This window comes from Oncorhynchus gorbuscha, linkage group LG22 (assembly GCF_021184085.1).
Source record: "Oncorhynchus gorbuscha isolate QuinsamMale2020 ecotype Even-year linkage group LG22, OgorEven_v1.0, whole genome shotgun sequence".
Lineage (NCBI taxonomy): Eukaryota > Metazoa > Chordata > Actinopteri > Salmoniformes > Salmonidae > Oncorhynchus > Oncorhynchus gorbuscha.
Genome location: NC_060194.1, coordinates 19,048,127 through 19,120,215, shown reverse-complemented (window position 1 = coordinate 19,120,215; position 72,089 = coordinate 19,048,127). Strand labels below are relative to the sequence as shown.

Genomic DNA, 72,089 nt, shown 5'->3' with positions numbered 1-72,089 from the left:
GAATATGAATATTTTTTAGTAATATTATTTGACTGTTGCGCTATGCTATTCAGTGGTTGCTGACGAAAATGATCCCGTAACGGGATGGTAGCGCCAAGAAGTTAAGCATCGAATACATTGCAAATTGAGGGATTTTCACAACAGTAGCCGGGCTATAAAAAGTCTATTGTCCTGCCAATAAAAATAATTTGCATGTTGGACTAAATATATTATTGTAACAACAAAGTCACAAATAATTTGTATCAGAGTAAACCTAAGATATGCATAGTAGATTTGGATTAACAGAACTCATATGGTGGGTAAAAACAATTACTTTTAGAGTATATTTATTTATTTTAGGCAAGTCAGTTAAGAACAAATTCTTATTTCAGTGAAACTGCCTGTTCAGGGGCAGAGTGACAGATTTGTACCATGTCAGCTCAGGGATTTGAACTTGCAACCTTCCGGTTACTAGTCCAACACTCTAACCATTATTATGCCCCTACACGAGTAAGATACAGTGTAAAATTGCACTTCCTAATCCTTCCACTAGATGTCAACATTCTTTAGAACCTTGTTCCAGTCTTCTAAGGTGAAGGCGGAGCTGCATTCCAGTCCGGTTGGAATATTATTGAAGATTTATGATAAAAATATCCTAAAGATTGATTCTATACATCATTTGACATGTTTCTACGAACTGTAATGGAACTGTTTTGACTTTTCGTCTGGACTAAGTGCCTGCACCTTGTGAATTTAGATTTGTGAACTAAGCGTGTGAACAAAATGGAGGTATTTGGACATAAATTATGGACTTTATCGAACAAATCAAACATTTATTGTGGAACTGGGATTCCTGGGAGTGCATTCCGATGAAGATCATCAAAGGTAAGTGAATAAGTGAATATTTATAATGCTATTTCTGACTTCTGTTGACTACAAAACATGGTGGGTATTTGTATGGCTTGTTTTGGTGGCTGAGCGCTGTACATACATTTTGTTTAGGTCAGGGTGTGACTAGGGTGGGTACTCTAGTTTTTTGTATGTCTAGCGTTTTGTAGGTCTAGGGGTTTATGTATTTCTATATTGGCCTGATATGGTTCCCAATCAGAGACAGCTGTTCGTTGTCTCTGATTGGGGATCATATTTAGGCAGCCCTGTTTCCCACTTTCTGGTGTGCGATCTTGTCTATGTGTAGTTGCCTGTTCAGCACTAGTTTGTATAGCTTCATGTTTTGTTTTGTTATTTTTTGGGTTTATTCGGTGTTCATTCTGTTAATAAAAAGAATGTACGCATACCACGCTGCGCCTTGGTCCGATCATTATAAAGAATGTGCCGCACAGCGGTAGCATTAACTTCTTATGGCTGGGAGGCACTATTGAGTAGCTTGGAGGAATAAGTTGCCCAAAGTGAACGGCCTGCTCCTCAGTCTCAGTTGCTAATATATGCATATTATTATTAGTATTGGATAGAAAAACACTAACGGTTCTAAAACTGTTTGAATGATGTCTGTGAGTATAACAGAACTCATATGGCAGTCAAAATCCTGATGCGAAATCAAAACAGGAAGTGAGACATCTGAGCTTTGTATGTATACACCAGAGTCCCCAATGAAATCCCCTTGACGCTTATTCCCCATGGTAACCACTTGCGTTCCATTGCTCATGAAGACAAGAAGGAATACTCCGGTTGGAACTTTATTGAAGCTAATGATTGATTCTGTACTTAGTTTAAAATGTTTCTTCGACCTGTAATTTTTGAAGTTTTTGTCCGATGTAACGCTTACCAGAATGAGCGTTTGGATATGTATAGCAATGCGCTAACAAAACAAGGTATTTGCACATAAATAACGGACATTATCAAACAAAACAAACATGTATTGTGGACCTGGGATTCCTGGAGTGCATTCTGATGTAGATCATCAAAGGTAATGGAATATTTATCATGTAATTTCTTGTTTATGTTGACGTCAATATGGCAGCTAATTCTGACAATTTTTTCTGAGCACCGTCTCAGATTATTGCAAATAATGAAATCAAATAATTGCAAATAATGAAATCAGACACAGCAGTTGCATTAAGGAGAGGTATATCTATAATTCCATGTGTATAACTTGTATTATCATCTACATTTATGATGAGTATTTCTGTTGAATGATGTGGCTATGTAAAATCACTGGATGTTTTTGGAACTTGTGAATGTAACTCGCCTATGTAAACTCATATTTTGATAAATATGAACCTTATCAAACAAAACATACATGTATTGTGTAACATGAAGTCAATCTAGTGTCATCTGATGAAGATTTTCAAAGGTTAGTGATTAATTTTATGTCTATTTCTGTTTTTTTCTGGTTCACTGGCTGTTGTCATATCGCTCCCGTTAACGGGATTGCAGGCACAAGAGGTTAACCTCTTAAGTCGACCCTCTACTTTTTTGAACATTCTGTTAAAAATCGCGCAACATTTCAGCGCCCTGCTACTCTGCCAGGAATATAGTATATGCATATGATTAGTATGTGTGGATAGAAAACACTCAGACGTTTATAAAATTGGTTAAATCACGGCTGTCACTATAACAGAACGTGCGTTTCATCGAAAAGCGCAGGAAAATCTGATCACTGAAAATTGGAAAATATATCAATGCGCCACTTGCATGTATTGTCTATGGGAAAGCAAATTACCTGGAGCTGAGATTGCAATTCCTACAGCTTCCACACGATGTCAACAGTCTTGTCATTTGCCTAGGCTTTGTTTCTTGGTCAAACGAAGAAGAGACAGCCCATTTCTTCAGGTCTCCGACCGGATATTTACATTTACATTTACATTACATTTAAGTCATTTAGCAGACGCTCTTATCCAGAGCGACTTACAAATTGGTGCATTCACCTTATGACATCCAATGGAACAACCACTTTACAATAGTGCATCTAAATATTTTAAGGGGGAGGGGGTGAGAAGGATTACTTTATCCTATCCTAGGTATTCCTTAAAGAGGTGGGGTTTCAGGTGTCTCCGGAAGGTGGTGATTGACTCCGCTGTCCTGGCGTCGTGAGGGAGTTTGTTCCACCATTGGGGAGCCAGAGCAGCGAACAGTTTTGACTGAGCTGAGCGGGAACTGTACTTCCTCAGTGGTAGGGAGGCGAGCAGGCCAGAGGTGGATGAACGCAGTGCCCTTATTTGGGTGTAGGGCCTGATCAGAGCCTGGAGGTACTGAGGTGCCGTTCCCCTCACAGCTCCGTAGGCAAGCACCATGGTCTTGTAGCGGATGCGAGCTTCAACTGGAAGCCAGTGGAGAGAGCGGAGGAGCGGGGTGACGTGAGAAAACTTGGGAAGGTTGAACACTAGACGGGCTGCGGCGTTCTGGATGAGTTGTAGGGGTTTAATGGCACAGGCAGGAGCCCAGCCAACAGCGAGTTGCAGTAATCCAGACGGGAGATGACAAGTGCCTGGATTAGGACCTGCGCCGCTTCCTGTGTGAGGCAGGGTCGTACTCTGCGGATGTTGTAGAGCATGAACCTACAGGAACGGGCCACCGCCTTGATGTTAGTTGAGAACGACAGTTTGTTGTCCAGGATCACGCCAAGGTTCTTAGCGCTCTGGGAGGAGGACACAATGGAGTTGTCAACCGTGATGGCGAGATCATGGAACGGGCAGTCCTTCCCCGGGAGGAAGAGCAGCTCCGTCTTGCCGAAGTTCAGCTTGAGGTGGTGATCCGTCATCCACACTGATATGTCTGCCAGACATGCAGAGATGCGATTCGCCACCCGGTCATCAGAAGGGGGAAAGGAGAAGATTAATTGTGTGTCGTCTGCATAGCAATGATAGGAGAGACCATGTGAGGTTATGACAGAGCCAAGTGACTTGGTGTATAGCGAGAATAGGAGAGGGCCTAGAACAGAGCCCTGGGGACACCAGTGGTGAGAGCGCGTGGTGAGGAGACAGATTCTCGCCACGCCACCTGGTAGGAGCGACCTGTCAGGTAGGACGCAATCCAAGCGTGGGCCGCGCCGGAGATGCCCAACTCGGAGAGGGTGGAGAGGAGGATCTGATGGTTCACAGTATCGAAGGCAGCCGATAGGTCTAGAAGGATGAGAGCAGAGGAGAGAGAGTTAGCTTTAGCGGTGCGGAGCGCCTCCGTGATACAGAGAAGAGCAGTCTCAGTTGAATGACTAGTCTTGAAACCTGACTGATTTGGATCAAGAAGGTCATTCTGAGAGAGATAGCGGGAGAGCTGGCCAAGGACGGCACGTTCAAGAGTTTTGGAGAGAAAAGAAAGAAGGGATACTGGTCTGTAGTTGTTGACATCGGAGGGATCGAGTGTAGGTTTTTTCAGAAGGGGTGCAACTCTCGCTCTCTTGAAGACGGAAGGGACGTAGCCAGCGGTCAGGGATAAGTTGATGAGCGAGGTGAGGTAAGGGAGAAGGTCTCCGGAAATGGTCTGGAGAAGAGAGGAGGGGATAGGGTCGAGCGGGCAGGTTGTTGGGCGGCCGGCCGTCACAAGACGCGAGATTTCATCTGGAGAGAGAGGGGAGAAAGAGGTCAGAGCACAGGGTAGGGCAGTGTGAGCAGAACCAGCGGTGTTGTTTGACTTAGCAAACGAGGATCGGATGTCGTCGATCTTTTGGTTGAGATTTACCCGGACATTATTTCCAGACGTACCCCTATAGAATATACATCGCCTCGTGATCAATTTGATCACTTATTAACGTTTACTAATACCTAAAGTTGCATTACAAAAGTATTTCGAAGTGTTTTGTGAAAGTTTATCGTCGACTTTTTTAATTTAAAAAAATGACGTTACGTTATAAAACGCTGTTTTTTTGTTGATCACACAGTCTTCATAGATCGATATCTAGGCTATATATGGACCGATTTAATCGGAAAAAAAGACCCAATAGTGATTATGGGACATCTAGGAGTGCCAACAAAGAAGATGGTCAAAGGTAATGAATGTTTTATATTTTATTTGTGCGTTTTGTGTAGCGCCGACTATGCTAATTATTTTGTTTACGTCCCCTGTGGGTCTTTTGGGGTGTTACATGCTATCAGATAATAGCTTCTCATGCTTTCCGAAAAGCATTTTAAAAATCTGACTCGTTGCCTGGATTCACAACGAGTGTAGCTTTAATTCAATACCCTGCATGTGTATTTTAATGAACGTTTGAGTTTTAACTAGTACTATTAGCATTTAGCGTAGCGCATTTGCATTTCCAGATGTCTAGATGGGACGCCTGCGTGTCAGGTAGGAGCAAGAGGTTAAGGATCATAATGAATTACTATGGGAATAATTATCACTGATTTACAGAAATATTAGAACAAAGTTGTCTGATGAAGGCAACCAATTTAGAATCCTTCAATCCTGTAGCCTACTCTCGACCATCATGTTGTACATCGCCATATTTTCCATTCCATCCTAATGGAAAAGGGTTAGGGTTTCGTTTTTTGTTTTTCTCTGAATAGAAACCATAATATTAATCAAATGAATTAAGACAAGTTTCTTAAAATCAATCTCATATACTAAGTGATTACAAAAAAGGATTTCAAATTCTCTGGTAATGCCAATACGGACGGAATACGATCAAATGCTTCTCAAAGATGCCCCCTGGTGGCCAAACTAGCAATAACTTGCAGTAACATAAAAAATGGAATTAAATGACATGCCACAGAATGCTGCGGCATCAGGCAAGGTGTGCTGCCGTATGACATAACTTTTAAAGGAGGAACCACTGTACTGTGATATGTGATATTGAGTGATATGTGATATGTGATACCAAAATGATCCCGCTAACGGGATGGGTGCATCAAGAAGTTAACCAACAATGCACCAATGCAGTTTTAAGAAAATAACCCCTAAAAAGTAAGAGATAAGTGTTAGATAAGAAAAACAAGTATTTAAAGAGCAGTGGTAAAGAACAATAGCTGGCTCTTCATTTGAATTTCTAGTCTAAAAGGTTGGGGAGGTCATACAGTGGATCGACTTTGGAATATAGGTATAAAACAAATACAAGATGACTTGATAAAATATAGAATTTGGACTTTACTACCAAACACAACGAATAATACATTCATCAATGGCAAAAAAATGAAGTGTCTGTCCTGTATCTATCAGAAATAAGAAAGCTCAGGAAATATATACAGTTGGGAGAACAAGTATTTGATACACTGATTTTTAAGTAATTAATATGCATTTTATTGCATGACATAGTGGGAGGAACAAGTATTTGATACACTGCCGATTTTGCAGGTTTTCCCACTTACAAAGCATGTAGAGGTCTGTAATTTCTATCATAGGTACACTTCACCTGTAAGAGACGGAATCTAAAACAAAAATCCAGAAATCACATTGTATGATTTTTAAGTAATTAATTAGCATTTTTTTGCATGACATAAGTATTTGACACATCAGAAAAGCAGAACCTAATATTTGGTACAGAAACCTTTGTTTGCAATTACAGAGATCATATGTTTCCTGTAGTTCTTGACCAGGTTTGCACACACTGTAGCAAGGATTTTGGCCCACTACTCCATACAGACCTTCTCCAGATCCTTCAGGTTTCGGGGCTGTCGCTGGGCAATATGGACTTTCAGCTCCCTCCAAAGATTTTCTATTGGGGTCAGGTCTGGAGACTGGCTAGGCCACTCCAGGACCTTGAGATGCTTCTTACAGAGCCACTCCTTAGTTGCCCTGGCTGTGTGTCGGGTCGTTGTCATGCTGGAAGAACCAGCCACGACCAATCTTCAATGCTCTTACTGAGGGAATGGGGTTGTTGGCCAAGATCTCGTGATACATGGCTTCATCCATCATCCCCTCAATATGGTGCAGTCATCCTGTCCCCTTTGCAGAAAAGCATCCCCAAAGAATGATGTTTCCACCTCCATGCTTCATGGTTGGGATCGTGTTCTTGGGGTTGTACTCATCATTCTTCTTCCTCCAAACACGGCGAGTGGAGTTTAGACCAAAAAGCTATATTTTGTGTCTCATCAGACCACATGACCTTCTCCCATTCCTCCTCTGGATCATCCAGATGGTCATTGGCAAACTTCAGATGGGCCTGGACATGCGCTGGCTTGAGCAGGGGGGGCCTTGTGTGCACTGCAGGATTTTAATCCATGACGGCGCAATTGTCATGTTTTGTCATTTATTATCATGTCTTGTCCCTGTGCTTCCCATTCTATTAGTTTCCCTCTGCTGGTCTTATTAGGTTCTTTCCCTCTTTCTATCCCTCTCTCTCCCCCTCCCTCTCTCCCTCTCTCGCTCTCTCTTCTCTCTATCGTTCCCGTTCCTGCTCCCAGCTGTTCCTATTCCCCTAATCATCATTTAGTCTTCCCACACCTGTTCCCGATCCTTTTCCCTGATTAGAGTCCCTATTTCTCTCCTTGTTTCCCGTACCTGCCCTGTCGGATCCTCATTTATAATTCACCGTGCTGTGTCTATGTTTTGCCCTGTCGTGTCGTGTTTCCCTCAGATGCTGCGTGGTGAGCAGGTGTCTGAGTCTGCTAGGTTCAAGTGCCTTCCCGAGGCAACCTGCAGTTCTCGATCAAGTCTCCAGTCTGTTCTCGTCTTTACGTGTAGTATTATGCTTTTTGTTTTGTAAAGTTTATTCTGGATTAAATACTCTGTTTTCGCCAAGTCGCTTTTGGGTCCTCATTCACCTGCATGACAGAAGGATCCGACCAAGGAATGGACCCAGCGACTACAGACGCTCGTAACACTGCCGTCGAGATCCAAGGAGCCATGCTCGGCAGACACGAGCAGGAATTGTCTGCTGCTCGCCATGCCGTGGAGAGCCTGGCCGCTCAGGTTTCCGACCTCTCTGGACAGTTCCAGAGTCTTCGTCTCGTGCCACCTGTTACTTCCTGGCCTGCCGAGCCTCCAGAACCTAGGGTTAATAACCCACCTTGCTACTCCGGGCAGCCCACTGAGTGCCGCTCCTTTCTCACCCAGTGTGAGATTGTGTTCTCTCTCCAACCCAACACATACTCTAGAGAGAGAGCTCGGGTTGCTTACGTCATTTCACTCCTTACTGGCCGGGCCCGAGAGTGGGGCACAGCTATCTGGGAGGCAAGGGCTGATTGTTCTAACAATTACCAGAACTTTAAAGAGGAGATGATTCGGGTTTTTGACCGTTCAGTTTTTGGTGGGGAGGCTTCTAGGGTCCTGGCTTCCCTATGCCAAGGTGATCGATCCATAACGGATTACTCTATAGAGTTTCGTACTCTTGCTGCCTCTAGTGACTGGAACGAGCCGGCGCTGCTCGCTCGTTTTCTGGAGGGACTCCACACAGTGGTCAAAGATGAGATTCTCTCTCGGGAGGTTCCTTCCAGTGTGGACTCTTTGATTGCTCTCGCCATCCGCATAGAACGACGGGTAGATCTTCGTCACCAGGCTCGTGGAAGAGAGCTCGCATCAACGGTGTTTCCCTGCTCCGCATCGCAACCATCTCCCTCCTCTGGCTCTGAGACTGAGCCCATGCAGCTGGGAGGGATTCGCATCTCGACTAAGGAGAGGGAACGGAGGATCACCAACCGCCTGTGCCTCTATTGCGGATTTGATGGACATTTTGTTAATTCATGTCCAGTAAGAGGCCAGAGCCCATCAGTAAGCGGAGGGCTACTGGTGAGCGCTACTACTCAGGTCTCTTCATCTAGATCTTGTACTACTATGTCGGTCCATCTACGCTGGACCGGTTCGGGTGCTACATGCAGTGCCTTGATTGACTCTGGGGCTGAGGGTTGTTTCATGGACGAAGCATGGGTTCGGAAACATAACATTCCTTTCAGACAGTTAGACAAGCCTACGCCCATGTTTGCCTTAGATGGTAGTCATCTTCCCAGTATCAGATTTGAGACACTACCTTTAACTCTCACAGTATCTGGTAACCACAGTGAGACTATTTCTTTTTTGATTTTTCGTTCACCTTTCACACCTGTTGTTTTGGGTCATCCCTGGCTAGTATGTCATAATCCTTCTATTAATTGGTCTTGTAATTCTATCCTATCCTGGAACGTATCTTGTCATGTGAAGTGCTTAATGTCTGCCATCCCTCCCATTTCTTCTGTCCCCACTTCTCAGGAGGAACCTGGCGATTTGACAGGAGTGCCGGAGGAATATCATGATCTGCGCACGGTCTTCAGTCGGTCCCGAGCCAACTCCCTTCCTCCTCACCGGTCGTATGATTGTAGTATTGATCTCCTTCCGGGGACCACTCCTCCTCGGGGTAGACTATACTCTCTGTCGGCTCCCGAACGTAAGGCTCTCGAGGATTATTTATCTGTGTCTCTTGACGCCGGTACCATAGTGCCTTCTTCCTCTCCGGCCGGGGCGGGGTTCTTTTTGTTAAGAAGAAGGACGGTACTCTGCGCCCCTGAGTGGATTATCGAGGGCTGAATGACATAACGGTTAAGAATCGTTATCCGCTTCCCCTTATGTCATCAGCCTTCGAGATTCTGCAGGGAGCCAGGTGCTTTACTAAGTTGGACCTTCGTAACGCTTACCATCTCGTGCGCATCAGAGAGGGGGACGAGTGGAAAACGGCGTTTAACACTCCGTTAGGGCATTTTGAGTACCGGGTTCTGCCGTTTGGTCTCGCCAATGCGCCAGCTGTTTTTCAGGCATTAGTTAATGATGTTCTGAGAGACATGCTGAACATCTTTGTTTTTGTCTATCTTGACGATATCCTGATTTTTTCACCGTCACTCGAGATTCATGTTCAGCACGTTCGACGTGTTCTACAGCGCCTTTTAGAGAATTGTCTCTACGTAAAGGCTGAGAAGTGCTCTTTTCATGTCTCCTCCGTTACTTTTCTCGGTTCCGTTATTTCCGCTGAAGGCATTCAGATGGATTCCGCTAAGGTCCAAGCTGTCAGTGATTGGCCCGTTCCAAGGTCACGTGTCGAGTTGCAGCGCTTTTTAGGTTTCGCTAATTTCTATCGGCGTTTCATTCGTAATTTCGGTCAAGTTGCTGCCCCTCTCACAGCTCTTACTTCTGTCAAGACGTGTTTTAAGTGGTCCGGTTCCGCCCAGGGAGCTTTTGATCTTCTAAAAGAACGTTTTACGTCCGCTCCTATCCTCGTTACTCCTGACGTCACTAGACAATTCATTGTCGAGGTTGACGCTTCAGAGGTAGGCGTGGGAGCCATTCTATCCCAGCGCTTCCAGTCTGACGATAAGGTTCATCCTTGCGCTTATTTTTCTCATCGCCTGTCGCCATCTGAGCGCAACTATGATGTGGGTAACCGTGAACTGCTCGCCATCCGCTTAGCCCTAGGCGAATGGCGACAGTGGTTGGAGGGGCGACCGTTCCTTTTGTCGTTTGGACAGACCATAAGAACCTTGAGTACATCCGTTCTGCCAAACGACTTAATGCCCGTCAAGCTCGTTGGGCGTTGTTTTTCGCTCGTTTCGAGTTTGTGATTTCTTACCGTCCGGGTAGCAAGAACACCAAGCCTGATGCCTTATCCCGTCTGTTTAGTTCTTCTGTGGCTTCTACTGATCCCGAGGGGATTCTTCCTTATGGGCGTGTTGTCGGGTTGACAGTCTGGGGAATTGAAAGACAGGTTAAGCAAGCACTCACGCACACTGCGTCGCGCGCGCGCTTGTCCTAGTAACCTCCTTTTCGTTCCTGTTTCCACTCGTCTGGCTGTTCTTCAGTGGGCTCACTCTGCCAAGTTAGCTGGTCATCCCGGTGTTCGAGGCACTCTTGCGTCTATTCGCCAGCGATTTTGGTGGCCGACTCAGGAGCGTGACACGCGCCGTTTCGTGGCTGCTTGTTCGGACTGCGCGCAGACTAAGTCGGGTAACTCTCCTCCTGCGGTCGTCTCAGACCGCTCCCCATTCCTTCTCGACCATGGTCTCACATCGCCCTAGACTTCATTACCGGTCTGCCTTTGTCTGCGGGGAAGACTGTGATTCTTACGGTTGTCGATAGGTTCTCTAAGGCGGCACATTTCATTCCCCTCGCTAAACTTCCTTCCGCTAAGGAGACGGCACAAATCATTATCGAGAATGTGTTCAGAATTCATGGCCTCCCGTTAGACGCCGTTTCAGACAGAGGCCCGCAATTCACGTCACAGTTTTGGAGGGAGTTCTGTCGTTTGATTGGTGCGTCCGTCAGTCTCTCTTCCGGGTTTCATCCCCAGTCTAACGGTCAAGCAGAGAGGGCCAATCAGACGATTGGTCGCATACTACGCAGCCTTTCTTTCAGAAACCCTGCGTCTTGGGCAGAACAGCTCCCCTGGGCAGAATACGCTCACAACTCGCTTCCTTCGTCTGCTACCGGGTTATCTCCGTTTCAGAGTAGTCTGGGTTACCAGCCTCCTCTATTCTCTTCCCAGCTTGCCGAGTCCAGCGTTCCCTCCGCTCAAGCGTTTGTCCAACGTTGTGAGCGCACCTGGAGGAGGGTGAGGTCTGCACTTTGCCGCTACAGGGCACAGACTGTGAGAGCCGCCAATAAACGCAGGATTAAGAGTCCTAGGTATTGTTGCGGCCAGAGAGTGTGGCTTTCCACTCGCAACCTCCCTCTTACGACAGCTTCTCGTAAGTTGACTCCCGCGGTTCATTGGTCCGTTCCGTGTCTCCCAGGTCGTCAATCCTGTCGCTGTGCGACTGCTTCTTCCGCGACATCTTCGTCGCGTCCATCCTGTCTTCCATGTCTCCTGTGTTAAGCCTTTTCTTCGCACCCCGTTCGTCTTCCCTCCCCCTCCCGTCCTTGTCGAGAGCGCACCTATTTACAAGGTACATAAGATCATGGACATGCGTTCTCGGGGACGGGGTCACCAATACTTAGTGGATTGGGAGGGTTACGGTCCTGAGGAGAGGAGTTGGGTTCCGTCTCGGGACGTGCTGGACCGTTCACTCATTGATGATTTCCTCCGTTGCCGCCAGGATTCCTCCTCGAGTGCGCCAGGAGGCGCTCGGTGAGTGGGGGTACTGTCATGTTTTGTCATTTATTATCATGTCTTGTCCCTGTGCTTCCCATTCTATTAGTTTCCCTCTGCTGGTCTTATTAGGTTCTTTCCCTCTTTCTATCCCTCTCTCTCCCCCTCCCTCTCTCACTCTCTCGCTCTCTCTTCTCTCTATCGTTCCGTTCCTGCTCCCAGCTGTTCCTATTCCCTAATCATCATTTAGTCTTCCCACACCTGTTCCCGATCCTTTTCCCTGATTAGAGTCCCTATTTCTCTCCTTGTTTCCCGTACCTGCCCTGTCGGATCCTCATTTATAATTCACCGTGCTGTGTCTATGTTTTGCCCTGTCGTGTCGTGTTTCCCTCAGATGCTGCGTGGTGAGCAGGTGTCTGAGTCTGCTAGGTTCAAGTGCCTTCCCGAGGCAACCTGCAGTTCTCGATCAAGTCTCCAGTCTGTTCTCGTCTTTACGTGTAGTATTATGCTTTTTGTTTTGTAAAGTTTATTCTGGATTAAATACTCTGTTTTCGCCAAGTCGCTTTTGGGTCCTCATTCACCTGCATGACAGCAATGTGTTACTAATGGTTTTCTTTGAGACTGTGGTCCCAACTCTTTTCAGGTCATTGACCAGGTCCTGCATTGTAGTTCTGTGCTGATCCCTCACCTTCCTCATGATCATTGATGCCCCATGAGGTGAGAACTTGCATGGAGCCCCAGACCGAAGCTGATTGACCGTCATCTTGAACTTCTTCCATTTTCTAATAATTGCGCCAACAGTAGTTGCCTTCTCACCAAGCTGCTTGCCTATTGTCCTGTAGCCTATCACAGCCTTGTGCAGGTCTACAATTTTATCTCTTATGTCCTTACACATCTCCCTAGTCTTGGCCATTGTGGAGAGGTTGGAGTCTATTTGATTGAGTGTGTGGACAGGTGTCTTTTATACAGGTGCAGTTAATACAGGTAATGAGTGGAGAACAGGAGCGCTTCTTAAAGAAAAACTAACAGGTCTGTGAGAGCCGGAATTCTTACTGGTTGGTAGTTAATCAAATACTTATGTCATGCAATAAAATGCTAATTAATTACTTAAAAATCATACAATGTGATTTTCTGGATTTTTGTTTTTAGATTCTGTCTCTCACAGTTGAAGTGTACCTATGATTTTTTTTTAAATACAGACTTCTACATGCTTTGTAAGTAGGAAAACCTGCAAAATCGGCAGTGTATCAAATCCTTGTCACTGGACTTCATAACTGTGGAGGGCAGTCTACAGGAGGAGCACATACAAAGAACATCTGTCATATAACTGATCAGGATGCAGAGAGAACATCTCAGTGGACGAACTACCTAGCTCACTTGGGTCAGATGAATCTGTCCTTCAGAAGGTGTAATGGGAGGCACAGGTAGGATAAGAAGGTACCTCACCTGAAGATCAGCCAGGAGCTGCAGAAACGGCTGTTTGTTGGTCATTTATTATTATTTTAAACTTGCTACTTACACTTGCTTACCATATTTAAATGTTGAGGAAGTTCGGAGAATGACAAGGTCTATAATCATTCTATTGTTTATTTTTGCATAAATAACTCATTGTCAATTGTATTGTATGCTGTGCACATTTCAATTTAAAGGACCCTAATCCATCACATGAACAATGAAATATTACAACATGATGATATGGGAAATTGAGTTATTTTTCGTATCTCGTGACCCAGACCAAAACAGTGTAAGATCCTTTTATGTTTGTCTTGTCCATTATCAGTCAGTTGGCTTCAGGTATGCTCCTCTAAAGAGTGCAGCACATGGATTTACAACCAGAGGTCCAAACCACTGAGCATGTTGAGAGCAATGATGTCACATGATGATGTCACATAAACAATGCATATTGTCATGCAGGTGAAAGAGGACCCAAAAGCGACTTGGCGAAAACAGAGTCTTTAATCCAGTAAAGTAAATACAATCAAAAAACACAACTATCACTCGAAATGACGAGGACAAACTGGAGACTCGATCTTGAACAGCAGGTGAACAGCAGGTTGCCTCGGGAAGGCACTTGAACCAGACAGACTCAGACACCTGCTCACCACGCAGCATCTGAGGAAAACACGACACGACAGGGCGATACACAAACACAGCACGGTGAATTCTAGACAAGGAACCGACAGGGCAGAAACGAATAACAAGGAGAGAAATAGGGACTCTAATCAGGGAAAGGATCGGGAACAGGTGTGGGAAGACTAAATGATTGATTAGGGGAATAGGAACAGCTGGGAGCAGGAACGGAACGATAGAGAGAAGAGAGAGCGAGAGAGTGAGAGAGGGAGGGGGAGAGAGAGGGATAGAAAGAGGGAACGAACCTAATAAGACCAGCAGGGGGAAACGAACAGAATGGGAAGCACAGGGACAAGACATGATAATAAATGACAAAACATGACAGTACCCCCACTCACCGAGCGCCTCCTGGCGCACTCGAGGAGGAATCCTGGCGGCAACGGAGGAAATCATCAATGAGTGAACGGTCCAGCACGTCCCGAGACGGAACCCAACTCCTCTCCTCAGGACCGTAACCCTCCCAATCCACTAAGTATTGGTGACCCCGTCCCCGAGAACGCATGTCCATGATCTTATGTACCTTGTAAATAGGTGCGCTCTCGACAAGGACGGGAGGGGGAGGGAAGACGAACGGGAGTGCGAAGAAAGGGCTTGACACAGGAGACATGGAAGACAGGATGGACGCGACGAAGATGTCGTGGAAGAAGCAGTCGCACAGCGACAGGATTGACGACCTGGGAGACACGGAACGGACCAATGAACCATGGAGTCAACTTACGAGAAGCTGTCGTAAGAGGAAGGTTGCGAGTGGAAAGCCACACTCTCTGGCCGCAACAATACCTTGGACTCTTAATCCTGCGTTTATTGGCGGCTCTCACAGTCTGTGCCCTGTAACGGCAAAGTGCAGACCTCACCCTCCTCCAGGTGCGCTCACAACGTTGGACAAACGCTTGAGCGGAGGGAACGCTGGACTCGGCAAGCTGGGATGAGAACAGAGGAGGCTGGTAACCCAGACTACTCTGAAACGGAGTTAACCCGGTAGCACACGAAGGAAGCGAATTGTGAGCGTATTCTGCCCAGGGGAGCTGTTCTGCCCAAGACGCAGGGTTTCTGAAAGAAAGGCTGCGTAGTATGCGACCAATCGTCTGATTGGCCCTCTCTGCTTGACCGTTAGACTGGGGATGAAACCCGGAAGAGAGACTGACGGACGCACCAATCAAACGACAGAACTCCCTCCAAAACTGTGACGTGAATTGCGGGCCTCTGTCTGAAACGGCGTCTAACGGGAGGCCATGAATTCTGAATACATTCTCGATAATGATTTGTGCCGTCTCCTTAGCGGAAGGAAGTTTAGCGAGGGGAATGAAATGTGCCGCCTTAGAGAACCTATCGACAACCGTAAGAATCACAGTCTTCCCCGCAGACAAAGGCAGACCGGTAATGAAGTCTAGGGCGATGTGAGACCATGGTCGAGAAGGAATGGGGAGCGGTCTGAGACGACCGGCAGGAGGAGAGTTACCCGATTTAGTCTGCGCGCAGTCCGAACAAGCAGCCACGAAACGGCGCGTGTCACGCTCCTGAGTCGGCCACCAAAAGCGCTGGCGAATAGACGCAAGAGTGCCTCGAACACCGGGATGACCAGCTAACTTGGCAGAGTGAGCCCACTGAAGAACAGCCAGACGAGTGGAAACAGGAACGAAAAGGAGGTTACTAGGACAAGCGCGCGCGGCGACGCAGTGTGCGTGAGTGCTTGCTTAACCTGTCCTTCAATTCCCCAGACTGTTAACCCGACAACACGCCCATAAGGAAGAATCCCCTCGGGATCAGTAGAAGCCACAGAAGAACTAAACAGACGGGATAAGGCATCAGGCTTGGTGTTCTTGCTACCCGGACGGTAAGAAATCACAAACTCGAAACGAGCGAAAAACAACGCCCAACGAGCTTGACGGGCATTAAGTCGTTTGGCAGAACGGATGTACTCAAGGTTCTTATGGTCTGTCCAAACGACAAAAGGAACGGTCGCCCCCTCCAACCACTGTCGCCATTCGCCTAGGGCTAAGCGGATGGCGAGCAGTTCACGGTTACCCACATCATAGTTGCGCTCAGATGGCGACAGGCGATGAGAAAAATAAGCGCAAGGATGAACCTTATCGTCAGACTGGAAGCGCTGGGATAGAATGGCTCCCACGCCTACCTCTGAAGCGTCAACCTCGACAATGAATTGTCTAGTGACGTCAGGAGTAACGAGGATAGGAGCGGACGTAAAACGTTCTTTAGAAGATCAAAAGCTCCTGGGCGGAACCGGACCACTTAAAACACGTCTTGACAGAAGTAAGAGCTGTGAGAGGGGCAGCAACTTGACCGAAATTACGAATGAAACGCCGATAGAAATTAGCGAAACCTAAAAAGCGCTGCAACTCGACACGTGACCTTGGAACGGGCCAATCACTGACAGCTTGGACCTTAGCGGAATCCATCTGAATGCCTTCAGCGGAAATAACGGAACCGAGAAAAGTAACGGAGGAGACATGAAAAGAGCACTTCTCAGCCTTTACGTAGAGACAATTCTCTAAAAGGCGCTGTAGAACACGTCGAACGTGCTGAACATGAATCTCGAGTGACGGAGAAAAAATCAGGATATCGTCAAGATAGACAAAAACAAAGATGTTCAGCATGTCTCTCAGAACATCATTAACTAATGCCTGAAAAACAGCTGGCGCATTGGCGAGACCGAACGGCAGAACCCGGTACTCAAAATGCCCTAACGGAGTGTTAAACGCCGTTTTCCACTCGTCCCCCTCTCTGATGCGCACGAGATGGTAAGCGTTACGAAGGTCCAACTTAGTAAAGCACCTGGCTCCCTGCAGAATCTCGAAGGCTGATGACATAAGGGGAAGCGGATAACGATTCTTAACCGTTATGTCATTCAGCCCTCGATAATCCACGCAGGGCGCAGAGTACCGTCCTTCTTCTTAACAAAAAGAACCCCGCCCCGGCCGGAGAGGAAGAAGGCACTATGGTACCGGCGTCAAGAGACACAGACAAATAATCCTCGAGAGCCTTACGTTCGGGGAGCCGACAGAGAGTATAGTCTACCCCGAGGAGGAGTGGTCCCCGGAAGGAGATCAATACTACAATCATACGACCGGTGAGGAGGAAGGGAGTTGGCTCGGGACCGACTGAAGACCGTGCGCAGATCATGATATTCCTCCGGCACTCCTGTCAAATCGCCAGGTTCCTCCTGAGAAGTAGGGACAGAAGAAACGGGAGGGATGGCAGACATTAAACACTTCACATGACAAGAAACGTTCCAGGATAGGATAGAATTACTAGACCAATTAATAGAAGGATTATGACATACTAGCCAGGGATGACCCAAAACAACAGGTGTAAACGGTGAACGGAAAATCAAAAAGAAATAGTCTCACTGTGGTTACCAGATACTGTGAGGGTTAAAGGTAGTGTCTCAAATCTGATACTGGGAAGATGACTACCATCTAAGGCGAACATGGGCGTAGGCTTCTCTAACTCTCTGAAAGGAATGTCATGTTTCCGAGCCCATGCTTCGTCCATGAAACAACCCTCAGCCCCAGAGTCTATCAAGGCACTACATGTAGCACCCGAACCGGTCCAGCGTAGATGGACCGACAAAGTAGTACAGGATTTTGATGGAGAGACTTGAGTAGTTGCGCTCACCTGTAGCCCTCCGCTTACAGATGAGCTCTGGCTTTTACTGGACATGAATTAACAAAATGTCCAGCAACTCCGCAATAGAGGCACAGGCGGTTGGTGATCCTCCGTTCCCTCTCCTTAGTCGAGATGCGAATCCCTCCCAGCTGCATGGGCTCAGTCTCTGAGCCAGAGGAGGGAGATGGTTGCGATGCGGAGCAGGGAAACACCGTTGATGCGAGCTCTCTTCCACGAGCCCGGTGACGAAGATCTACCCGTCGTTCTATGCGGATGGCGAGAGCAATCAAAGAGTCCATATCTGAAGGAACCTCCCGGAAGAGAATCTCATCCTTAACCACTGCGTGGAGTCCCTCCAGAAAACGAGCGAGCAGCGCCGGCTCGTTCCACTCACTAGAGGCAGCAAGAGTGCGAAACTCAATAGAATAATCCGTTATGGACCGTTCACCTTGGCATAAGGAAGCCAGGGCCCTAGAAGCCTCCCTACCAAAAACTGAACGGTCAAAAACCCGAATCATCTCCTCTTTAAAGTTCTGGAACTTGTTAGAGCAATCAGCCCTTGCCTCCCAGATAGCTGTGCCCCATTCTCGAGCCCGGCCAGTAAGGAGTGAAATGACGTAAGCAACCCGAGCTCTCTCTCTAGAGTATGTGTTGGGTTGGAGAGAGAACACAATCTCACACTGCGTGAGAAAGGAGCGGCACTCAGTGGGCTGCCCGGAGTAGCAAGGTGGGTTATTAACCCTAGGTTCTGGAGGCTCGGCAGGCCAGGAAGTAACAGGTGGCACGAGACGTAGACTCTGGAACTGTCCAGAGAGGTCGGAAACCTGAGCGGCCAGGTTCTCCACGGCATGGCGAGCAGCAGACAATTCCTGCTCGTGTCTGCCGAGCATGGCTCCTTGGATCTCGACGGCAGTGTAACGAGCGTCTGAAGTCGCTGGGTCCATTCCTTGGTCGGTTCCTTCTGTCATGCAGGTGAAAGAGGACCCAAAAGCGACTTGGCGAAAACAGAGTCTTTAATCCAGTAAAGTAAATACAATCAAAAAACACAACTATCACTCGAAATGACGAGGACAAACTGGAGACTCGATCTTGAACAGCAGGTGAACAGCAGGTTGCCTCGGGAAGGCACTTGAACCAGACAGACTCAGACACCTGCTCACCACGCAGCATCTGAGGAAAACACGACACGACAGGGCGATACACAAACACAGCACGGTGAATTCTAGACAAGGAACCGACAGGGCAGAAACGAATAACAAGGAGAGAAATAGGGACTCTAATCAGGGAAAGGATCGGGAACAGGTGTGGGAAGACTAAATGATTGATTAGGGGAATAGGAACAGCTGGGAGCAGGAACGGAACGATAGAGAGAAGAGAGAGCGAGAGAGTGAGAGAGGGAGGGGGAGAGAGAGGGATAGAAAGAGGGAACGAACCTAATAAGACCAGCAGGGGGAAACGAACAGAATGGGAAGCACAGGGACAAGACATGATAATAAATGACAAAACATGACACATATTGTATGTATATCAGGACGGCTCATAGTAATGGCTGGAATGGAGACAATGGAAAGGTATCAACCACATGGAATCCATGTTTGATATCATTCTATTCACTCCATTCCAGCCATTATTATGAGCCGTCCTCCCCTCAACAGCCTCCACTGATGTATATGATGGGATTAAAAGGTTTGACGAGCAGAATAGGAATACACATCAAATTAACACAATCTGTAAATGCTCAGATCATTTTAAGGACAGGTGAAGGATTTGAGTCATAAGCTTAATTTACAGGAGAAATTAACATACAGGAGACATTTATTAGTGTTTTGATGTCTAAAAGGTTAGACACCATTTCAAGCAGAAACTGGATAAATCCCTGCTGACTTGGTCTCTACTGAGGTTTTTGTACAGTGTTTGTAGGTTTCAATGTGGGCCTCACAGTGCAGTAGTACAGAGCAGAGTCTGTCACTTCAGCAGAGGAGATCTCCAGATCCAAATGTTTTTTCTCTTCATTGAGTTTGACAGATATTTGAGTGTTCAGAGGATCTGTTTTCTTTATAAACACTGTACCTGAGATGTACAGGATGAAACCTGGCCTTTGTTCTGTGTCTTGGTAAATCGATGTTTACATTAAATGTAGGAACAGTTTGAACCCCCTTCTGTCTCTGACTCCACGCCCACCCTGCCCGGCTAAATGTGTGAAAGTTAGTGAAAAAGCTAATGATCCATCATGTATGACATTCCTGGGAGTGTGATAAACTTACATTTTGTATTACCATATCATCTTTGTATGTTGTCTATAGTTATGTACTTGAAAATGTATCAATTGACCAATTCAGCACATTTGGGCAGACTTTATACTTTTTATTTTTTAAATATTGTGCAGAATTGCAATGCTTCACTGGATCAATGTGAAACTTTGCATACTCACTCCAAAATCAAAATTGCACCTGGACACCTACTGTATATTCTAAACTCAGCAAAAAAGAAACGTCCCTTTTCAGGGCACTGTCTTTCAAAGATAATTCGTAAAAATCAAAATAACTTCACAGATCTTCATTGTAAAGGGTTTGAACACTGTTTCCCATGCATGTTCAATTAACCATAAACAATGAATGAACATGCACCTGTGGAACAGTCGTTAAGATACTAACAGCTTACAGATGGTAGGCAATTAAGATCACAGTTATGACAACTTTCTACTGAATCTGAAAAACACCAAAAGAAAGATGCCCAGGGTCCCTGCTCATCTGCGTAAACGTGCCGTAAGCATGCTGCAAGGAGGCATGAGGACTGCAGATGTGGCCAGGGCAATACATTTTCCGTAACTGTGAGATGCCTAAGTCAGCGCTACAAGGAGACAGGATGGACAGCTGATCGTCCTCACAGTGGCAGACCACGTGTAACAACACCTGCACTTGATCTGTACATCCGAACATCACACCTGCAGTACAGGTACAGGGTGGCAACATCAACTGCCCGAGTTACACCAGGAACGCACAATCCCTGCATCAGTGCTCAGACTATCTGCAATAGGCTGGGAGAGGCTGGACTGAGGGCTTGTAGGCCTATTGTAAGGCCAGACCTCACAGACAACAACGTTGCCTATGGGCCAAACCCAACATCCCTGGACCAGAGAGGACTGGCAAAAAGTGATCTTCACTGACGAGTTGCGATTTTGTCTCACCAGGGGTTTCGGTCGGATTCAAATTTATCGTCGAAGGAATGAACGTTACACTGAGGCCTGTACTCTGGAGCGGGATCGATTTGGAGGTGGAGGGTCGGTCATGGTCTGGGGTGGTGTGTCACAGCATCATCGGACTGAGCTAATTGTCATTGCTAACAATCTCAACGCTGTGCTTTACAGGGAAGACATCCATCCTCCGCCATACTGCTCGTTCTGTGCGTGATTTCCTGCAAGACAGAAATGTCAGTGTTCTGCAATTGCCAGCGAAGAGCCCAGATATCAATCCCATTGAGCACATCTGGGACCTGTTGGATCGTAGGGTGAGGGCTACGGCCATTCCCCCCAGAAATTACCGGGAACTTGCAGGTGCATTGGTGGAAGAGTATGGTAACATCTCACAGCAAGAACTGGCAAATCTGGTGCAGTCCATGAGGAGGAGATGCACTGCAGTACTTTACGCAGCTGGTGGCCACACCAGATACTGACTCTTACTTTTGATTTTGACCACCCACCCCCTTGTTCAGGGACACAATATTACATTTTTGTTAGTCACGTGTCTGTGGAACTTGTTTAGTTTATGTCTCAGTTAATGAATCTTGTTATGTTCATACAAATATTTACACATGTTAATTTTGCTGAAAATAAACTCAGCTGACAGTGAGTGGACATTTATTTTTTTGCTGAGTTTCTTTCTCTTTAATTTCAAAGGTGATGGAACAAAAAATAAAGTTTTTATGTTTGTAATTAGCTTTTACCAGATCTAATTTGTTATGTTGTCCTACATTAATTTCGCATTTCCACTATTTCGAAGTGTTTCCTTTCAAATCGTATCACTAATATGCATATCCTTCCTTCAGGTCCTGAGCTACAGGCAGTTAGATTTGGGTGTGCCATTTTAGGCATATGTTACTTATGTACAGTATATCCCAAAAGTGTGTACACCCCTCACATTTTTATAAATATTTGAGTATATCTTTTCATGTGACAACACTGAAGAAATTACACTTTGCTACAATGTAAAGTAGTGAGTGTACAACTTGTATAACAGCGTAAGTTTTCTGTCCTCTCAAAATAACTCAACACAGCCATTAATGTCTAAACCGCTGGCAACAAGTGAGTACACCACTAAGTGAGTACACACCTACTAGATCACCTGGTGATTTCACACAGCACAGGTGTGACCACAGTTCTCTGATCTTAACTTCTGCCATCATGACATCAAATGTGGTTCCACTTCAACAAAGCATTTTGGTCTGCAGGTTTTTGTATGGTGTATTATACACTTTGTATCACTGTGTATATTGCTTGAGAGCACAGTAGTAGAGAGCTGTGTCTGCCAGGGTTACGCTTGTTATGACCAGTTCAGTTGATGTCCGGGATGTTGTGGATTTATATCTCTTATCAGGGATGTGTTCATCAGAGCTCCATGATCTGGCACCTTTATACAGTAGAAACTGAGGAGCCTGGTTAGGATAATGCCTGTACCAGTAAAGGGAAACATATTCACTGCTTGTTTCATATGTACATCTCAGAGATACTGATGATCCCTCTGTGGGGGTGTACTCCTTCTTGTCAGGAGTCACACTATCTCCACATACCATTCCTGCAGAGGAAATAAAATAATAAAAGTGATTGAAACACATGCTTATTTTTAAGACTTTTTAGAAATCAACTAAGTTATTCACATTTAAATTACTTTACTCCAACAAAATATGTTTTACTAATGATACCATAATGTAATAATCTGATTATAAGCATGCAAGGAGTTCAAATGTTTAGGTATTGTTTACCTGTAGTCATAATCAGAATGATCAATACACTGGTTGATTTCTCCATCTTCAGACTTATGTTTGCATGCATTCACTCTCCTCTGAAATATCCTTCTGTGTGTCACTGTGTGAGGTGTACAGCCCTGCTAACATCACACCCACCACAGATGTAAGTCTTGCATTTTCTTCTACACTGGTGTCAAGGATACACTCGTTTCTGTAGGGGGGCTGTACATCCTGTTGTCACAGTGAGCCTCAGAGCAGAGTAGTACACAGCAGAGTCAGACAACTGCGACCTCTGGATAGTCAAAGGGACAGAGCTAGAAGTGAATTTCAGCCTGGAATCAAACCTCTTCTTATGCTCATCAATATTTCTCCCTTCTTCATAACTATCTCTTCTCAGGACATACTGAATGGATCATTCAGCTATTTGATTTGGAATTTTAGAACACCTTTAGGTATAAAACATACATAACAAGATGATTTGATAAAATATAGAATTTGCCATATACTACCAAAATCCCATAGAAATGGATGTAATAACACATTCATAAATGGCAAAAAATGAAGTGTCTGTCCTTTAACCTCACTAGGGGGTGTGGGACACTAGCGTCCCACCTGGCCAACATCCAGTGAAATTGCAGAGCGCCAAATTCAAAAACAGAAATATTAACTATAAAAATTAATGACACATACAAGTGTTAGACAATGGTTTTGCTATGAAATATAAGAAAGCTCAGAAAATATATATATTCGTTTTTTCCTCCACTTATTTAACCCCTTAAATTCTCCACTGTGTTTGTTAGAATCTACTGTAATGAACTTCGTCTGTTGTTTGTAGAAAGGCAGACCGAAATGCAGCGTATAGGTTACTCATGACCTTTAACCGGTTAAGACTCTAGGGGCAGTATTTCATTTTTGGATAAAAAGTCGTGCCCGTTTTTAGCGCAATATTTTGTCACGAAAAGATGCTCGACTATGCTTGGAATTGATAGTTTTGGAAAGAAGACACTCTGACGTTTCCAGAACTGCAAAGATTTTTACTGTGAGTGCCTTAGAACAAAACCTACAGGCAAAACCAAGATGTTTGAGCGACCAGGAAATCAACAGGATTTCTGATGGCACGTTTTCCATGATCGCCTTATATGGCTGTGAATGCGACAGGAATGAACGGACACTTCCTATCGTTTCCCCAAGGTGTCTGCAGCATTGTGACGTATTTGTAGGCATATCATTGGAAGATTGACCATAAGAGACTACATTTACCAGGGGTCCCGCACGGTGTCTGCGTGGAAATTGGTGCGCAAAAGTCACCTACCAGTATTTTTCCATCCGAATCTGAGAACAATGCAGGCTTCCAGGAATGGCATTTCAATGAAGAGATATATGACAAAACACCTTGAGGATGGATTCAAACAACGTTTTCCATGTTTCAGTCGATATTATGGAGTTAATTCGGAAAAAAGTTTGACTTGTAGGTGACTGAATTTTCGGTTAGTTTCGGTAGCCAAATGCATAGTAACAAAACGGAACGTTGTGTCCTACACAAGCATCTTTCAGGAAAAACTGGACATCTGCTATGTAACTGAGAGTCTCCTCATTGAAACATCTGAAGTTCTTCAAAGGTAAATTATTTTATTTGATCCCTTTGCTGGTTTTTGTGAATATGTTGCGTGCTAAATGCTAACGCTAAATGCTAAGCTAGCTATCACCACTCTTACACAAATTATTGATTTTCTCTGGTTCTAAAGCATATTTTGAAAATCTGAGACGACAGGATTGTTAAGAAAAGGATAAGCTTGAGGATAGGCATATTTATTTCATTTCATTTGCGATTTTTAGAAATCCAGCCAAGCCTAACTAGACACACCCCTAATAATACACACTCCCAATTAATACAAACCCTAATACGAAATACCAACATATAAACCCATGTCACACCCTGGCCTACCCAAACATATAACAAAAACACAAGATACAATGACCAAGGCGTGACAGAACCCCCCCCTAAGGTGCGGACTCCGGGACGCACCTCAAGAGCATAGGGAGGGTCCGGGTGGGCGTCTGTCCATGGTGGCGGTTCTGGCTCGGGACGTGGACCCCACTCCATAAATGTCCTAGTTCCTCCCCTACGCGTCCTAGGATAATCCACCTTCTCCGCCGACCATGGCCTAATAGTCCTCACCCTGATCCCCACATAACTGAGGGGCAGCTCGGGACCGAGGGGCAGCTCGGGACAGAGGGGCAGCTCGGGACAGAGGGGCAGCTCGGGACAGAGGGGCAGCTCGGGACAGAGGGGCAACTCGGGACAGAGGGGCAACTCGGGACAGAGGGGCAACTCGGGATAGAGGGGCAGCCCGGGACAGAGGGGCAGCCCGGGACAGAGGGGCAGCCCGGGACAGAGGGGCAGCCCGGGACCGAAGCAGCCCGGTACTGAGGGGAAGCCCGGTACTGAGGGGAAGCCCGGTACTGGAGGGAGCCCGGTACTGAGGGGAAGCCCGGTACTGAGGGGAAGCCCGGTACTGAGAGGGAGCCCGGTACTGAGAGGGAGCCTAGGAGCTCAGTACTGAGAGGAAGCTCAGTACAGAGAGGGGATCCTGGCTGGCCAGTGGACCTGGATGAGAGGGAGCCCTAGAAGATCTTGGCAGAGAGAGGAGACTGGCTCTGGTACTGGCAGAGGAAGCTCAGGCAGGCTGGGCAGACAGGAGACTCCGGCAGCCAGGAGGTAAATCCTGGCTGGCTGGTGGACCTGGATGATGGGAGCACTGTCTGGCAGACGATCTAGAAGATCTTGGCAGACTGGCACTTCTGGCGGATCCTGGCAGACTGGCACTTCTGGTGGATCCTGGCAGACTGGTGACGCTGGGCCGACTGGCGGCGCTGGGCAGACAGGAGACTCCGGCAGCGCAGGAGAGGAGAAAAGCACTGGCTCTGCTGAACAGGCGATGCGCACTGGACGCGCTGGGCCGACTGGGAGCACTGGTGGCGCTGGACAGACAGGAGACTCTGGCAGCGCAGGAGTGGAGAACAGCTCTGGTTGCGCTAAACAGGCGAGGCGCACTGGAGGCCTGGTGCGTGGTGCTGGAACTGGTGGTACTGGCTCGAGGACACGCACAGGAAGCCTGGTGCGGGGAGCTGCTACCGGAGGACTGGTGTGTAGAGGTGGCTCTGGATAGACCGGACCGTGCAGGCGCACTGGAGCTCTTGAGCACCGAGCCTGCCCAAGCTTACCTGGCTCGATGCCCACTCTAGCCCGGCCAATAGGAAGGGCTGGTATAAGTCGCAGCTGGCTCTGCACCCGCACTGGAAACACCGTGCGCTCCATAGCATAACACGGTGCCTGCCCGGTCTCTCTAGCCCAACGGTGAGCACAGGGAGTATGCGCAGGTTTCCTACCTGGCATAACTATTCTCCCTTTTAGCCCCCCCCAATACATTTTTGGGGGTGACTTTCCGGTTTCCAACTGCCTCGCAGTGCTGCTTCCTCATACTCACGCCTCTCCGCTTTAGCTACTTCTATTTCCTCCTTGGGACGGCGATATTCTCCCGGCTGCGCCCAGGGTCCTTTTCCGTCTAATATCATCTCCCAAGACCAGAAGTCCTCATATTGCTGCTCCTCACAATTAACAGGGAGAGTAGGCTCAGGTCTGACTCATGACTCTGCCACTCTCTCTCTGCGCTTTCCCCCGTTACCTACGTTTTTCGCTCTGTATAGCCGTGCTCTCCTTTTCGATTCCATCCGTGTATAGCCCTCCTCGCATTGCTGTAGGGAATCCCAGGCGGGCTCTTGCACTCGCTCTGGGTCGGACGCCCACCTGTCGATTTCTTCCCACGTCGTATAATCCCTGCTTCTGCCGTCCATATCGTCCTCCTTTAGCTCCTGCCAGTTCACACGCTGCTCGTCTGTGAATCGTGGTGGGTGATTCTGTAATGAACTTCTTCTGTTGTTTGTAGAAAGGCAGACCGAAATGCAGCGTGTAGGTTACTCATGACTAAATAAAGCAGTACATGAAATAATTGAAAATACAAAAACAACAAACAAGTGAAACAAAATACAGCCTATCTGGTGACTAACACTAAGACAGGTACAATCACCCACGAAATACAACGCGCACTCAGGCTACCTAAATACGGTTCCCAATCCGAGACAACTAGAATCAGCTGACTCCAATTAGGAATCACCTCAGGCAGCAAAGCCTAACTAGACACACCCCTAATAATACACACTCCCAATTAATACAAACCCTAATACGAAATACCAACATATAAACCCATGTCACACCCTGGCCTACCCAAACATATAACAAAAACACAAGATACAATGACCAAGGCGTGACATCTACCCTTTCCACAGTGGGGTCACATTAGTGGTACGCCACAAACAGAAGTTGGCACATCAACAGAGAGTCTCATCTTTCCGTAGAGTGGTCATATAATTTTTTTTGTCCAAACCGTTCTGACGCTACATTTGACGCTACTTTTTGAAACGCTATACACCCTATAGACATATTTGTGAGAAGATCGATTTTCAGGACGTCTCATGGTCTGACAAACACCGCTGCAGCTCGGCCACCTTCCACCATACTTAAGTATGTCATACAGGATGTCTGTTTCCTCCCATGGTTCTTGACAGGTTTTTGTACAGTGTCATTGTTTCCTGTCACTGTGGTTTTCATGGCACAGTAGTACAGAGCAGTCTGTCACATCAGCAGAAGAGACACACACGTTTGTCCACTTTGTCAATGGAAACTGTCAGACGAGACCACTTTGGTGTGATGTACAAGAGGAAATCTGTTTGGGATCTGGGATATTGGCGGTACCACTGTAGATTGTAGACAATGACATCATATTTGCAGGAGACATGGACATTCCTTCCCTCCTGAACAAGCTCTTCTGGAGTCTAAGGGTTTATTGAATCCCCAAAACTGTTTTCCTCAAAAATATTTGGTCAAATAACTTCTGTAACTGTACAACTGCGCAGTTATAACTGACATTTAAAAATTATGAATGTGGAATTACCATGTTTTTGTGCTGTTCGTTCACTGAAAGATTAAATTAAAAGAATTCAATTCATATAATAACTCACCTAAAAAAGCTGAAAAGAGAACAAATGAGGAAAACATCTTGTAGACCTTTGAGAAACCGATAGACAGCACTGAGAGACCTAATTAACTAGCTACTTCCTGAGCAATAACATCCCATAAGCTACATGTGGATCTTTGATTATACAGCCCCTCCTCTCGACTCCAACATGAAATATTTTCTGTTATGGCTTTCTTTTTACAGTATATGTTGTCAGGTTTCTGCACTGTGTTTATGGGTTTCCTGTCACTGTGGGCTTCAGTACAGAGTCTGTCACTTCAGCAGATGTCCAGATCCACATGGGTCTTATCTTCATTCAGTTTAACAGACAGGCGAGGGTGGGTCGATTCATTATGTATCTTTAAGATGTTAACATAATAACACTCACTTTAGTACACAGTACTACAAAGTAGAGTCTGTCACTTCAGCAGAGGAGATCTCCAGATACACAGGGGTTCTCTCCTCGTTCAGTATAACAGACAGTAGAATGTCTTGTGGATCAACTCTCAATTCATATGGATTATAGATAATTGTTACAATGTAAAAGAATTGGAGACCTGATCCAGAATAATGTCTATACCACAGCAGAATATCTGCTATTACTTTATAGTTACAGGAGATCTTAACCCTGCTACCCTCTAAATAATACTCCTCAGGACTGGTTGGAGTAATATCATCCTCTAAAGTATAACCTACAAGGGCTGAAATCAGTAGAATATAACAGAGTAGCATCATGGTCTATGTTACAGATCAAAAAAAGGCACTCGCACATCTGAGCAATCTAATTTGCAGGTGCATGGCAGCAATTGAACAAGATGAAGGAAAAAGGAAACAGCACACTGCTCTTGATAGTATCACCGATCTTTAATAAGCGTATGTATCGGCCACACGGGCTTCGGGCAGAGCTTTGGGGATTTTTGAAAGTTGCACCCTTATGTGGACCTGGTCCCACCCACATCGTTCTACACATCGAAGGGGGTTGGAGGCAAAGGAAAAATAAATAAGTGCTACCAAATATAACAATATGCATTTCATAATTATGACAAAAGTGTATAAATAAGGCGTATTAAACACGTCTGTAAAATCTCAATGAGCACATAGCAAGTTTTCATTAGTCATAGGGTACATCATACCAAAAACGTCAGAATAGTCTACAAGAGACACATGTTCAAATTCACAACATAACATACATAGGCATTTCATCATTAAGTCCTTCAGGAAATAATGTCAGGAGGAATCCCAAAACATTAGCTTTTACTCAGATTACTATTAATATCTCCTACCCTGTCTGATATCTTATCTATGATACATATCAGACATGAATGTATATTTTAGAAAACAGCAAAGCCAAAACACTGCTATGACTCTGAAATAATAAGTAGGCATATACAATGTTGCTCCTCCTCTTCACATATTGTTGGTTTTAAAACACCCACCAGGTTTCCTGTCAAAAAGAAAAACCTTGAGATGCACCATCTCCTGTAGGTCATGTCATGTACGTATAGAATGTGTCAGGTTAGGTTTTTGTACAGCGCTTGTAGGTTTCCTTTCACTGTGGGCATCAGTGCACAGTAGTACATAGCAGAGTCTTCCTCTTCAGCAGAGGAGATCTCTAGATCCACACGGTTCTTCTCATTATTTAGTTTGACTGACAGTCGAGGATCCAGACCTGGAGCCCGTGATGAAGACCCGACACCATGCAGGATAAGCAGGATATACTGAGGAGCTGATCCAGGGTCCTGGAGATACCATTGAAGAGAGACTGCAGATGAGTAGGTGCATGAAAGTGTAATATTACTACCTGCTGGAGCACACACCTCCTCTCTGATTGGTTCAATGGTCTGACCATTACTGTCACCTGCAAGAGATGCAAAACATGTTATTCTTCTATTATTACTCTGTTATAGATCTATTTTCAACACATCAACACTTAGTTTAGATTCAACATAACACCAATAGAAATGGACAGATTGTAGATTACTTACATGCAACTACTAAAAGCAAAATAAATGTGGGGATTGACATTGTGGCTGAAACTGGAAGTTTGATAACACACAGCACTGCAAGATCTGTGTATACTAAAAAAAGCATCCTCCTCTGTCTAGTTTTGAATATACCATCTCTTCTCAAACCGTTGAAGCCCCGCCTCAAAATGCAGAGAGTTGTCAGATTAGCAGAAGAAACAGCAGACTTCTTGTTGCTGCTTGATACCTCTGTCACATCCTCAAAATGCAGGGCAGCACTGAAATATGATGACCTTAGTCTCACCGTTTTCATTGGATATTGGATAAAACTGTGTTATTTATCTCCATTTATTTTCTTGATTTTAGGGCAACAGAGTTGGCAGAAGGACCTGTCCTGTCTACTGTGATGTCATACGGGAAACATTGCTTGAAGGGCATATCTGTAAGATATGTGGACAGGAATTAATAGACAGGAATTTTTGTTTTCATCTTTATAGCTATATTTACAGTTTCTGTCACTTTTTCATTTGTTCATTTGTTTCAACAAATAGTACACTGTTCATTTCCAACCTACATGTATATGTCTTGTCTATTGAAGGTAACCAAATAATTGACATGGGTAGTCATTCAGTTATGACTGAATGACTACCCTGCTTTCTCACTGTCACCTATAAAGCCATTTCCTTTCCTCTGCCTCAATCATGTAACATGTTCCCTTAAAAAATGGCACACAACACAAAGTACTGTACACACAGTGTTTTTGTAAGGGGGTTGTATATCCTGTTGTCACAGTGGGCCTCAGAGCACAGTAGTACACAGCAGAGTCAGACAGCTGCAGCCTCTGGATCGTCAAGGGGACTGATTGTGTCTTGGCATTTAGACTTGCATTGAATCTCTCCTTGAACCCTGCAGCATTGTCTCCAGATCCAGTAGAAAAACGGCTCAGCATTTGTTTAGGGAAGTCATTTGCTTCATGTTTGTACCAATAGAGATAGGCAAAATTAGTAGCACCACTGGTGTTGTATTGACAACTCAGTGTTACCAATCCTCCTTCTGTAGCAATCACACTTCCTGGTTGCTGTTGGACATTGTCACCTGTACACTCTGGAAGATAAAAAATAAAACAAAGTCAGTGATTATACATTTTTTAATTAACAATTACATAGAACCAATGAGAGAAAAGGTTCCATCATACCAAAGCAGAATACAGCAAGAACCAGCCAGATGATCAGACAGAGTAACATGGTTATACAGAACACACTGAGAGTGACTGGGAGTTACAGTAAGAGGTAGGGATCCTCTCTCTCTCTTCCATGTCCATCTCAGCCTGTATATCACCATCAACTGACAGACATGAAGGAGGAGCCTGTTCAAAGAGTGGAAAGACTCTATGGAAATGTATGGGTAAATATTACCTCGTCAATATTAGTTATCAGCTCTCTTTGTAGTACATTAGTCCAAATGAAAAGCTTACAGGTAGCTCAAATGAAATGAAAAGTAGTGTAAAGCAATTGTCAATTAAATAAATGTTCCTTGTAGTGAGGATAATAAACATACATTTTATTGTTGTTAAAACCTACAGATATTATATTTTAATTAATCTACAAACACTCATGTAGCCTACAGAGTATCTAATTCAGGTTGTACATAAAGTATATTGAAATACATTTTGTGCTTTTGTCCCAACTTTTCAGGGGTACTGTATGTTTCAATGGACACATGGAAAACCTGTAGTTTTTGTAAGGGGGCTGTATATCCTGTTGTCACAGTGGGCTTCAGAGCACAGTAGTACACAGCAGAGTCAGACAGCTGCACCCTCTGGATCGTCAAGGGGACTGACTTTGCTGTGACATTCAGACGGGCATCAAATCTGTCCTTGAACTCAGTAGCAGTTTCCCCAGGTGAAAACATATCCCTTCTCAGCATAAATATGGGGTTGCTATTGTTTGTTGTTTGTACCAGAACAGATTTGGTGACAGATCAGCTGTATCAAATAGACAGGTGAGTGTTGTTGGTTGTCCTTCTATGACCATTACATCTTCTGTTGGCTGTCTTACATTCTCTTCTGCTCTGCACCCTGAAAAAAAAGATAAATATATCTTCAACATATATTAATAATGTATATAAATCAAATTAACAAGTGCACAGAAAGAGACAGATGAACTGAGTGATGTTATACCAAAGCAGCGTGCAGCCAGAACATACAGTATCAGCCAATTTTTCATGACTAGTCAGTCAGTTTGAAGTGTAAAAGGTAAGGAGCAGAACAATGCTGATCTATCTATCACAGAGCTTTGACACCCTCTTCATGTTGTTCTGTATTACATGCAGTAGTAGACCATGGGGAGGTGTCTGTCTGTTTGGCATCCGTTGATTCAGGGGTGTGTGTGCTCAGTTAGGTTTCCCCCTTCAGGTTGACTTTCATACTACACCACAGAAAGGTGTGAATTGTGAATAGGGCCAACTACAAACAATAACATTGTTGCACATTATTTTCCCAAATGCTTTTCCAACTGATATAAACATGTGGAATAGAAAACTACTGATTAAAGAGTGAAGAATATAATACATTATCTGGCAACTTTTATACAGTAGAAACTGAGGTGCTTGGTTATAATTATGCAGTACCAGTAAAGCCAAATATTATTATATGTGCTGCTCAGAGTCACAGATTCTCCCTCTGTTCTAATGACTTCATGAATTACAGATTAATGATACCTTAATAGAAAAATGACTCAAGTAAAAGTGAAAGTCACCCAGTAAAATACTCCTCGAGAATTTTGAGTCTAAACATGTTTGGTTTCAATATACTTAGGTATCAAAACTAAAAGTACACATCATTTCACAATCCTTATATTAAGCAAACCAGACGACACATTTATTATAATTGTTTTTACAGATAGCCTGTGGCACACTAAGACACTCAGATATCATTTACAAAGCATTTGTATTTTGTGAGTTCACCAGATCAAAGACAATAGGGATGACCCGGGGATTTCCCTTGATAAGTGTCTGAATTTTACAATTTGACTGTCCTGCTTAGCATTCCAAATGTATTTTCTGGGTATCAGGGAAAATGTATTTTGTAAAAAGTACATTATTCTCTTTCGGAATGTAGTAGCGTAAAATGAAAAGTTGTCAAAATGTAAATAGTAAAGTGAAGTACATTTGAGACTCTAAAAAAATAGATCTACAGGTAACCTTGATTCATGACCAAACATAAGAAAGTACAGAGAATATCCAGATTGCTTTGTTCTGAGTGCAGTTGTATGAATGTACAAGATGTCTGATATGCTGACTCCCTTGCCCTTTCTCTTTGGATCCAGTGTTCCAAGCACGTTCAACAACAATCTTTTAAATCCCTCCGGCTGTGGATCTCCTTGACGATGGTACGTTGTTGTCCTTGACCTTTATGATCTAATCCTGAGTTTTATATTCTAGCTTCTCCTACTGACAATTTAGGAACAAATATGTTTTTATGTACATTTGATATCAGTTTACAAATGGTTTATGCATGAAATTCCATTTGATGGCGCTGTGCTCAAACAAAAGATAGCAGATGTTTGAAAAACCACAAAGTGACGGATCTGTATTCTGCTGAGTGCTGAGTCAGTGTGTTAAGTGTCACGTGGACATCACACCACAGCAGTAGTACAGAGCAGAGACTTTCCCTTCAGCAAAGGTGATTTCCAGATCTACCCTAGTTTTCCCTTTACAGTTTTACAGTAAGGTGAGTGTGCAGGAAGTAACTACTTGTGTAGTATGCTAGGGTGAATTCCAACACAGTTTTTTAAAAGGAGAATATGTTATCTTAAGTAAGCCCCACCCCTGTCCTAAAATATGCATAAGAGGCGTTTATCATGAGCTGTCAGGTTTTGTACAGTGTTTCTGGGTTTCCGGTCACTGTGGACTGCAAGGCACAGTAGTACAGAGCAGAGTCTGTCACTTCAGCAGAGGAGATCTCCAGATCCACACATTTGGCTTTTTTGTCATGATTTAGTGAGAAACCTGTTTTTTTTGCAGTCATATGTTCCATGACCAATAACTGTGGTGCTGATTGTGCATATTGTCGATACCATTGAAGAGTGTTGACAGAGGAGTAATTACAAGAGAGAGTAACTCTGTCCCTTTCTGAAGCCACTTCTACATCAGTGTAGGGTGTTAAAACCTGTTCAGAACTGAGACCTGTAAAAACATGATATTATATATATATATTACTTTAAACCCACATGGAAGATTAAGTTAATTCCAAATGCAGTTCAAAATGGAAATGTTTTCAAAAAAAATTCAAAAATATGTATCATCATGTTGTGCACTGTCTTTATAATGTTTGTTTAAAAAATAAATACACCTCAACATAACACTCAGTTTCAATAAAAATGTAATCACTTACCTATCAAGTTAAAGAAGAGTAATAGTGAACAGAACAACATTGTAGATGGCAGGATGTGTAGAAGAAACACCAACTGCTGACGAAAAGCACAGCATCAACTGGCTATGATCTTCATGGTAGAATCATGTTTTATCTTGATGATTCATGATCTAATCCTGAGTTTTATACTCTAGCTCCTCCTACTGACTATGTTGAAACAAATATTTCTATATGTTCATTTAATAGCATTTTATAAAACATTTATGCAGCAAATGCCCCGCTAGATAGAGATGTGGTCAAACAAAATACATTATATCCTTTCTACGTTTTTCTGACCGATTACTTGTCAGTTGGCTTCAGCTATGCTGCTCTAAAGAGTGCAGTACATGGATTTACCACCAGAGGACCAAACCACTGAGCAGGTCCATATTGAGAGCAATGATGTCATATAATCTAAGCATACTGTATGTATTTGATGTGGTTAATAGACCTGATTGTAGCAGAATAGGAATATGCATCAAATTGACAGAATCTGTCAATGCTCCAATCAAATTAATGACAGGTGAAACGTTCAAGTCATAAGCTTTATTTACAGGAGACATTAACATCATTCATTAGTGTTTTTTGAAAAAGTCAGGGTTAGACACAAGTTCATAAATAAACTGGATAAATTACTGTTGATGTTGTCCCTGCTGAATATTTTGTGCAGTGGGTGTAAGTTTCCTGTCATTGTGGGGATCACAGCACAGTAGTACACAAGAGAGTATGTCACTACATCAGAGGAGATCTCCAGATCTACACATTTTTTCTCTTCATTCAGTTTTGTAGATATGTTAAGTATTCAGAGGATCTGCCTGTTTATAAACCCAGTACCTAAGATGTGCTGTGTCTTGTTGATAACAATTGCATTCATCTCCAGTATTAACTGTTCTTGAATAGTTGGATGACAGGGTAACAGGGGTTCCCTCTATTCAGTACCAGTGGTGGAGAAAGTACCCCGTTTTCATACAGTACTAGAGTAAAAGTAAAGATACCTTAATAAAAAATGACCAAGTAAAAGTGAAAGTCACCCAGTAAAATCCTACTTGAGTAAAATTCTTAAATATACTTAAGTATCAAAAGTAAAAGTATAAATCAATTCACATTCCGTATATTAGGTGAAATCAACACCTCAAATAAACAATTAACAAACCCGTAACCCCATTCCAGTAAATGGATCATCTCAAAATATAAACCTGTTGTACAACCTTTTTGGGATAGGGGGCAGCATTTTCACTTTTGGATGAATAGCATTCCCAGAGTGAACTGCCTCCTACTCTGTCCCAGATGCTAATACATGCATATTATTATTAGTATTGGATGAAAACACACTGAATATTCTAAAACTGTTTGAATTATGTCTGTGAGTATAACAGAACTCATATGGCAGGCGAAAACCAACCAGGAAGTGGGACATCTGAGGTTTGTAGTTTTTCAATGCTTTGCCTACCGAGTACACATTGAGATATGGATGAGGTAGCAATTCCTAGGGCGTCCACTAGATGCCAACTGTCTTTTGAGACTTGAATGAGGATTCTACTATAAAGGAGGGGCTCATGAGACCTGTTTGAGTCAGTGGTCTGGCATAGTACCTTGGTCTCATGACGAGCGCTCCCGACAGAGTTACCTCTCGTTCCAGTGCCTTTTCTGAAGATAAAGGAATTCTCCTGTCGGAACATTATTGATGTTTTATGTTAAAAACATCCTAACGATTGATTCCATACATCGTTTGACATGTAACGTAACTTTTCAAGTTTTTGTCTGGATGAAATGCTCGCGCCTCACGAATATGGATTACTGGGCTGAACATGCTGACAACAAGTGGCTATTTGGACATAAATGATGGAACTTTATGGAACTGAGATTCTTGGGAGTGCCTTCTGATGAAGATCATCAAAGGTAAGTGAATATTTATGGTGTTGTTTCTAACTTTGTTGATTCCAAAATGGCGGCTATTCCTCTGGCTGTTTTGGGTTCTGAGCGCCGTTCTCAGATTATGATTGTATTGGATTTGTTAATGTTTGAAAGTTACATATTTCTAAAAAATATTTTTGAATTCTTGAATTTCGCTCACTGCCTTTTCAGCGGAATGTGGACGAGGTGTTCCGCTAGCGGAAGCCCTGAGCTAGAAAGGTTAACCTCCCTGGGATATGTGGGACGCGTCCCACCTGGCCAAAAGCCATGGAAAATGCAGAGCACCAAATTCAAATAAATTACTATATAAATCTTAATATAAATCATACTTTCATTAAATCACTCATGCAAGATAGCAAATTAAAGCTACACTTGTTGTGAATCCAGCCAACATGTCAGATTTCAGAAAGGCTTTTCGGCAAAAGCAAACGATGCTATTATCTGAGGATAGCACCACCGTAAACAAAGAGAGAAACCATATTTCAACCCTGCAGGTGCGACACAAAACACAGAAATAAAAACATAATTCATGCCTTTTGTAATACAACTTTTTTTTAAACGTAAATAATCAATCAAATTGAAGACAGGATGATCTGTGTTCAATACAGGAAGAAAACAAACTGAAGCATGCTTTCTGGTCACGTGCCTCTATCTAACAGTACACTTCAAGTGACCCTTGTTCTAGATGGCCATACTTCTTCATTACACAAAGGAATAACCTCAACCAATTTCTAAAGACTGTTGACATCCAGTGGAAGCGATAGGAACTGCAAGATTTCCCTTAGAAATCTGGATTCCCAATGAAACCTCATTGAAAAGAGAGTGACCTCAAAAAAATGAATCTGAATGATTTGTCCTCTGGGTTTCGCCTGCTACATAAGTTCTGTTATACTCACAGACATGATTCAAACAGTTTTAGAAACTCCATAGTGTTTTCTATCCAAATCTACCAATAATATGCATATCTTCTGGGGATGAGTAGCATGCAGTTGAATTTGAGCATGCATTACATCCGGATGTGAGAATACTGCCCCTTCACCAAGAAGTTAACAAATCTAGAAACTTTAAAAAGTTGGTGCTACCTCATCAGCGTAATAGTCAAAACTAACTGTTGCCACTCTTAGCGACGATGTGGGCGTGCCCCAAAGGTAAATACTGTTCATCCTGTACATTAATGATCTGCCTTCTGTCTGTACTGGGTATGAAGTTCAAATGTATGCTGATGATACAGTGATATATGTGCATGCAAAGAGCAAACAATAAGCAACATAAGAACTCACTACTGTAATGGTCCAGGTTACAAAGTGGCTCGCGGACTCATGTTGCATCTCAATGTAAAAGAGGAAAACTGATGCCACTGAGCTAGATGTCTCTGTCTCAGGGGAAAAGCTCCAGGGGGTATCCGATTTTAAGTACCATGGCATAATTCTTGATTCCAACCTCTCTTTTAAAAAGCAAACTCAAATTACCAAATTCAACCTAGCTCATTTCCAATACATACATAATTGTTTGACTACAGAGGTAGCAAAACTGTACTTCAAATCTATGATACTCCCCCACTTAACACAATGCTTGACTAATTGGGCCCAAGCTTGCGGTACAACTTTAAAACCCATTCAGTCTGTCTGCAAACAGGCTCTCAAAGTGCTTGATAGGAAGCCAAATAGCCATCACCACTGTTACATTCTCAGAAAGCATGAGCTCCTGAGTTGGAAAAAGCATGTGCAATACACTGATGCATGTCTTGTATTCAAGATCCTAAATGGCCTGGCACCCCTTCCACTCAGTACTGAAGACTACTAATTGAAGAGTTAAGAACACATATTTCTCACAGTGCATTGGATATAGATTTTTTATTTAACCTTTATTTAACTAGGCAAGTCAGTTAACAACCTCTTTGGGCTAGGGGGCAGTATTTTCACACCTGGATGAAAAGCATGCCCAAAGTAAACTACCTGCTACTCAGGCCCAGAAGCTAGGATATGCATATTATTACTAGATTTGGATAGAAAACACTGAAGTTTCTAAAACTGTTTGAATAATGTCTGTGAGTATAACAGAAAAGATTTGGCAGTCGAAACCCTGAGCACAATCCATCCAGGGAAATTTATTTTTGAGCTCAATCTGTTTTCCATTAGGTTTCTATGGCAATCCCTTTTTAATATAAATATGCTTGCAGTTCCTATGATGTCCACTAGATGTCAGTCTTTAGACAGTCTTTAAAATTGGTTGATGTTTTTCCTTTCAGAAATGAAGAAGTAGCCCTTTCCTTTCTGAGTGTCAAGGCAAGTGTACTTTTTTGTTTGGTGTGCACGACCTGGAACTCTCTCCACTTTCATTTTATCTGCTATTGAACACAGTATATTCCGTCTTAAATTTTATTGATTATTTACATTTTAAAATACCTAAAGTTGGATTAGGAAAGTTGTTTGAAATGTTTGGATAAAGTTACAGGTAACTGTTAGAGGAATTAAATTCCTATATGTTTATTACCCAATTCAATTAATACACTCAGCCCATTTCTAAGGATTTGTAAGAAACTTATTTGCATAAAATGGGCGGAGACCAGTCTCAAAATCAAGCAATAGTGTATATTCTCAAGAGTTCAGAACATGATACAATTTACAACAGGTTATAAACTGAAAATGACGTCATTAGGTTTCAAACTGTCCCGTCCCTCCTCCACTCCGCTACAATGGCAGTATAGTTCAAAGCCTTCCTACATCTTCCCACACCAGTTTAGATTATTTATGACTAGGCCAAGGTCTCCCTGTGTAGATAAGCATTCTAGCCAGTCTGGCGATAAATTCATTTGTTTCTACCAAGAGACAATCTTTGTTCTTACTCTTGATTATAATTACACACATTATATTCAGTACAATGATTAAAATAAAATGCATACATCTATACAGTAATATAATAGTATTCTGATTAGTCAGTCCTGATTGAAATGTATACATAATTAGTCATTATTGATAAAAAAAATCCCTTAACCGTAACGTATTAGATACTTTGTAGGCATGTTGGGCGAGTTGGAACCAGTGTTTTTCTGAATCAAACGCGCCAAATAAATGGACATTTTGGGGATATATAGAAGCAACTTATCGAACAAAAGGACCATTTGTGATGTTTACGGGACATTTTGGAGTGCCAACAGATGAAGATCTTCAAAGGTAAGGCATGCATTATATTGTTATTTCTGACTTTTGTATATTACCTGTCTGGTTGAAATCTGATTTTCATGTGTTGGTATGCTGGGTGCTGTCCTCAGATAAACTCATGTTCTGCTTTCGCCGTAAAGCCTTTTTGAAATCTGACACTGCGGCTGGATTAACAAGAAATGAATCTTTAAACCGATGTATAACACTAGTATGTTTTATGAATTCTTATTATGAGTATTTCTGTTTTTTAATTTGTCGAGCTGCAATTTCGCTGGATGTTGTCAAATCGCTCCCGCTAAAGGGATTGTCGCACGGAGGGATCCCTAATTAAGAACATATTCTTAATAGCGCAGGTGTGACCACAATTCTCTGATCTCAACTCTGCTATTATGATATCAAATTGTGGTTTTATGTTTAATGATGATCCACACAGCAACAAAGCATTTTGTTCTTTAGGTTTTTGTACAGGGTCTTATATGTATCACTAGGTATAACAACACTGGTTATAACAATCTCTGAGAGCACAGTAGTAGAGAGATGAGTCTGTTCAATTACTTACTACTTTTGAGGTACTTTGCAACAAACCTGCCAAGAGAGGGCCACCCACCAAAACTCAATGACCAGGCAAGGAGGGCATTAATCAGAGAGGCAACAAAGAGACCAAAGATATCACTGAAGGAGCTGCAACGCTCCACAGTGGAGATTGGAGTATCTGTCCATAGGACCACTTTAAACATGTTTTGAATGAATCATATCTTGATTCATGCACCATAAATGCTATATAGACATATGTGTGCAATCCAAAACTGAAGTGCAAAACCTGTGCACTTACCTAAGAACATTGAAAAAAGCAGAATTGCACTAAAACATCTTCATGGGGTCTGAATGACTGACTGTTTGTGCTGTCACTATCCTCTTTTCAAACATCTTGTAGACTATATACTGTAATGTCAAATCACTCATTGACTTTGTTGCTCTACCTCTCAACACTCAAGGTAGTCTGGTATTCAAGTTAAACAGTATTTCTGGGTTGAATTGCTGCTAAATGTCATCTTCATGATTTTGCTGTAGTTCTGAATAGAGACATTTCAGATCATGACTGCCCTCGATTGATATTGTAAAAAAATGCATCACTCAAATATCACATGAATAAACATGGCATGATGTTCCACAATGCTGGAATGGGGTGAAAAAGTTTGGGAATCTTTGCTAAAAGGAAGCGAAACAAAACCGCAAATGTTCTTCATTCTGTATTTATTCAGACTGGTATCGTTGATCATGTTATATCAGAACAGGAAGATGCAGACAATATGAATTAGTAGTTCCTGAATAATATTTATATTAAATGTGTTTTATTGTGGAGGTGCAGGAAGTAATATATGTATTAATGTACTCTCCTTTATATCTGATTGATCAGACTACAATGCACTGTTCACATCCAAGGGTCTTGACAGGTTTTTGTACAGTGTGTCTGGGTTTCCTGTCACTGTGGGCTGCAAGGCACAGTGGTACAGAGCAGAGTCTTCCAATTCAACAGAGGAGATCATCAAGTCAACACGGGTCTTCCCTTCATTCAGTCTACCAGTGTGTCGTGGAGTCGTAATGGATGTATTCTGTACATACTTGTTGGTTTGTAGGATCAAAATAAGACATTCTGGTCTGGATCCGGGGTATTGACGGTACCATTGGAGATTATTAACTTTGCCTTTGTAGTTGCAGGAGAGAGTGATGTCTGTTCCTTGGAGAGCATTGACTTCAGGCTTCACTGGAGTTATTGTTTCCTGCTCCATACTATCACCTGCAACAACATAAGTATTGTCATTGTGTTAATGTTCATTTCTAAAGATAAACATGGATTAGGTGCCCATAAAGTATGACAAGAGAAAGAATCGAAACTTCCCAGTGAAATACCACTTAGTTTTTAATGCAATCATTCATTGAAAAAAAGCAATGTCACTGTATTCAAAATGTTATTTAGTTTAACCTGAGTATTCAGCACTCACCTACAAATGCTGAGAGGAGCAACAGTAATATGAGTGACATCCTGACACAGACTAGATAAACCAACTGAGAGATAAGACAGTGAGAGAGCTGAGTAGATCCTCTACAGAGACATCCTCATGGTTGCAGGTATACCCAGCCTATACCAGTGTTTGACTATGAGGGCCCTCCTCTGATAACTGGATATGTAACTCTTCTTCTGTGGTTTGTGGTTAAGGGTTTTCAGTTCCTGTTGGCCTCCTCCTCAGATTATTTTAGACTTAATTTCTATTTGAAAATGTCTAGGTTTGGCTGTAGTCTTTGTTTTTTCAATAGATCAACAATACTATCCCACTCTATACTATATACACCATCTGCAAATTTGTGTCAGACTGTCAACATTTTGTGTGAGGAAGTGTTTCCTGTCACTGTGGGCTCTATGGGACAGTAGTACAGAGCAGAGTCTGTCACTTCAATAGAGGAGATCTCCAGATCCATGCGTTCTATATGAAGTCAAGAATCAGGAACTCTAGTTTAGACCTGGGATACTAATGATACCAATGTAGATTCTTTACAGAGCCAGTGTAGCTGCAGGATGATGTGATGATATCACCCTCCACACCACCCACCATAGGCCTAGTGGAATTGTCATCTTCAGAATTGCTACTTAGTAGTACAGAGCAGAGACTGTCACTTCAGTAGATGAGATCTCCCGATCCACACGGTTGTCCTCTTCTTCATGTATGAGGGTCCATTTTGTACTATCAGTGTCGGTTATGACCCCAGAGTAGTCCAGTATGAGGAACTGTGGAGAGGATCCAGGGTGCTGGAGGTACCATAACAGACTGTTGGTTAATGAGCTGATGTATCTACAGGAGAGTTTAACACTACTACCCTCCATAACATCCACTACATCTCTGTCTGGAGCAATTACATCTTCAACACTTGTACCTGTAAAAAATAACAACATGTATTACTGAGTCAATGTGGACAGTGTACAGTATATCCACACTTGGTGTTTCAAAGTGTATGATATTGATATTGAACATTCTGTTAGTACATATTCAGTTACTGGAGAATGAATTCTTACCTATAAGTACACAAAAAACAAGACTGAATAGAGCAGCATCATAGTCACTGGGTGTTAGACAGAGACTTCTCTAATGATCTTCTCTTGGAACATTCTCTCTCTGGTTGTGGCAGGGTAGCCTAATGGTTAGAGCTTTGGACTAGTAATCGGAAGGTTGCAAGTTCAAATTCCTGACCTGACAAGGTACAAATCTGTCGTTCTGCCCCTGAACAGGCAGTTATCCCACTGTTCCTAGGCCGTCATTGAAAGTAAGAATTTGTTCTTAACTGACTTGCCTAGTTAAATAAAGGTTAAATAAAAAATCTGTTTCACTCATTACATGTTGTGTAACACTAAGCTCCTCCTCTTGACACAATATAATGGGTGCATGTTGACTCCACTTGATGTCACTATTGTCAAATAAAACCTTTAACTCCAGAGCAGAAATACTCTCTCAGGCGATGTTAGGTTTTTGTACAGTGTTTCAGGGTTTCCTGTCACTGTGGGCCTCAGAGCACAGTAGTACAGAGCAGAGTCTGTTTCTTCAGCAGAGGAGATCTCCTGATCCACACGGGTCTTCTCTTTGTTCAGTTTACCAGAGAAGCGAGAGTCAAGAGAATCAGCTCTATGTTCAGTCCCAGTGTAGTGCTGGATGAGCAGAAGGTATTGGGGAGTTGATCCTGGAGACTGTTTATACCATAGTAGACTGTCTGCTGAGGAGTAGTTGCAGGAAAGAAGAACATTACTACCCACTTCTGCATACACTTCGTGTTGGTTTGGCTCTATAGTCTGCTCAGAGGTGTCACCTGCAAATTTGAAGAAATTAAGATTGAGTAATTTTTTTATTGAAATAAACATTTATTGTTGTAATTTTCTAAGCAGAAAACATGACACTACTTTGAAAGCCATAACTTACCTATTACTGAGAACATAATAATTGACCAGATGAACAACATGGCTGGGGTTGGAAGTCAGACTGACTAATAGAACCATAGAGGCTGAATACTCCAAACTAACTTCATCTGCAAGGTTTTCAGTTGATCATTTCTGTTTAGTTCACCTACAAACTCCACCCCAAAGTACAGTTGCTATAAAGATTCTCAATCTCTCCTCTCCCCACCTCTCCTGGCCTCTCCTTCCCTCCCCTCTCCTCTCATTTGTCCTCTTTTCAGTGATACTGCATCTCTCATTCCCTCCCCTGGGTGGTGGAGGGAATGTAGTACAGAGCAGAGTCTGTCACTTCAGTAGATGAGATCTCCAGATCCACACAGGTTCTCTCTTCATTCAGATTAACAGACAGTCTAAAGTCTTGTGGATCACCTCTCACCTTATATGGATGTTAATATATAAAGGTATTGGAGACCTGCTCCAGAGTACTGTCTGGAAAAAAAGCAGTGGGTATGCGCAGGGATCTCCTCCCAGACCTGGACTAAGGGATCCGCCAACTCCTGGACAGTCTGTCGTGCAACAGACATGGAGCGAGATGGAGCGAGACATGATGTCCCAGATGTGCTCAATTGGATTCAGGTCTGGGGAACGGGCATCAATGAATTCCTCTTGCAGGAACTGCTGACACACTCCAGCCACATGAGGTCTAGCATTGTCTTGCATTAGGAGGAACCCAGGGCCAATCGCAATGGCATATGGTCTCACAAGGGGTCTGAGGATCTCATCTCGGTACCTAATGGCAGTCAGGCTAACTCTGGCGAGCACATGGAGGGCTGTGCGGCCCCCCCAAAAAATGCCACCCCACACCATGACTGACCCACCTCCAAACCCATCATGCTGGAGGATGTTGCAGGCAGCAGAACGTTCTCCACGGCGTCTCCAGACTGTCACGTCTGTCACATGCGCTCAGTGTGAACCTGCTTACATCTGTGAAGAGCACAGGGCGCCAGTGGCGAATTTGCCAATCTTGGTGTTCTCTGGCAAATGCCAAACGTCCTGCACAGTGTTGGGCTGTAAGCACAACCCCCACCTGTGGACGTCGGGCCCTCATACCACCCTCATGGAGTCTGTTTCTGACCGTTTGAGCAGACACATGCACATTTGTGGCCTGCTGGAGTTATTTTGCAGGGCCCTTTCAGTGCTCCTCCTGCTCCTCCTTGCACAAAGGCGGAGGTAGCGGTCCTGCTGCTGGGTTGTTGCCCTCCTACGTCCTCCTCCACATTTCCTGATGTACTGGCCTGTCTCCTGTTAGCTGACAGACACAGCAAACCTTCCTGCCACAGCTCGCATTGATGTACCATCCTGGATGAGCTGCACTACCTGAGCCACTTGTGTGGGTTGTAGACTCCGTCTCATGCTACCACTAGAGTGAAAGCACCGCCAGCATTCAAAAGTGAAAGGAAGCATAGGAACTGAGAAGTGGTCTGTGGTTACCACCTGCGGAACCACTCCTTTATTGGGAGTGTCTTGCTAATTGCCTATAATTTCCACCTGTTGTCTATTCCATTTGCACATCAACATGTGAAATGTATTGTCAATCAGTGTTGCTTCCTAAGTGGACAGTTTGATTTCACAAAAGTGTGATTGACTTGTAGTTACATTGTGTTGTTTAAGTGTTCCCTTTATTTTTTTGAGCAGTGTACATATGTATATAAAACCTTTCTTACCAAGCCATGATGCCCGGAGATTACAGATTGCCTTTGCCGATTGCTCATCATCTTTAGTCATCAGTGAGTCAATGACTCACTCACGCGTTGAAAAGGGTGAGGAACGAGATGGAATCACAATCCATGCCAGGCACGCCTGTGAGCTGTGGATCTCTTCTTCTGACAGGCAGAGGCAACACACGTGGTGGGTTCGTCAGGTTTTCGGTTCACCCTGACATTTCCATTTCTATCCTGACAACAGAACTTGATCAACTGCTCACCAGGCACAGCAAAGTGCGCCCGGACCATTATACTTGAACCCCGGTCTCCCACATGCCCTGCATTCTGTAGTACAGACATGACCTGCTCTTTCCCATGTAGTACAGACATGACATAGGCACTTTCCCATGTTTACTACAGTATATATTGTAGACTGCACAGTAGCCTAATAAACAAATATACACATTTTCTTAATAAAATAATGATAAAAATAATCTTTCAAAATTCAGGTGTTGATTTAGTTATGGATCATAATGAATTACTATGGGAATAAATATCACTGATTTACAGAAATATTGGAACAAAGTTGTTTAATAAAGGCAATCCATTTAGAATCCTCCAATCCTGTATCCTACTTCCGACCGTCATGTTGTACATCACCATATTTCCCATTCCATCCTAATGGAAATCCTGAGGGTTTCATTTTAAATTTCTCTGGATAGAAACAACATAAGACAAATTTCTTAAAATCAATCTCATATACTATGTTATAAAAAAAAAATTCTTTGGTAATGCCAAAATGGACAGAATACTACCAAATTATTCGCAAAGATTCCCTCTGGTGGTCAAACTAGCAATAACTTGCAGTAACAGAAAAAATAGCTGAGAATTAAATGGCACGCCACAGCAGCAGGCAAGGTATGCCGCAGTATGACCAATTTTAAAGGAGGAACCACTGTACTGTGATAAGTGACACGCAGTGATATGTGATATGCAGTGATATGTGATATTCAGGATGTGCTGCCTGTCAGCCCTGCAACTACCTCCACTGTCAGGAGGAGGAGCCACCTGCTCAGAGAAATAGAGGTTTGTCTAGAGCTGAGATGAGACGCTCTACAGAAGATAAGGAGTTATAATGTATATCTTGTTGATTTAAATGGAATTGATTGGAGTGAAAAAAAGACTGAAAATTTGGACTTTTTTAAGCTTTAAGGTATTGTAATCCAGAGTTGAAACTGTTCACAGTAAGGATTGTTATTCCCTGCTTTTGTACAGTTGTTGTACAGTGTGTCTGTGTTTCCTGTCTCTGTGGGCCTCGGTGCACAGTAGTACAGAGCAGAGTATGTCACTTCAGCAGGGGAGAAGATCAGATCCACACGTTCGGCCACTTTGTCAGCGTTAACTGACAGTCGAGGATATGGTGGGTCTGCTGTAACTATTGTCTCAGCAGATGTTGAATACACTGAGAGGAGGAAGAGGAATTGGGGAGCAGATGTGTGATATTGGTGATACTCATGTGTAGTTGCAGGAAAGCTTGACACTGCCATCAAGTATCACATGTATCACATCATGTATCACATCCTCCTCAAGACTGAAAATGTCATCCGCACAACTATCACCTGCAGAAAACTGACATGAAATTAATAAACTTTGCCTGGTCAAAGCTTGTGTGTTGTATTTCCAAGCTTGTGAGGAAATAATTACACATCGTCATTACTGATAAATGTATTTTATTTAACCACAAATGTTAAAAATAACAAGGTGAAACAGCACAGCATGGTTAATGTTAAAGGGATATCAACCCGCTTCCTTTTTCTGTGGCTTCCCTAAGGTGTCAACAGTCTTTAGACATAGTTTCAGGCTTTTATTTTGAAAAATGGGCGTGAAGGATCGTGGGTTGATGCGCAATTGAGTAAACCGGCCATTGTTCCTCCCGCTGTTATGGAAAAAGCTACACACTCGGTTGATATATTATCGAAAATATATTTTAAAAACTACCTGAGGAATGATTATAAAAACGTTTGACATGTCTCTGTGGACTATTTGGAATTTCCGTCTGCGTTGTCATGACCGCTCTTTCCTGTGGATTTCTGAACATAACGCGACAAACAAACGTCTGTATTTTGGGTATAAAAATAATCTTTATGGAACAAAAGGAACATTTGCTGTGTAACTGGGAGTCTCGTGAGTGAAAATGTTATGCTGGTGAATGAGGACCCAAAAGCGACTTGGCGAAAACAGAGTCTTTAATCCAGTAAAGTAAATATTCAATACTCCTAGACAATTCGGAGCGGTAAATAAAGCATAATGAACGATTCCACTCGTAATGACGAGAACAGACTGGAGACTCGATCATGAACTGCAGGTTGCCTCGGGAAGGCACTTGACCGTAGCAGACTCAGACACCTGCTCACCACGCAGCATCTGAGGGAAACACGACACGACAGGGCGATACAAAGACACAGCACGGTGAACAATATACAAGGATCCGACAGGGCAGAAACGGAAAACAAGGGGAGAAATAGGGACTCTAATCAGGGGAAAAGATAGGGAACAGGTGTGGGAAGACTAAAGGATTGATTAGGGGAATAGGAACAGCTGGGAGCAGGAACGGAACGACAGAGAGAAGAGAGAGAGGGAGGGAGAGAGAAAAAGGGGAACGAACCTAAAAAGACCAGCAGGGGGAAAACGAACAGAAGGAAAAGCAAAATGACAAGACAATATAAGACAAAACATGACAGAAAACATCCGAAAATCATCAAAGGTAAACGGTTCATTTGATTGCTTTTCTTTTTGTGGCCAAGCTTCCTCATGCAAAGTGTACATAATACTATGCTAGGCTATCGATAAACTTACACAAACGCTTGGATTGCTTTTTCTGTAAAGCATAATTTCAAAATCTGAGACGACAGGGTGATTAAGAAAAGGCTAAGCTGTGTTTCAAAATATTGCACTTGTGATTTCATGAATATGAATATTTTCTAGTAATATTATTTGACTGTTGCGCTATGCTATTCAGCAGTTGCAGACGGAAATTATCCCACTACAGGGATTGGTAGCATCAAGAAGTTAAAGCATCTTGCTCTATTTCATCAGCAACCCCTACATTTGCCATTTTGATCACAGGATTCGAACCTGCCATCAAAGCAGAAGTGCAAATTCTATCTATGTTCTCCCATACATAGTCTTTTGGTGGCTGAGTACATCTACTCATTTCCCATATTCGAGCCGGTTTGGAAGAATGCTTGTGTGTTTCTTTCAGCGCCTCCATGGCTTTATTAAAATCCAGTAGCTCCGCTTCACAGAGAGGATTGTCTGTCGCCATTTCAATCATTATTATTCCCAAACCTCTCCCAACGGTGTCCAGGATGTTTAGATATCTTCACTCCATTCTCTAATACATACATTCTAGTAACTATTTTCAAAGGTAGGGCTACCCACTTCCCCGGAGAATGGTTATGGTATTTGTGCCTACTGATTGGTCACAACACTTAATACCTTGTGTTACAACCATAACGTCTGCAAATGTATTACTGGAGAATACGGATGACTTAAAGGAACCCACCCTACAACATATTTTTTACGACCGGTCATTACACAATGGGCCTATTGAAAAAACTCAGGCTTTCTAGGTCCGTATTCTATAAATGATTAGCCAACGATTCTCATCTCCCTAAGATGTCAAAATGAGTTGTAACAGGTGTAGAAACTGTGCCTACCTTGTTTGTTGCCAGCTCCACTGATCTGGACTCTCTGTTTTGACTATAAATTGTGGTGAATCCTGCCAACAACGCCAACTGTTGGGTTCTAATTGTCAGAGTAAAAACTCAACGGACACTATGAAAGCTCAAACCAAGTTTTTTTCTTCCCAGAGGGTCAATACAGCTGATTATATGACAAGATTTCAGACAAGCATTGTCTATTTAACTCTATCTCCTATGCTGAGTCTCCTCCTACACACCTGAACAGCCGATGCATCTCTGTTGCTAGACAGAACCTTAGTGATATCTGTTCTTCCTCACTTCATCTGACCTGACCTCTGCCCCAAAGTGCTCACTCCTCCGCAACTCAAGGCTGTCATGGTGAACACTTAAAAAACATTAATTGAAGACTACTGATTGAAAAGTGAAGAATACAAATTTCTCGCAGTGCACTGAATATACATTTACATTACATTTAAGTCATTTAGCAGACGCTCTTATCCAGAGCGACTTACAAATTGGTGCATTCACCTTATGACATCCAGTGGAACAGCCACTTTACAATAGTGCATCTAAATATTTTAAGGGGGGAGGGGGGTGAGAAGGATTACTTTATCCTATCCTAAGTATTCCTTAAAGAGGTGGGGTTTCAGGTGTCTCCGGAAGGTGGTGATTGACTCCGCTGTCCTGGCGTCGTGAGGAAGTTTGTTCCACCATTGGGGAGCCAGAGCAGCGAACAGTTTTGACTGGGCTGAGCGGGAACTGTACTTCCTCAGTGGTAGGGAGACGAGCAGGCCAGAGGTGGATGAACGCAGTGCCCTTATTTGGGTGTAGGGCCTGATCAGAGCCTGGAGGTACTGAGGTGCCGTTCCCCTCACAGCTCCGTAGGCAAGCACCATGGTCTTGTAGCGGATGCGAGCTTCAACTGGAAGCCAGTGGAGAGAGCGGAGGAGCGGGGTGACGTGAGAGAACTTGGGAAGGTTGAACACTAGACGGGCTGCGGCGTTCTGGATGAGTTGTAGGGGTTTAATGGCACAGGCAGGGAGCCCAGCCAACAGCGAGTTGCAGTAATCCAGACGGGAGATGACAAGTGCCTGGATTAGGACCTGCGCCGCTTCCTGTGTGAGGCAAGGTCGTACTCTGCGGATGTTGTAGAGCATGAACCTACAGGAACGGGCCACCGCCTTGATGTTAGTTGAGAACGACAGGGTGTTGTCCAGGATCACGCCAAGGTTCTTAGCACTCTGGGAGGAGGACACAATGGAGTTGTCAACCGTGATGGCGAGATCATGGAACGGGCAGTCCTTCCCCGGGAGGAAGAGCAGCTCCGTCTTGCCGAAGTTCAGCTTGAGATGGTGATCCGTCATCCACACTGATATGTCTGCTAGACATGCAGAGATGCGATTCGCCACCTGGTCATCAGAAGGGGGAAAGGAGAAGATTAATTGTGTGTCGTCTGCATAGCAATGATAGGAGAGACCATGTGAGGTTATGACAGAGCCAAGTGACTTGGTGTATAGCGAGAATAGGAGAGGGCCTAGAACAGAGCCCTGGGGGACACCAGTGGTGAGAGCGCGTGGTGAGGAGACAGATTCTCGCCACGCCACCTGGTAGGAGCGACCTGTCAGGTAGGACGCAATCCAAGCGTGGGCCGCGCCAGAGATGCCCAACTCGGAGAGGGTGGAGAGGAGGATCTGATGGTTCACAGTATCGAAGGCAGCCGATAGGTCTAGAAGGATGAGAGCAGAGGAGAGAGAGTTAGCTTTAGCGGTGCGGAGCGCCTCCGTGATACAGAGAAGAGCAGTCTCAGTTGAATGACTAGTCTTGAAACCTGACTGATTTGGATCAAGAAGGTCATTCTGAGAGAGATAGCGGGAGAGCTGACCAAGGACGGCACGTTCAAGAGTTTTGGAGAGAAAAGAAAGAAGGGATACTGGTCTGTAGTTGTTAACATCGGAGGGATCGAGTGTAGGTTTTTTCAGAAGGGGTGCAACTCTCGCTCTCTTGAAGACGGAAGGGACGTAGCCAGCGGTCAGGGATAAGTTGATGAGCGAGGTGAGGTAAGGGAGAAGGTCTCCGGAAATGGTCTGGAGAAGAGAGGAGGGGATAGGGTCGAGCGGGCAGGTTGTTGGGCGGCCGGCCGTCACAAGACGCGAGATTTCATCTGGAGAGAGGGGAGAAAGAGGTCAGAGCACAGGGTAGGGCAGTGTGAGCAGAACCAGCAGTGTCGTTTGACTTAGCAAACGAGGATCGGATGTCGTCGACCTTCTTTTCAAAATGGTTGACGAAGTCATCTGCAGAGAGGGAGGAGGGGGTAGGGGGAGGAGGATTCAGGAGAGAGGAGAAGGTGGCAAAGAGCTTCCTAGGGTTAGAGGCAGATGCTTGAAATTTAGAGTGGTAGAAAGTGGTTTTAGCAGCAGAGACAGAGGAGGAAAATGTAGAGAGGAGGGAGCGAAAGGATGCCAGGTCCGCAGGGAGGCGAATTTTCCTCCATTTCCGCTCGGCTGCCCGGAGCCCTGTTCTGTGAGCTCGCAATGAGTCGTCAAGCCACGGAGCGGGAGGGGAGGACCGAGCCGGCCTGGAAGATAGGGGACATAGAGAGTCAAAGGATGCAGAAAGGGAGGAGAGGAGCGTTGAGGAGGCAGAATCAGGAGATAGGTTGGAGAAGGTTTGAGCAGAGGGAAGAGATGATAGGATGGAAGAGGAGAGAGTAGCGGGGGAGAGAGAGCGAAGGTTGGGACGGTGCGATACCATCCGAGTAGGGGCAGTGTGGGAAGTGTTGGATGAGAGCGAGAGGGAAAAGGATACAAGGTAGTGGTCTGGTTTGGTTAAAGAAGACAGATGGTTACTTAAGGCAAAAACTAATTTTGGGTGGATGGTTGGGCGTATAACATGAACGCCTAACAACCAAAAAGGTGTCAGTTCGAATCACATCAGGGACAACTTTAGCATTTGATCTAGTTAACACATTTTTAACTACTCACTACTTCTTCGGTACTAATATGAAGACAGAGAAACACTAGGCCAACTGGTGATTTCACACAGCATAGGTTTGACCACAGTTCTCTGCCATTATGATATCAAATTGTGGTTTGATGTTCGAATTTGATCCTCGGTTCATCAAATAATTTTGGTCTGCAGGGTTTTGTACAGCGTCTTATCCACATTCTATCACTGGGTATAACAATTAACATAATAATAGTCTCTGAGAGCACAGTAGTAGAGAGCTGTGTCTGCCAGGGTTAGATGTGTTATGATCAGTTCCGTAGTAGTCTGGCAGAGTGAAAAATGTACTAAAATAAGGCTGTTTTTTCGCGATTACTTCAAAACGAGCCCAGTTTCATAATATGACCATATTTCCCAGTGGCATCCTAGCGGGACACGATCCCAAAGAGGTTCTAACGTATTCCTCTCAATTGTAAATGTTTTGCTTGACTCTTTATGACGTGATAACAGCTTACATTTGGTTCCGCCATAATGTTTTGTGAGCCATCTTTGTGAAAGAGCGTCACCAGAACACGGGTGGCTCGCGTGTTTTCTTTCCAAAGCTGTCAATTATATGCATAGTCGAGCATCTTTTCATGACAAAATATCTTGTTTAAAACGGGAACGTTTTTCATCCAAAAATTAAAATAGCGCCCCCTATATCCAAGAAGTTAACATTAGTTCGAAAAAACACTATAAATTGTCACTTACCTTTGATGTTCTTCATCAGAAGGCACTCCCAGGAATCCCAGTTTGACAATAAATTACCGATTTGTTCCATAAAGTTCCACAAAGCCCATAATTTAGCCACTTGTTGTTAGCGTGTTCAGCCCAGTAAGCCATCTTCATGAAGAGCGAGCACTTCCTCCAGACAAAAACTAATTTGCAAATAAATTCATAAAAAATCCTACAATGTGATTTTCTGGATATTTTTCTTCTCATTTTGTCTGTCATAGTTGAAGTGTACCTATGATGAAAATTACAGGCCTCTCTCATCTTTTTATGTGGGAGAACTTGCACAATTGGTGGCTTACTAAATACTTTTTGGTCCCACTGTAACACTAATAATAGTAGATTACTTACATGCAACTACTAAAAGCAAAATAAATGTGGGGATTGACATTGTAGCTGAAACTGGAAACTGGAATGATAACACACAGCACAGCAATATTTGTGTATACAAAAAAAGTTTATCTTCTCAAACCTTTGAAGCCCCATCCCAAAATGCAGAGAGTTGTCAGATGAGCAGAAGTAACAGCAGACTTCTTGTTGCTGCTTGATTCCACTGTCACATCCTCAAAATGCAGGGCAGCACTGAAATATGATGACCTTTGTCTCACCGTTTTCATTGGATATTGGAAAAGACTGTGTTATTTATCTCCATTTATTTTCTTGATTTTAGGGCACCAGAGTTGGCAGAAGGACCTGACCTGTCTACTGTGATGTCATAGTGGGAAACATTGCTTGAAGGGCATATCTGTAAGATAATTAATCTATTCAACATGAGGCAATTCATTCATTCACAGGTATTTTTTGTTTTCATCTTTATATCTAGAATCTACAGTATACATCTGCAACATATTCAGAATACTGAATGAGTTTCTGTCACTTTTCCATTTGTTACAACATTTATAATTGTTTATTGAAAATATTTCACTGTACATTTCCAGCCTGCATGTATATTTCTTGTCTACTGAAGGAAAGCCAATAATGACAATGTTTATCATTGTCGGGATGTCAGTGTTTTCAGTTTAGAGTTGTGTACTGTGTGTCTGGGTTTCCTTTTACTCTGCGCTCCAGGGCACAGTAGTACAGAGTAGAGTCTAATACTTCATCAGAGAAGACCTCCAGATCCACAAGGGTTCTCTCATTCAGAACGACAGACTGTCGTTGGTATGGAGGAGTAGCGTTCACTACAGAGGGGTTTGAGGACACTCCAGTGAGGAGGAGGAAGATGGGAGATGATCCAGGGTATTGATGATACCACTGGAGTGTACTAAGCAGAGGAGTAGTTACAGGACAGTTTTATGACATCACCCTCCAACCCAAACACCTTATCTGATGTTGGAGTAATGTCATTACCATGACTGCCACCTGGAAAACATTTATGAAAATAGGAATTATTATCAGAAAATTACCTTACAATTAAAATCATTATTCAGGGTATTAAAAATTGACAAAAGATCCTTCACAGTAATATTACTCAAGTCTCCAGTAATAACATTGGCTATGTTATTGGAGATGAAGAATAGCATCAATCTCACCCACTAGTGCATATACTTAAATTTATCCCAGTGACATGCTGGTAAGTGTTATTTGACACAGTAAAAAGAGTGAACACAAGTAGAGTTATGACTGAATGACTACCCTGCTTTCTCACTGTCACCTATAAAAGGCATTTCCTTTCCTCTGCCTCAATTATGTAAAACATCCCTTAAACAATTGCACACAACACAAATTACTGCACACACAGTGTTTTTGTAAGGGGGCTGTATATCCTGCTGTCACAGTGGGCTTCAGAGCACAGTAGTACACAGCAGAGTCAGACAGCTGCACCCTCTGGATCGTCAAGGGGACTGACTTTGCTGTGACATTCAGACGGGCATCAAATCTGTCCTTGAACTCAGTAGCCGTATCCCCAGGTGAAAATGGATCCCTCCTCAGCATAAAAATGGGCTTTCCATTTGCTAGTTGTTTGTACCAGAAGAGATATTGTGATTGGGAAGTTGTATCAAATAGACAGGTGAGTGTTGTTGGGTGTCCTTCTACGACCATTACATCTTCTGTTGGCTGTCTTACATTCTCTTCTGCTCTGCACCCTGAAAAGAAAGATAAATATATCTTCACAACATGTAATAATAATGTATATAAATAAAATGAACAAATGCACAGAAAGAGACAAATGAACGCCATGATGTTATACCAAAGCAGCATGCAGCCAGAACATGCAGGATCAGCCAATTTGTCATCACTTGTCAGTCAGTTTGAAGTGGAAAAGGAGCAGAACAATGCTGATCTATCTATCACAGAGCTTTGACACCCTCTGTCGTACTGTTGATGCTTCATGTTCTTCTGTATTACATGCAGTAGTAGACCATGGGGAGGTGTCTGTCTGTATGGCATCCTCTGATTCAGGGGTTTGTGTGCTTTGTTAGGTTGCCTCCTTCAGGTTGACTTTCATACTACATCACCAAGTGGTATAAATTGTGAGGAGTAACTACATACATTAATATTGTTGCACTTTGTCATATTCCATATCACCACCTTGTGATTGCACACAGCACAGGTGTGACCACAGCACAGGTGTGATAGAAATTCTCTGATCTCAATGTCTGCAAATATTATATCAAGTTGTGGTTTGATGTTTAATGATGATCCACACAGCAACAAAGCATTTTGTTCTGCAGGTTTTTGTACAGGTTCTTATATATATTACTTGGTAATACAATATTGGTTATAACAATCCCTGAGAGCGGGGTTTTTTTAGTTAAGAAGAAGATGAGTCTGTCGGGTTATTATCTTATTATGATCAGTTCAGTTGTCATCAGCCTTCGAGATTGCGCTTAACATGGCCGGGACGTTGCGGATGTTCATTTCATATCAGGGACATGCTCACTACCGCTCTGTGATATGACATCTTTTTACACAGCCTGATCTCATAGACTAGACGTAACATAGTAAATGTTAGTTCGGGACAGTCAAATAAGTATGATATGATATTTGGTTTGGTTAAAGAAGACAGATGGTTACTTAAGGCAAAAACTAATTTTGGGTGGATGGTTGGGCGTATAACATGAACGCCTAACAACCAAAAAGGTGTCAGTCCGAATCACATCAGGGACAACTTTAGCATTTGATCTAGTTAACACATTTTTAACTACTCACTACTTCTTCGGTACTTTGCAATGACTTAGCTAACCCTATAACCTAACTCCTAAACTTAACCCTAACCCCTAACTGAGCTAACCACCTACATTTTTTTTGTAAAATATCATACGTCTTGTGAATCTGCACCATATAGTATGTTTTGCAAATTCGTAACATATCATACGTTTGGTAAATTTGTAACTTAAAATACAAATTGTAATTTATAACATATCATCTGAAATTGGTATCTCGGATATACATTCAGAATAATACGAAATTCTCTGAGACCAGGTTGTTATACAGTAGAAACTGAGGAGCCTGGTAAGAATAATGCCGGTACTAGTAAAGGTCAATGTATTTTTTCTGCATATATCAAATAAGCAGCTCTGAGTCACAGGTATTCCCTCTGTACTGATGATTCATTATTTACAGGAGGAATGTGATCCCCATCAATCTGTCCTGTGAAGAGAATACTGAAACTAAATCAATTGATGTGGGTAACAAAAGTAACTCGCCATCCATTACAGGCGAATTACAAAATGTTGTAATGTTCACCTGTTCAAATTGTAGAGAACTTCCAGATCAAACCAAGTAACATCACCATTCATCTACTATATGTTGGACCAACTAACTATTTGAAATATGTCACTTGTCATCATATGTACAGTTTGAACAGGATTATTTGTATCTCCTCCCTATGACATAAAACCCATTCAATGATGGTGGTGATGAAGGTTTGCTTTACTAAATCACTGTAAAGATGGAATCAATGGTATTTCTATGAGAGAATGTTAAGAATGTTTAGTCATGTGAAAATATTAGAATATTCTTGACATATTCATTTCATTTCCAAATATAAAATCTGGTCACTGGTAGTTGAATAAGCAAATTACTTTCATATTAAAAGAAGGGAATATAATGGATGGAAGATAAGATCTATTCAGACTCAGTTTCTAGGGGTTCTAGGGGTCTCAGACTCAGGTTCTCTGTGTTTCTATTGCAAGGATCAGTTTTTGTTTTGTGTTTCTCAGGTTTCCTGCCACTGTGGGCTGCAGAGCACAGTAGTACACAGCAGAGTCAGACAGCTGCACCCTCTGGATCGTCAAGGGGACTGACTTTCCTGAGACATTCAGACGGGCATCAAATCTGTCCTTGAATTCAGTAGCAGATTCCCCGGGTGAAAATGTATCCCTTCTCAGCATAAAAATGGGCTTGCCATTTGCTAGCTGTTTGTACCAGAAGAGATATGGTGATTGATCAGTTGTATCAAATAGACAAGTGAGTGTTGTTGGGTGTCCTTCTACGACCATTACATCTTCTGTTGGCTGTCTTACATTCTCTTCTGCTCTGCACCCTGAAAAGAAAGATAAATATATCTTCATAACATATAATAATAATGTATATAAATTAAATGAGCAACTGCACAGAAAGAGACAAATAAACGCCATGATGTTATACCAAAGCAGCATGCAGCCAGAACATGCATGATCAGCCAATTTCTCATGACTAGTCAGTCAGTTTGAAGTGGAAAAGGTAAGGAGCAAAACAATGCTGATCGATCACAGAGCTTTGACACCCTCAGTCCTACTGTTGATGCTTCATGTTGTTCTGTATTACATGCAGTAGTAGACCATGGGGAGGTGTCTGTCTGTATGGCATCCTCTGATTCAGGGGTGTGTGTGCATTGTTAGGTTGCCCCCTTCAGGTTGACTTTCATACTACACCACCAAGTGGTATAAATTGTGAGGAGTAACTACAAACAACAATATTGTTGCACTTTGTCATATTCCATATCACCACCTTGTGATTGCACACAGCACAGCACAGGTGTGACCACAGCACAGGTGTGATAGCAATTCTCTAATCTCAATGTCTGCCATTATTATATCAAGTTGTTGTTTGATGTTTAATGATGATCCACACAGCAACAAAGCATTTTGTACAGGTTCTTATATGTATCACTTGGTATAACAATACTGGTTATAACAATCCCTGAGAGCCCAGTAGTAGAGAGATGAGTCAGTCTGCGTTAGGCTTGTTATGATCAATTCAGTTGGCGGCAGGGACGGATGTGTCATGTTTTGTCTTATATTGTCTTGTCATTTTGCTTTTCCCTCTGTTCGTTTTCCCCCCTGCTGGTCTTTTTAGGTTCGTTCCCCTTTTTCTCTCTCCCTTCCTCTCTCTCTTCTCTCTATCGTTCTGTTCCTGCTCCCAGCTGTTCCTATTCCCCTAATCAATCATTTAGTCTTCCCACACCTGTTCCCTATCTTTTTCCCTGATTAGAGTCCCTATTTCTCCCCTTGTTTTCCGTTTCTGCCCTGTCGGATCCTTGTCTATTGTTCACCGTGCTGTGTCTGTGTATCGCCCTGTCGTGTCGTGTTTCCCTCAGATGCTGCGTGGTGAGCAGGTGTCTGAGTCTGCTACGTTCAAGTGCCTTCCCGAGGCAACCTGCAGTTCATGATCGAGTCTCCAGTCTGTTCTCGTCATTACGAGTGGAATTGTGCTTTATGATTGTATATTTACTTTACTGGATTAAAGACTCTGTTTTCGCCAAGTCGCTTTTGGGTCCTCATTCACCTGCATAACAGGATGTTCATTTCTTATCAGGGACATGTTCACTACCGCTCTGTGATATGACAGCTTAATACACAGCCTGATCTCATAGGCTAGACGTAACATAGTAAATGTTAGTCCGGGACAGTCAAATAAGTATGATATGTTATTAAATTTGATTTGGTTACTGAAGGCAAAAACAAATTTTGGGTGGATGGTTGGGTGTATAACATGAACGTCTAACTACTTACTACTTTTTCGGTACTTTGCAACGAGTTAGCTAACACTTCCCCTAAAACTTACCGTATTAACCCTATAACTTAACTCCTAAACTTAACCCTAATCCCGAACCCAGCTAGCCACCTAAATAGAATTTGTAAAATATCATACTTTTTGTGAATCTGTAAATTCGTAACAAATCATACGTTTGGTAAATTCGTAACATATAATACAGAGCACAGTAGTATAGAGCAGAGTCTGTCACTTCAGCAGAGGAGATCTCCAGATACTCACAGTTGTTCTCTTCTTCATGTATTACATTTTGTACTATCAGTGTCGGTTATGATCCCAGAGCAGTCCAGTATGAGGAACTGTGGAGAGGATCCAGGGTGCTGGAGGTACCATAACAGACTGTTGGTTAATGAGCTGTTGAATCTACAGGAGAGATTAACACTACCCTCCAGAATATCCACTACATCTCTGTCTGGAGTAATTATGTCTTCAACACTTGTACCTGTAAATAATAAAAACATGTATTACTGAGTCAATGTAGACAGTGTACAGTATATCCACACTTGGTGTTTCAAAGTGTATTACCACTTGATATTGATAATACCATATTGTAATGAATACTGAACAGTGTACATTCAATTAGTACACATTCAGTTAATGAGAGGGAATTCTTACCTATAAGTGCACATTAACTTCTTGACGCTACCCATCCCTTAATTAAGCGGGATAATTATCATCAGCAACCGCTGAATAGCATAGCGCCTCAGTCAAATAATATTACTAAAAATATTCATATTCATGTAATCACAAGTGAAATATTGCAAAACATAGCTTAGCCTTTTGTTAATCCACCTGTCATCTCAGATTTTGAAATTATGCTTTACAGCAAAAGCAATCCAAGCGTTTGTGTAAGTTTATCGATCGCATGACAAAACATTAAGTACACTTAGCATTAGGTAGCTTGGTCACAAAAATCAGAAAAGTAATCAAATTAATCGTTTACCTTTGATGATCTTCGGATGTTTTCACTCACGAGACTCCCAGTTACACATCAAATGTTCCTTTTGTTCCATAAAGATTATTTTTAGATCCAAAATACCTCAGTTTGTTTGGCGCATTATGTTCAGAAATCCACAGGAAAGAGCGGTTACGACAACACAGACAAATTCCAAATAATATCCGTAATGTCCACAGAAACATGTCAAACCTTTTCTTTAGAATCAATCCTCAGGTTGTTTTTAAAATATATAATCGATAATATATCAACCGCAAATGTCTCTCACAGTAGGAGAGGGAAAAACAATAGCTTTCCAAATTCTGTTGCGTGAGCAAAACTCATTTGACCACTTGACGCGATGTTATCTTTCAGGCTCATTTTTCAAAATAAAAGCCTGAAACTATGTCTGAAGACTGTTGACAAATTTAGGAAGCGATAGGAAAGGGAATCTGGTTGATATCCCTTTAAATGGAGCAATGGGAGGCTCCATTTAAAGAAGCCACTTCCTGGTTTGATTTTTCTCAGGGTTTTTCCTGCAAAATCAGTTTTGTTATACTCACAGACAATTTCTTGACAGTTTTGGAAACTTTGGAGTGTTTTCTATCCCAATCTGTCAATTATATGCATTTTCTAGCATCTGGTCCTGAGAAATAGGCCGTTTACTTTGGGAACGTTATTTTTCCAAACATAAAAATAGTGCCCCCTATTTTCAAGAGGTTAACAAGAATGAATAGAGAAGCATCATAGTCACTGGGTGATAGACATATACTTCTCTAATGATCTTCTCTTGGAACATTCACTCTCTGGGTGAATCAGTTCCACTCATTACATGTTATGTGTAACACTAAGCTCCTCCTCTTGACATAATATAATGGGTGCATGTTGAGTCCACTTGATGGCACTATTGTCAAATGAAACTACAGAGAACTGAAATACTCTCTCAGGCGATGTTAAGTTGTTGTACAGTGTTTCTGGGTTTCTTGTCACTGTGGGCCTCAGAGCACAGTAGTACATAGCAGAGTCTGTCTCTTCAACAGAGGAGATCTCCAGATCCACACGGGACTTCTCTTTGTTCAGTTTACCAGAGAAGTGAGAGTCAACAGTACTATGTTCAGTCCCAGTGTAGTGCGGGATGAGTAGCAGGTATTGGGGAGCTGATCCTGGAGACTGTTTATACCATAGTAGACTGTCTGCTGAGAAGTAGTTGCAGGAAAGAAGAACATTACTGCCCACTTCTGTATACACTTCATGTTGGTTTGGCTCGATATTCTGCTCAAAGGTGTCACCTGCAAATCTGAAGAAATTAAGATTGAGTCATTTTATAATTTAAATAAACATGTATTGTTGTAATTTTAGAAGCAGAAAACATGACACTACTTTGAAAGCCATAACTTACCTATTACTGAGAACATAATAAATGACCAGATGAACAACATGGCTGGGGTTGGAAGTCAAACTGACTAATTGCACAACAGAAGCTGAATACTCCAAACCAACTTCATCTGCAAGGTTTTCAGTTAATAATTTCTGTTTAGTTCACCTACAAACTCCACCCCAAAGTACAGTTGCTGTAAAGATTCTCAATCTCTCCTCTCCTCACCTCTCCTGGCCTCTCCTTCCCTCTCCTCTCATTTGTCCTCTTTTCAGTGATACTACATCTCTCATTCCCTCCACTGGGTGGTGTTGGAGGTAGATTCTCTCCATTTAATTGTGTGAATCAAATTTGAAAGGGTTTTGTACTGTGTTTCTGGGTTTCCTGTCGCTGTGGCCATCAGTGCACAGTAGTACAGAGCAGAGTATGTCACTTCAGCAGAGGGGATCCACACGGTTTCTCTATTCATTCAGATTAACAGACAGTCAAAAGTATTGTGGATCATCTCTTACCTTGTATGGATTATTGTTAGTTGTTACTATATAAAGCAATTGGAGGCCTGATCCAGAGTACTGTCTGTACCACAGCAGAATATCTGATTTTACTGTATATTTACAGGAGATCTTAACTCTGCTACCCTCTAAATAATACTCCTCAGGACTGGTTGGAGTAATATCATCCTCTAAAGTATTACCTGTGAAGGAGAAGAGAATAAGCATGAGACTTAACAAGAAAACCTCTTAGTATGTAAAGCAGCCCAATATGTACCAATGACACAGTGCCAGTGTGGAAAAGACATTGCATAAAACCTTACTTACCAACAAGTACTGAAAACAGTAAGATTGTGAGACAGAAAATGTAGCTACAGCACCGGGGTTAACTCAACTGTCTGATATGCAGTGTATTGTGATATGTGATATGCAGTGTACAGGGGTTCCTCCTTTAAAATTTGTGAGCTTGCACGGCGAGACTTAGAGGTACCCAGGGTCACGGCTTCATTGCTCCGGACCACCACAGGGGGGAGTTAAAGGCACTCATTATTCATTTGGGTCCCAAGGTTTTTATTTGACCAATCATATCAAGTTTGTCAGCAAAGATGGCTGACAAAACATTACTGTGAAGCAAATGTATGTCGTTAGAATGTCATAACAAATCAAGCAAAACGTAAGAATTGAGAGGAATATGTTAGTTAATGTAGAGACAAATGATTGTGCATATTTTTTTGTCATAAAGTTAATTGACAAAAATCGCTATTTAGCAGTTTTATTTAAGCCATATCCAATACCAGGTGAATCAAAATCATTCATTATAGCAAGCAGGGAGCAGGTTTTCGAACCCTCAACATTCTAGCCTGAAGTCCAGCACGCTATCGACTGTGCCCAAATGTATTAATTGGGTTTGGGGCCAATTGTGGCAAAAAACACTTTATACATTGGAACCTTTAACATTTGGAAAGGGGAAAAAGTACTATTTTTAGCTTTACACAAGCGTAGCAGGATGGGCTATTAGCTGAACAATAGACTTTTCAACCATGACTAAATAATTGTCTAATAGCTGAGCTAGGTGTAAACACACCCTCCCCTCCCCAACTTGAGCTAGGTGTGAACCCCCTCCCTCCTCCCCACCTTGCAACAAATCATTTTCAGGACTATCTGGAATAAGCAGCGGAGATGCACAACAGGTTTCTAATTAGAGGCTATTCTCCACAATGTGTGGATGAAGCTCTTAATTTGGCATTGAAGAAAACACGAGATTAACTCCTAAAAAAAAGACCCGCTAAAGCTAAAGAACACTCTGTAATGTTCACAACAACATCAAGAAACACTGGCATGTTTTGTCATCTGACCCAGCTTTGCCTGCTGAATTTAAGAATCCACCACTTATTGTATATAGGAGAGGCAATTTACGCAATAAACTGGTCCATGCCAATTGCCAGCCACCATAGAAAATCAGCCAGGCTCTTTTACACTCTCTTCCAAATGGTAGCTATAAATGCAGAGGTTACACACAGTGCAACAATATGACGAGTGTGAATATTTCTGCCACCCACATACAGGAAAACGGTTCCAAATATATTACATTATTATGTGTTCCATTGCATTATTATGTGTTCCATTATTACATGTCCATGTGGGCTGTGCTCTGTAGATAAAACCTCTCATTCTCTGTAACAGAATATCAGTGAGCACAAAAGTTCAATTAGGCGAAACGACAGGGAATATCCAGTTGCAGTACATTTTACTGACCTAAAACATGACATTTCTACCTTTAGATTTTGTGGCATAGAGAAAGTTAAGATTTAAGACAGGGGAGGTGATATACATAATACTCTGAGTAAAAGAGAATGTTTTGGGATTTTCACCCTCCAGACATTATTTCCTAAAGGTCTTAATGAGGAAATGCCTATGTATGTTGTGTTGTTAAATTGAACATGAATTATGCCCCTATTTCAGATTACTCTGATGTTTTTCTAACACTGAAACCAATGATTTATGAGAACTTGCTTGGTAGGTTGATGTCCTCATTGTGGTTTTACAGACATGTTTAATCTTCTTATGGCTGAAATCCCGTTAATGGGATCGATTTGACAACAGCCAGTGAAAGTGCAGGGCGCCAAATTCAAACAGAAATCTCATTATTAAAATTCCTCAACCGATCGCTGCCTGCACCCGCATGCCCGACTAGCATCACCACCCTGTATGGTTCCGACCTTGAATATGTGGACATCTATAAGTACCTAGGTGTCTGGCTAGACTGCAAACTCTCCTTCCAGACTCATATCAAACATCTCCAATCGAAAATCAAATCAAGAGTCGGCTTTCTATTCCGCAACAAAGCCTCCTTCACTCATGCCGCCAAGCTCACCCTAGTAAAACTGACTATCCTACCGATCCTCGACTTCGGCGATGTCATCTACAAAATGGCTTCCAACACTCTACTCAGCAAACTGGATGCAGTCTATCACAGTGCCATCCGTTTTGTCACCAAAGCACCTTATACCACCCACCACTGCGACTTGTATGCTCTAGTCGGCTGGCCCTTGTTACATATTCGTCGCCAGACCCACTGGCTCCAGGTCATCTACAAGTCCATGCTAGGTAAAGCTCTGCCTTATCTCAGTTCACTGGTCACGATGGCAACACCCATCCGTAGCACGCGCTCCAGCAGGTGTATCTCACTGATCATCCCTAAAGCCAACACCTCATTTGGCCGCCTTTCGTTCCAGTACTCTGCTGCCTGTGACTGGAACGAACTGCAAAAATCGCTGAAGCTGGAGACTTTTATCTCCCTCACCAACTTCAAACTTCAGCTATCTGAGCAGCTAACCGATCGCTGCAGCTGTACATAGTCTATTGGTAAATAGCCCACCCATTTTCACCTACCTCATCCCCATACTGTTTTTATTTATTTACTTTTCTGCTCTTTTGCACACCAATATCTCTACCTGTACATTACCATCTGATCATTTATCACTCCAGTGTTAATCTGCAAAATTGTAATTATTCGCCTACCTCCTCATGCCTTTTGCACACATTGTATATAGACTCCCCTTTTTTTACTGTGTTATCGACTTGTTAATTGTTTTCTCCATGTGTAACTCTGTGTTGTCTGCTCACACTGCTATGCTTTATCTTGGCCAGGTCGCAGTTGCAAATGAGAACTTGTTCTCAACTAGCCTACCTGTTTAAATAGGTGAAGGTGAAATAAAAAAATTAAAATACAAGTATCATACACCATTTTAAAGATAAACTTGTTGTTAATCCCACCACGGTATCCGATTTCAAAAAGGCTTAACGTCGAAAGCATACCATGCGATTATGTTAGGTCAGTGCCTGGTCACAAAAAAACACAGCCATTTTTCCAGCCAAAGAAAGGTGTCACAAAAAGCAGAATTAGAGATAAAATTCATCACTAATCTTTGATGATCTTCATCAGATGGTACTCATACGACTTCATGTTACACAATAGATGTATGTTTTGTTTAGAAAAGTTCATATTTATATCCAAATTTCTCAGTTTACATTGGCACGTTATGTTCAGTAATGTTTTGCTTCCAAAACATCTGGTAATTTTTCAGAGAGCCACAGAGAGCCAGAAATACTCATCCTAAATGTTGATGAAAATACAAGTGTTATGCATGGATTTAAATATATACTTCTCCTTAATGCAACCGCTGTGTGTCACATTCGTTATAATGATCGGACCAAGGCACAGCGTGGTATACGTACATTATTTTTATTAACAGAATGAACACCGAATAAACCAAAAAAATAACAAAATGAAACATGAAGCTATACAAACTAGTGCTGAACTGGCAACTACACATAGACAAGATCCCACACCAGAAAGTGGGAAACAGGGATGCCTAAATATGATCCCCAATGAGAGACAACGATAAACAGCTGTCTCTGATTGCGAACCATATCAGGCCAACATAGAAATACATAAACCCCTAGACCTACAAAACGCTAGACATACAAAAACCCCTAGAAATACAAAAAACTAGAGTACCCACCCTAGTCACACCCTGACCTAACCAAAATATATAGAAAAACAGATATATACGGTCAGGGCGTGACACTGTGTCATATTTACGTCGAAAGCATACCATGGAATAATCTGAGTACAGCGCTCAGCCACCAAAACAAGCCTTACAGATACCCGCCATGTTGTGGAGTCAACAGCAGTCAGAAAAAGCATGATAAATATTCACTTACCTTTGATGATCTTCATCGGAAAGCACTCCCAGGAATCCCAGTTCCACAATAAATGTTTGTTTTGTTCGATAAAGTCCATCATTTGTGTCCAAATACGTCCATTTTATTCACGCGTTTAGTTCACAAATCCAAATTCACAAGGTGCAGGCACTTATTCCAGACGAAAAGTCAAAACAGTTCCATTACAGTTCATAGAAATATGTTAAACGATATATAGAATCAACTTTTAGGATGTTTATTTCAGAAATCTTCAATAATATTCCAACCGGACAATTCCTTTTTGTCTTTAGAAATGAAAGGGAACCCAGCTCGCTCTCACGGCCGTGTGCGTGACTTAGCTCATGGCATTCTGCCAGACCCCTTAGTCAAACAGCTCTTATTCGCTCCCCCTTCACAGCAGAAGACTGGAACAAGGTTCTTAACCTCTAGCGTCGAGCAATCCCGTATCTGGGAGCGTAATCATAGCCTCAAGCTCATTACCGCAAATAACGCAACGTTTCCTATTCATGAAAATCGCAAATGAAATGAAATAAGTATATTCAAACACAAGCTTAGCCTTTTGTTAACAACACTGTCATCTCAGATTTTCAAAATATGCTTTTCAACCAAATCCACACAAGTATTTGTGTAAGAGTATTGATAGCCTAGCATAGCATTAAGCCTAGCATTCAGCAGGCAACATTTTCACAAAAACAAGAAAAGCATTCAAATAAAATAATTTACCTTTGAAGAACTTCGGATGTTTTCAATGACAAGACTCTTAGTTAGATAGCGAATGTTCATTTTTTCTCAAAATATTATTTGTGTAGACGAAATAGCTCCGTTTTGTTCATCACGTTTGGCTAAGAAAAATAACGGAAAATGCAGTCACTTACAACGCCAAACTCTTTTCCAAATTAGCTCCATAATATCGACAGAAACATGGCAAACGTTGTTTAGAATCAATGCTCAAGGTGTTTTTCACATATCTATTCGATAATCTATCGGTGGTGGCAGTTGGCTTCTCATCAGAAGCAAACGGAAAAATACTGCAGCTGGAGATTACGCAATAATTGCGACGGAGGACACCAAGCGACCACCTGGTAGATGTAGTCTCTTATGGTCAACCTTCCAATGATATGCCCACAAATATGTCACAATGCTGTAGACACCTTGGGGAAAATGTGGAAAATGTAAGCTGACTCCTAGCTCTTTCACAGCCATATAAGGAATCATTGGCATGAGGCGATTTTAAAAAATGCGGCACTTCCTGATTGGATTTTTATCTGTTTTTTTTTCTTTAACATCAGTTCTGTGGCACTCACAGACAATATCTCTGCAGTTTTAGAAACTTCAGAGTGTTTTTTTATCCAAATCTACTAATAATATGCATATATATTATGCATCTGGGACAGAGTAGGAGACAGTTTACTATGGGCACGCTTTTCATCTGAACATGAAAATAGCACCCCCAGCCATAAGAAGTTAATGTAGATTGTATACAAAATAAATGTATGGTTAAAAATGTTCATGTTTTACCGTAACTTGTTGTAGGCTCCTAAGTGGACCATAAGGTTAAAAACCAAACCAAATTAACCTGTTACTCCTACCCCCTACTTTTTCGAACATTCTGTTAAAAATCTCGCAACATTTCAGCGCCCTGCTACTCATGCCAGGAATATAGTCTATGCATATGATTAGTATGTGTGGATAGAAAACACTCAGATGTTTATAAAACTGGTGAAATCACGGCTGTGACTATAACAGAACGTGCGTTTCATCGAAAAGTGCAGGAAAATCTGATCACTGAAAATGGAAAAATATATATCCATGCGCCACTTCAACCGATTGATAAAGGTGAACCACATTAAATGGGGCCGAGGTTGCAATACCTACAGCTTCCACACGATGTCAACAGTCTTGTCATTTGCCTACTATTTGTTTCTTGGTCAAACAGACACAAGGCAGCGCAGTTCTTCCGGTCTCCGACCGGATATTTTGGTTGAGATTTACCCGGACATTATTTCCAGACGTACAGCTATAGAATATACATCGCCTCGTGATCAATTTGATCACTTATTAACGTTTACTAATACCTAAAGTTGCATTACAAAAGTATTTTGAAGTGTTTTGTGAAAGTTTATCGTCGACTTTTTTAATTTTAAAAAATGACGTTACGTTATAAAATGCTATTTTTTTCGTTGATCACACAGTCTTCATAGATCGATATCTAGGCTATATATGGACCGATTTAATCGAGAAAAAAAGAAGACCAAATAGTGATGTTTATGGGACATCTAGGAGTGCCAACAAAGAAGATGGTCAAAGGTAATGAATGTTTTATATTTTATTTGTGTGTTTTGTGTAGCGCCACCTATGCTCATTATTTTGTTTACGTCCCCTGCGGATCTTTTGGGATGTTACATGCTATCAGATAATAGCTTCTCATGCTTTCGCCGAAAAGCATTTTAATAATCTGGATTCACAACGAGTGTAGCTTTAATTCAATACCCTGCATGTGTATTTTAATGAGCGTTTGAGTTTTAACGAGTGCTATTAGCATTTAGCATAGTGCATTTGCATTTCCAGATGTCTAGATGGGACGCCTGTGTGTCAGGTAGGAGCAAGAGGTTAATAAAAAATAATAATAATAAAAATTGTTTTTTTAAAGTAACTCTGCCAGAGTCTTTTGGGTCACTTTTGCCGGTCCCAAGCCTGGATAAAGGAAGAGGGTTGGAATTGTGCCATAAAACAAAAACAAGAATCGACAGAAGAAAGTTAATTTGTAGTTCTAAACATACTTAGGGTGTTTTTTACTCACTTTTTGTCTCTCCCACGATGTTATTCCTCTCTCCTACAGCATCCATCACAATTACATGCACATGGCCACTTATGCAAATTAGATGATGACATCATTTAGTGACTTCTAGCGACTTTTAGGACAGCCAATAGTTACTTTTCTTACTGAGGAGTTGGCAACACTGCGGAGGATGTTTAAGTTAGAATCGTCCCAGTGAACAAGCACCAAACCAGCTGTAAGTTGTTGGTTGCAAAGCACTGTCTGTCAAAAGTGATTTTTATACTCCCAAGTGATGATTTGAATGTACAAGTTATATACATTTGTTTGTAAATGTTATTAGAACATCACACATAAAATGCAGTGTTTTTTGTGCATATTTGTTGTGCATTTTGATGTTGAGAATTCCAGCAAATGCTAGCTAGTAACTTACTGTGTGTTGGGGGGTTGTATATTTTGTACAGTGCCTGCATGGGTGCAGAGTTGGATGGTGAGCCGTGCATTGCATGACATGCAATTTTGTGCTGTTTTCATCAGAATAAATCTCCATGATTGGTGCTACAAGTTGGAGTTTGTGTCGATGATTGATTCTACACAACTCAAGAAGAGTACTGTTACAGTGGTGCCGTGACCGTTCTTCTGGATTGGATCATCCTTTGTTGGATTTCCATCGCAGAACTTCGCTGTGGTTGAAGACTACTGATTGAAGAGTGAAGAATACATATTTCTCACAGTTCATTGAAAATGAAGACAGAGAAAAACTAGACCACCTGATGATTGCACACAGCACAGTTGTGACCACAGTTCTCTGATCTCAACTTCTGCCATTATGACATCAAATGTGGTTGATGGTTAATTATGATTTCCACTTCATCAAAGCATTTTGGTCTGCAGGTTTCTGTATGGTGTACTATGCACTTTGTATCACTGTGTATATTCCCTGAGAGCACAGTAGTAGAGAGCTGTGTCTGCCAGGGTTACACTTGTTATGACCAGTTCAGATGATGTCCGGGATGTTGTGGATTTATATCTCTTATCAGGGATGTGTTCATGGCTCCTTGATCTGGCACCTTTATACAGTAGAAACTGAGGAGCCTGGTTAGGATAATGCCGGTACCAGTAAAGGGAAACATATTCACTGCTTGTTTCATATGTACAGCTCAGAGATACTGATGATCCCTCTGTGGGGGTGTACTCCTTCTTGTCAGGAGTCACACCATCTCCACATACCATTCCTGCAGAGGATCAATAGAAAATAAAGTTGATTGATAACACATGCTTTTTTAAAGACTTTTTAGAAATCAACTAAGTTATTCACATTTAAATGACTTTACTTCAACAAATATGTTTTACTACCAATACCATAATGTAATAATCTGATTATAAGGATTCAAGGAGTTCAAATGTTTAGGTGTTGTTTACCTGTAGACATAATCAGAATGATCAATACACTGATTGATTTCTCCATCTTCAGACTGATGTTGGCATTCATTCACTCTCCTCTGAAATATCCTTCTCTGTGTCACTGTGTGAGGTGTACAGCCCTGCTAACATCACACCCACCACAGATGTAAGTCTTGCATTTTTTCTATACTGGTGTCAAGGATACACTCGTTTCTGTAGGGGGGCTGTACATCCTGTTGTCACAGTGAGCTTCAGAGCACATTAGTACATAGCAGAGTCAGACAACTGCGACCTCTGGATAGTCAAAGGGACAGAGCTAGAAGTGAAATTCAGCCTGGAATCAAACCTCTTCTTGAGCTCATCAATATTTCTCCCTTCTTCATAACTATCTCTTCTCAGGACATACTGAATGGATCATTCAGCTACTTGATTTGGAATTTTAGAACACCTTTAGGTATAAAACATACATAACAAGATGATTTGATAAAATATAGAATTTGCCCTATACTACCAAAATCCCATAGAAAAAGAGTTAATAACACGTTCATAAATGAAGTGTCTGTCCTATATCTATGAGATATAAGAAAGCTCAGGAATTTTTTTTAAATAATAATAATAATAAATATATATATATACAGTGGTGAGAACAAGTATTTGATACATTGCCGATTTTGCAGGTTTTCCTCCTTACAAAGCATGTAGAGTATGTTACGTATGTATGTCATACAGGATGTCTGTTTCCTCCCATGGTTTTTGTACAGTGTCACAGTTTCCTGTCACTGTGGTCTTCATGGCATAGTAGTACAGAGCAGAGTCTGTCAGATCAGCAGAAGAGATCCACACGTTTGTCCACTTTGTCCACTTTGTGTCAGACGAGACCACTTTGGTGTGATGTACAAGAAGAAATCTGGTTGGGATCTGGGATATTGGCGGTACCACTGTAGATTGTAGGCAGTGCCATCATATTTGCAGGAGAGATGGACATTCCTTCCCTCCTGAACAAGCTCTTCTGGAGTCAAAGGGTTTATTTTATCCCCAAAACTGTTTCCTCCAAAAATATTTGGTCAAATAACATCTGTAACTGTACAACTGTGCAGTTGCAACTGGCATTTAAAAATGATGAATGTGGAATTACCATGTTTTTGTGCTGTTCATTCACTGTAAAATTAAATTAAAATATTTCAATCCATGTAATTACTCACCTAAAAATCTGAAAAGAGAACAAATGAGAAGAAAAAGATCTTGCTAGACCTTTGAGAAACCGATAGACAGCACTGAGAGACCTGACTAACTAGCTACTTCCTCAGCAATAACATCCCCTCAAGCTACATGTGGATCTTTGATTATTCAGCCCCTCCTCTTGACACCAAGGTGAAATGTTTTCTGTTATGGCTTTATTTTTTCAGAAAATGTTGTCAGGTTTTTGCATTGTGTTTATCGGTTTCCTGTCACTGTGGACTGCAAGGAACAGTTGTACAGAGCAGAGTCTGTCACTTCAGCAGAGGTGATCTCCAGAGCCACATGGGTCTCATCTTCATTTAGTTTAACAGACAGCCGAGGATGGGTCGATTCATTCTGTGTCTTTAACTCTCCTTCATTGAGTAGAAGCAGAAATTCTGGTTTTGATCTTGGGTATTGTTGGTACCACAGTAAAGTATCAGTACTGTAGGAGCCAGTGTAGTTGCAGGATAAAGTAATGCCTTCACCCCCAAAAACACACTCTTCAGTTGTGGCTGATATTATTTCCTCCTCATAACTGCTACCTGAAATAAATAATGTTAAACATTTCTCGAATGAATCATATTGCAGTTCATGTACCGTAACTGCTATATAGACATGTCTGCAATACAAAACTGCAATGCAAAACCTATGCACTTACCAAAGAACATTGAAAAAAGCAGAATTGCGTAAATCATCTTCAGGGGGTCTGAATGGCTGGCTTCATGCCCTGTCAAGTAAGAGTGTATCACTATCCTCTCTTCAATTGTAGACTACATATTGTAGACTACATACTGTAATGTCAAAGCACTCATTGACTATGTAGCTCTACCTCTCTACACTAAAAAGAGTCGGGTATTTGAGTTCAATTGTCTTTCTGAGTTGGATTGTTGCTGAATGTCATCTTTATGATTTTGCTCTAGTTCTGAATGGAGACATTTCAGCTCATGACTGCCCTCTATTGGTATTGTCTTAAAATGTATGCTGTTCACCAAATTAAGAACAATAAGACAATTACTGCTCTTCATCCTCTGAACAGTGGTTCCCAAACCGTGAGGCGAGGAGGGGTCAGCCAGTCCGGCTTTAACCTCATTCTAGAAAGTTGTAAAAGTGGAATTCACAAGCTGCAATTTTGAAATTGGGTAGTGCATCATCAGTTCCTCTTGTCATGTTATTCATTGCATACCTTAGAGAGCTATTTATAACTTGTCAGCAATGTACAGATCAACTAGCCCATGTCAGCTAAAGCTTTTTTATTATGTTTTTTAGCCCATAGATATTGTAAAAAAATGTATCACTCAAATATCACATGAATTAACATGGCGTGATGTTCCACAATGCTGGAATGGGGTCACCGAGTGAAAAAGGTTGGGAACCTTTGCTAAAAGGAACCAAAACAACACCACAAATGCTTTTCACTCTGTATTTATTCAGACTGGTACCTTGGATCATGTTATGTCAGAACAGGAAGATGCAGACAATATTATTTAGTAGTTCCTGAATAATATTTATATTAAATTGTGTTT

General features: G+C 42.5%; 1 protein-coding gene and 1 long non-coding RNA gene across 4 annotated transcripts in view; both read right to left on the bottom strand.

The window, feature by feature from the left end:
* LOC124009095 overlaps positions 1 to 22,724 on the bottom strand; it is a 28,743-nt gene extending 6,019 nt beyond the window's left edge. The window contains exons 1-3 of the mRNA XM_046320590.1: positions 22,589 to 22,724; positions 22,114 to 22,401; positions 19,521 to 19,720 (exon numbers count right to left, since the gene is read on the bottom strand). Coding sequence (XP_046176546.1) covers positions 19,521 to 19,720; positions 22,114 to 22,401; positions 22,589 to 22,658 — 558 coding nt within the window. The 5' untranslated portion in view covers positions 22,659 to 22,724. The remainder of the gene's footprint in view (positions 1 to 19,520; positions 19,721 to 22,113; positions 22,402 to 22,588) is intronic.
* Positions 22,725 to 60,230: 37,506 nt separating this feature from the next.
* LOC124009596 lies at positions 60,231 to 68,814 on the bottom strand. Of its 3 annotated transcripts, none has more exons than XR_006834310.1 (4): positions 68,375 to 68,814; positions 67,966 to 68,125; positions 60,676 to 61,141; positions 60,231 to 60,577 (listed from the first exon to the last, which is right to left on the bottom strand). It is a non-coding gene; the product is annotated as an uncharacterized LOC124009596 (long non-coding RNA). The 3 variants fall into 3 exon arrangements; XR_006834311.1 differs by having other exon boundaries at positions 60,231 to 60,837; positions 60,960 to 61,141; XR_006834309.1 differs by having other exon boundaries at positions 60,231 to 61,141.
* Between the last annotated feature and the right edge of the window lie 3,275 nt (positions 68,815 to 72,089).